The sequence below is a fragment of the Coccidioides posadasii genome, chromosome 2, assembly GCF_018416015.2.
Source record: "Coccidioides posadasii str. Silveira chromosome 2, complete sequence".
Classification (NCBI taxonomy): domain Eukaryota; kingdom Fungi; phylum Ascomycota; class Eurotiomycetes; order Onygenales; family Onygenaceae; genus Coccidioides; species Coccidioides posadasii.
This window is the reverse complement of record NC_089408.1, coordinates 8003843-8075931: the sequence shown is the minus strand read 5'-3', so window position 1 is coordinate 8075931 and position 72089 is coordinate 8003843.

The window sequence follows — 72089 nt, the reverse complement described above, 5'->3', positions numbered from 1 at the left end:
TTTTCAATCTGTATAATTTGTTTCTTAATGTAATGTGCTTTTAATTTCTTAAAAATATCACTATCTTATTTTCTTTGAAAATAAAATATTTTTTAAATTCTTAATATATAATTATATAGTCTTTTCTGTACAAGAATATTATTTGTTTCTCATATTCTTTAGTAAAAATCTTGACAATTAATATTATATCTTGCTATTTAAATTCAGGAGAATTATCAAAACTAGAAACTATTTTAACTATTGAAGTAGAGTATGATAGAATGCCTTGTCAAGATAGGTAAGTTGGTTGATATGGTGAGATTACAAGAAAGATGAAAAATTACAATATAGTAGAGATAGTACTAAACTAAGTAGTGAGAGCACCAAAAGGCATATCCTAATAAATACCTAAATTCATAAGAAGTAGCAGTATAAAGAAGCTTTGTACTAATACAGACAGCTCTAGAGAGAAACAGTAATATTCTTTATAAACAAGAGATGCTCACATTCCCTAACTAATAATCACACTAATAATAACAAGAAAGTGCAGTAAAAGTGCAAAGAACCATAAAGCTAAAAAGCAAGATGCAGAGACTACAGATGGTTTACATAACTCAGAGATAGTAACTTTAATATGGTTTGTATCTCAGACTGGAACAATCTTTGTTCTAATAAGATACCAGAATCTCCACTACAATATATTTTAAGAAATATCTTTGTAAATAATAAACAGATTATAGTCTTTTAAATTTTAAACTTACTTTCTTAAAAACATCTTCTGATATTATTTTCTATCTTACTTACTAGTTCATTTAAACTAGTTCAGTAGTTTTACTAAGATTTAAAAATATTAATATACTAAATCTTTCTTTAACCAGTCACATCTATAAAATTCTATACTAGTTTTTTAAAGAAACTAGCAAACTATATATTTTTTTGAAATCCTGTAATTGTGAGAACAGCTTCTAGAATAAAAACTATAAAAAAATTATTGCAGAGTTACAGATCAAAAGCTTAACTTAGTAAACTTAACAGATATAACTAATTATATCTCAAGAACTAGTTAAATTAATACTACCAAGTATACTTTAAACACAAGTATCAAACAAGACAGCTTTTTGCAGAAAAGCTTTCAAAAACTAGCTAGAAATATTCTTAAATTTAGTAGTAAACACTTATATTCAAAATGTTAAAGATAATATTAACAAAATAATTTACATTTTAAGCAGAAGGGTAGAAAAGATAACTAGTCTTGTCAGATATAGTACTATCAGAAATATAGTATATATTTTATCAGATAGAAGAGACAGCAAACCTGTCAAGTTACTATAAATTTAACTTGATTTTTTTCTAAAATGTAGAAAAATTAATAAAATCTACTCTGATTTGCAATATACTTAATATAGCTTATTTCTAATTCATAATACTTAGTTGCTATAAGTATTTGAAAATCTATTTTTCACTAATTAATTCTGATTTTTCAGCTATTAAATAGGCTGGTATTCGGGACCGGGACAGGATCCCATTTCCCATTGAACCTGGTCCCGGTCCCGAATTTAGAAACAGCCGGGATCCCAAATATGAAATCTCAGTCCCATGTCCCATCCCACTCAAGAGCTTGAGGTCCCGTTCCCATCCCTATCCCAGAAATTATTTCCCGGTCCCATCCTCAAATAGAAAATTATGTCCCACATCCCATCCCAGCAGAGATGGTAGACTCCCATTTCCCATCCCGGCCGGGTCCATAGTGGGACCGGGATGGGACCAGGATTCCCGGTCCCATCGTGTCAAATTCATAGGGAAGAGTCAAACTGATCAAATTTTGTGTGGACCGTTACCAAATTTCGTTACTTTTTTGATGAAGGCGGAACCCATAGAAAAATCAATTTGATTGTCAAAAGAAACAAAGTATTAAAACTAACTAATGGCCGAAGCCAGCAAACAAACAGGAACTGCCTAAATGGCAAGTTAATCATCATCGTCATCATCTTCATCATCATCATCGTCCTCCTCCTCCCCCTCCTCCTCCTCCTCCCACTCCTCCTCCTCCTCCTCCTCCTCCTCCTCCTCCTCCTCCTCCTGCTCCTCCAGAACCGGCTTTGTGAACCGGACAGGGGCTCTAATACCCGCCATTTGACGGGCGGAGACCCTGACGGCGCCGGGGGGAGGCAGGGAGGCGGTGGTGGGCGGGGCGGGGGCAGCACGCAGGCGGCGGGTGGTGGCGGCAGGGGCGGGGCGATCAGGCGCATCAATCGGGCCGAAATAGTTCGACCCGATTTTGGCACCGATGCCAAGAACGAGCTTCATATCGTCGGCGTTGACCGTAACGCGCTTACGGTGCGCCATTGCCATAACAGAGCCTATATTACTCAGTATAATTGTTGGTGCCATTGCTAAGGGTGACTTACACTCAAACAGAGCGCACAAGGTTGCTTCAGCCGCCTCCTGAAGTGACTCAATGGCAGTACGTTGCCAGCGATATTCATGTCCTTGGTGACAGGACAAAGTAATTTCCCGAACCAATCGCTGGAACGGGGCCACCGGCAAGATTAGCTCGGTAGAGCTCTGGAAGTGGCGGATTTCCTTGATGGCACCTATTTTCACCAATTAGCATCAAGACCGTTACCAAAAATCGTTACTTTTTGACATACGAGTGCCGGCCTTCCAATTTTGAACGGGGGGGCGGGGGCGGGGATTCTCCTGGTCAAAGTTGGCCAGGTCAACATCTTTATTGGCTTTACGCCAATTGCCCTTCTTCAGGGCCCATTCTTTCAATGCGGCCTTGTGCCGCTCCTCTCCAGCTGTGCGAAATGGACGTGCACGGGGAAAACTAACATCTTGTCAGTAAACAATGTGCGCCAGAGCAGTATTCTGCAAGCACTCACCTCTTAACGCGACCCATTTTGTCGCAGTATATGTTCGTTGTACGCGCGGACGTCGAAGCGCAGTAAATAAAAAGGTGGTTGGGGGGGGAAGGGGGGGAATCGTCAACGTTAGCCCTGAAGAGAAAGAAGAAGAAGAGGAAGAGGAAGAGAAGAGAAGAGAGACTGACCTGATGTTATTATCCTGTAGCCAGCATAGCAACAATGTGTTGATCTTGCCCATAGCAACATGCCTGTAGAATGTAAACAATGTGTATAGTAACCATCCTACAGTACTTGGTCAATACACTCTATAATCCCATTATCCTGTAGCCAGCATAGCAACAACGCGTTGAGCTTGCCCATAGCAACGTGCCTGTAGAATGTAAACAATGAGTATAGTAACCATCCTATGCAAGTACTTGGTCAATATACTCTATAATCTCATTATCCTGTAGCCAGCAATTCAACTCATCGCATACGATCGTGAAGATGGGGCCAAAACAATATTCAATGAGAGAGAAGACCCGTGCGGCACGGGAGCACCGCCAGGCCTTGGAAGGCCATCAAAAAGACATATTCAAGGCAGGAGAGGCGGATCGCAAGGCACGCCATGACGTGCTGAAGAGGATCCGAGCAAAACATGAGTGGTATGCACCCTCAGTGGTTTGCGTTGAATCATATTGACATCCATTGCAGGCAGAATAGCAGCGAGGAGGATCGCAAGATGATTGAAGATAAAGCCATTGAAGAGTTGATGGCCAAGCGATTTGCCAAGGGCAAGTCAAAGGAGTACCATGAGCACCAGCTCATGGTCTCTCAGCAAAAGGAGAGGGAGGAAGAGAAGAAGCGTCGCCGAGAAGAGGCCACAGAGGCCGAGAATGAAGCTCGGCAGAAAAAGAAGGTAGGATCCAAAAGTAACGAAATTTGGTAACGGTCCTGACATATTTAGGCCAAAACAAGCCAGGCGCAGCATCCTATTGCTGCACGTAGGGAGGCCCGATTCTGCCAAATGATAGCCAGGCTTGAGGCCAAGGTCATGGCCCATGGTCATGATTGTCTTGCTGCGGTCGGTGTGTCGAGAGAGGGGGTTGAGGAGGAGATGAGGGGATTCCTGGGCCAATTACAGGGTCCGAGTGAAGACAACAACAGCCCACCTGCCCCAGAGGAGGTGGAGGAAGATGATTTTGAGGTTGTGGTGTCCTCTGATGAGGATGATGAGGAGGACAATGAGGCGGAGGATGATTGGATTATTGATGCCTAGGGGAGGAAGTTAGGTTTTTAGTTCTTTTTTCATATTAATTTGAGAATGGGGTGCCATTAAATTGGCAAAATGTTTTATTTTCCTGAAGAAGAATGTTCCATTTTGTAGAAGAAGAAGATTTTGTAGTTGGTTGCTGTACTTACAGAGTAAAATGAGGCTAACTACCTAGAGATTGTCAAATTTTGCGTGGGCTCTGACCACATTTTGTTACTTTTTTGACTAAGGCAGAACTTAGAGAAAAATCAATTTGATTGTGAAAAAAAAAAAAAAAAGAAAGAAAAACCTAATGGCTGAAGCCAGCAAACAAGCAAAATCTACAGAGGTTCCTTCAGAATTGACCATAGTTCAACATGGAAAAAAACAATTTGTATTGTGGAAGGAGCTGCATCATAAGTTGTTTGTTACTTGGTGGTTGACTACTGAAGCTGCTCAGTTGGTTAATGATAAGAAGCGTGGTGACCCCAACTGGAAGGCAAAGCAACGCCATTCTGATTTTTGGTCAAAATTTGATCAGGTGGCAGAGCATTCTAAGGGCACTCCAGGGGTGATTTGCAAGCATTGCCAAACCTTTCTCAGCCATCCAAGCTTTTCTCGAAACGGTACAAGTGGTCTGAAGAAGCATTTAACGAGCAAAGATTGTACAAAAACTGGTGACGGACAGGGTAACACTCTGGTTAACATGATGGTAGGTCATGGATCCTAATTTCCCAAATGTAACGAATTTTAGTAACGGTCCTGGTGTCTTAGCAACAGTTTCCGAAGCGTCCTCGAACAGATTCAGATCTGCCTGTTCCTGAATGCAATCGAGACAATTTCCTCCGGCAGCTTGTGCAAACATTAATATCCTTGAATCTCTCATTTCGTGCTATTGAGAATCCAGCATTCCGCACATTAATAACCATGCTCAACCCTGCAATGGCTTTACAGATACCCACACGAGGAACATTATATCAGGTCATGAATGATATGTACAATCAGCTATTCCGAAATCTTCTCTTTGACCATGACCCAACAACCAAGGTATCTCTGGCAGTGGATAATTGGACAAGTCCCAATAACCTTGCCTTTATGGCAATTAATGGTTATTACATTACAAAGGATTGGGAGTACCGTGAGCATTTACTGGGTTTTGAAAGTTTAGAGGGTGCTCATACTGGCAAGAATATGGCAGAGATTCTCCAACAATCACTAGCAGCATGGAGGCTTGAGAGCAATCTTCTTGCAATTACAAGTGACAATGCATCAAACAATGGTACCATGCGAGCACATCTTACACATCAGTTGAGGCCAGCATTGCAGCAGTTGAACAAGACAACTGATTGGGATGCAGAGAGTGGGACAATACCCTGTCTTGCTCATGTGATTCAACTTGTGGTTCGAGAGCTGGTTTGCAATCTCAAGATTCAGCCAGACAATGATGCTCTACCCACTACCTTTGATGAGAGCTCAATTACTGATGACCTAGCATCAACAGACACATTTGCAAATACTCTTAGAAAGGTAACGAAATTTGGTAACGGTCTTGATATACTTGAGTTGATTTACTAATCTTTGCTTGACAATAGATTCGTCTTGTTGCCAATGCAACCAATGCCTCCCCCCAACTCGCTGCACGTTTCCGAGAATATCAACAAGAGAACCAGCGCAAGATGATCCAAGATGTTCGCACAAGATGGAATTCCACCTATGAGATGTGTGTTCGTGCCTTGTTGCTTCGACAAGCTGTGGACTTATGGATCCAGGACTCATCACCAAAATACCAAAGGCTTCGCTTATTGGACCATGACTGGAAGCAGCTAGAGTATATGGTTGGACTGTTGCAGCCATTCAGTCGATTTACCAAGGTACTGTCCAAAACAACAGGCCCAACAATTCATCTGGTATGGGCAACGTACAATCATCTTTTCCAGCATTTAGAAAGAGAGGAGGACAAGGCCCAACAGTTGACAACAAGAGAGAACATTCAAGAAGCTATCAAAGCTGCCAACTTGAAATTCCAGAAATACTATGGTGATACTGAGCATCCAAAGGGTGAGCTGCTAGCTGTAGCTGCTGCCCTCCATCCATCACGCCGCATGAGAGCATATGATTCAGAGGATTGGACCAGTGATGAGCGTGAAACATACCGACAATATATTTTGAGGTTTTACAAAAAGCATTATGAGAAATATGAACAGCCAAGAGAAGTAATACTTGATGTGAATGATGTATGTTTGTTATAAGTATTATTCTGATTTCTTCTCTGCTAACTTCTCTAGGATATTGAGCAAATGATTTTTGAGAGACCCCATCAAAGACGAGCAAATTTCCAAAATGAAATGGAGCGATATTTAAATGACGAGAATTTGACATCACCTCGAGCTCCAATTCTGGAACAGTGGAGGATGCTAGAGCCTGATTTTCCAACTGTTGCTCGGATGGCAAGGGACATTCTGGCTATACCTTTGACAGGGGTTGGGGTAGAACGGGTTTTCAATGTTGCTCGGGATACATGTCATTATCGACGATCGCGGCTCCATGCATCTACAATCAAGAAGATCATGCTGCTTAAACATGGAGATAAGGTGCATATGCTGGATGAAGCACTCATATCGCATGAGGAGTTGGCCAAGGAAGTCATCCAAGACAATCAAGATGATCAAGATACCCCAGAGATTGTACGGGAAGAGATTGCAAGCCTGCTAAATCCACTACTCAATCCAGATGAGGAACAGGAAATACGTCAACGTTATCAATAGATGATAGACTCAAGTAGCTAATAGCTTGCAATATGATCCAATTATGCAAAGAGCATTACCAAATTTCGGTACTTTTCCGAAGTTGAATAAATTGATAAAATTATGTTAGGACCGTTACCAAATTTCGTTACTTTTTGACAACACAAATGGACCGGGGTTCCCGGTCCCATCCTACACTTTACTGGTCCCGTCCCATATACAATATTGAAATCCCGGTCCTATCCCATTTTGTCATGTCAGGTCCCGGGCCCGTCCTACTAGCTAGATTTTGATCCCGGTCCCAATGCCATCCCAATCCCAATTCCCACGGAACTGTCCCAATATGCTGTTAAACAACCCGGTCCCATCCCATTAAGCTGAGCTTCAACCTGATCCCGTCCTCGGGACGGGAATTGGGACGGGAATCTGGGACCGGGACGGGAAATCCCGGAACCGGATACCACTCTACTATTAAACAGTATTAAATATACTACTTACTAGAGCTTAGTTAGAATTTACAAAAGTTAATTTACCTTAGCTATATTAAAAATATTAAGTTGATCAAGCTAATTTGATATTAGCACAAAAGTCTAAGAAGCAAAAATCAAATAAGAAGAAATATAAAGATAAGATAAGAGTAAATAAGATAAGATAAAAGCTTTAACTTACTTAATACATCTTAACAAATATAAGTAAGCAAGAATCTTGACAAGAAAAATTAAAATAAGAAAATATCTAGTAGAAGATCTTTGAGATAAAAAAGTATAATAATATGACAACTAAAAAAAATATAACAAAAAATATTAGAAAGTATATTTAGAAAGTATTATTAAGTTTATCTCCCAAAATCAAAATCTTGTAATTACTAAGTAATAGTAAAAATATATTTCTAACAGATATAAAGCAAGTGTTATTTATATACCTTAATAACTAGTAAAGTAAATTACTTAAAAATTTAAAAATCTCTTTAATAAAATAATAGCTTTCAAATGAATATTGTTTTATCTAATTTAAATAAAAATTAACTAAGTTGTAAAATAAGCAGCTAAACTTAATTAAGTTAACAGATAACTGGAATTTGCAGCAATTCTTAATTATATATTATATTATTAACTTACAATTTATTTAAGCTATCTGACTATATTAAAATTACTAATATAGTAATATCTTATCTAATTTGTATTTAAAAAACATCTGCTGTAAGAATTATATATATAAATTAATGTAACAATAAATCTCTAAAAGAAATATATATAGAAAAAAAGTATATAAGATAAAAGATCTGGTATTCTGACAACTATATATAACTTGTAGACAAGATTATTACTGACTCTTAGCAAGAGATTTATATAATAATAATCTTTTATATATACTTGCAAGCATGTAACTTAGTGTCTTGCAAGAATATATACAACTTCTAACAGCTTATAAGTCAATATTCTTAATCTTTATAGATATTATTTGTCTGTATAAGAAATTTGTATTAAATTCTTATATCTGCTTAGAATTTCTCTGTTACTTAAAAGCTTGGTATTTTTTAAGTGACTAGTTATTTTTTTCTTAGATGTCTAAATCTTTTTATTAATAATTTAGTTAATATAATACAGTAAAATAAGAAATATTTACATTTTTTGTTCTTAATAAATTAATAAAATTCAATAGCTTTTATTATTATAATAAAAAATTTTTTATTCAATTATATCTGAGCTTATAGTATTCTTGAAATAATACAAGATATTTTTTTTATTAATTAATCAGTTTAGTTATTTTAACTTTAATTAATGTTTTTTATTAATTTTTACTTTTTACTTATTTAGAATAGAATTTGAAACAGTTTGCAGTAATAATTTTTACAAGCTAAAATTAATAATAAAAATTTACAGAGAAAATTAATAATAAAATTAATAGTAAAAATTAACAATCAAAATTAATAATCTATATAGATGTGGAATAAAAGCTTCTGAAGAGCTTATGCAGATAATACTGTTTTACAAATATCTACTACCCCACCAAATTTGCTAGAAAACTCAAAGTGTTTCTGAAATTAACTAGTTACTCTTATCTGAATCCTGTTCCAAATCCTCTTAAGAATCCTCTTTACCCAAATTATATACAGCAGCTAGAGCTTCAGCAGCTTCCAAAGTCTTTAGACCAGCTGCTCAAGAATCCATCTCAAGATTCTGCTGTTGAGAGAGCTTTTTCTTAAGCTATTGACTTTTCTATATGCAAGGCACCTTATAATCACCCTCTTTATACTCATTACTCTCTTTCAAGCATATAATCTCTTGAATATAATGTGGAATTTGCTTAATCTGCTATTGAATCTTTACTTGTTGCAGCTCTTCCCAGACTTTCTTTTATTTATATTCAGCAGTCTTAGATTCTTATAGAGCATCTTTAGCAGTTGTACATTACTTGAGCCACATCCAGACAGGCTCAATCATATTCAAATCTGGTGAATTGCCAGGTTAAAGTAACTAGTTGATCTTGTATATGTTGTAGAGCTCTTGTTGATAAAAATAGATATGTGCTGGAGCTCCATCTTCTAGAACAACAGTATTGGGTGGGGATTCAAGACATTTCTTGACAAAAGAGAATAATTTGACAAGAAGGATCTTCTGAAATGAAAGAAGTATCAGATTAGCTAGAGAATTCAATAGTAAGATGATAGAATCTTAACATCTTCTGACATCTATACTAATCAACTTCCCTCTTGCCTTGTTAAACAAGCTTGCCAGTTTTTACAGTGAATTTGAAAGTTGGCTTTCTTCCATAGTTTGAGTGAATTTGTAGGTGATAAATTTCATTGACAAGCTTTTATTTCTCTCTTGCTTTTATCTTACAGTCAATATTCAAGACATTCAGTTTTTTTTTGAGCTTGATATTTGGCTGCTGCTGTCTCTGATTCTCAAATATAACAGAGTCTCTTTTTCTTGTAAATAAAGCAGTCTCAAAACATGAAACCTGAGAACTTCTTCCATAACTAGTATATACAGATAGAATTATAAGCTTCTGAGAATCTTCTCCATATATAAACTACTTCTTTTCTATGCCCAAGAACTACAGAAGTTTTATCAGTTTAGATAACATTTTTCCAGTCCTCTAGAGTCCAGTTCTTATGGGCAAGATAGAATCTGAGTCTTTTTTTCTTGCAGATTCAGTTAGATCTAGTTGCCAAGTTAGTTTGGCAATAACAAAGCCATGTTTCTTAAGAATTTACAAAACACTTGAATGAGATATACTAGCTTCAAATGCCAGAATCTCAGTAGATTTCTCTCTTTCTGAGCAGCTCTTACTTACAGAGACAATGATTCCAGCTTCTTTGGTGCTTATTTTCTTTGGCCAGCCTGATTTAGAAGCATCTTCTACATAACTAAGAGAAATTTAGAAGTTATTCTTGAGATCAAAGTCACAGTCTTTTGCTTGCTTCTAAATATTATAGAAGGTAGAAAGAAGAATCTGAAGGGTATGAGAAACATCTAAGATAGAAATTTTATAAGAGATCAAAGCAAGAGCTTGCATTTGCATAACAAGCTTATCATGAAGAGAGATTTCTCTGAAAGGCATGATGGGCAGATTTGAATCTTTGATGTTTTGAATTTGGAGAGATTTGGAAAAAGGTGAGAGCCAGGCTGTTTGTTGAATAATAGAAGATATCTGCTACCCCACCAAATTTTGATGGGGCAGCAGGTAACTGCAATACATTGTAACAAAATAGAGTTTCCGGGAACTTTTGTTCCACACCTCCATAAATTGATAGCAAAAATTGACAGCTAAGATTTACAGTGAAAATTGACAGCAAAAATTGATGAAAGTCAAAATTGATGGTGAAAATTAACAACCAAAATTGGTGACCAAAATTAATGGCAAAAATTGACAGCAAAAATCAACAACCAAAATTGATGACCAAAATTGACAACAGTAAAAATTGACAGCCAAAATTGACGACCAAAATTGACGATGGTAAAAATTGACGACCAAAATTGACAGTGAAAATTGACAACCAAAATTGACAACAGTAAAAATTGACGGCCAAAATTGACGACCAAAATTGATGATGGTAAAAATTGACGACCAAAATTGACAACCAATATTGACCGCGAAACTTGACAGTGAAAATTGACGACCAATATTGACGACCAAAATTGACGACGGTAAAAATTGACGACGGTAAAAATTGACGACAGTAAAAATTGACGACGGTAAAAATTGACGACCAAAATTGACGACCAATATTGACCGCGAAACTTGACAGTAAAAATTGACGACCAAAATTGACAGTGAAAATTGACGACCAAAATTGACGACCAAAATTGACGACCAAAATTGACAGTGAAAATTGACGACCAAAATTGACAACAGTAAAAATTGACGGCCAAAATTGACAACCAATATTGACCGCGAAACTTGACAGTGAAAATTGACGACCAAAATTGACAACAGTAAAAATTGACGACCAAAATTGACAGTGAAAATTGACGACCAAAATTGACAACAGTAAAAATTGACGACCAAAATTGACAGTGAAAATTGACGACCAAAATTGACAACAGTAAAAATTGACGGCCAAAATTGACAACCAATATTGACCGCGAAACTTGACAGTGAAAATTGACGACCAAAATTGACAACAGTAAAAATTGACGACCAAAATTGACAGTGAAAATTGACGACCAAAATTGACGACCAAAATTGACGACGGTAAAAATTGACGACGGTAAAAATTGACGACCAAAATTGACGACGGTAAAAATTGACGACCAATATTGACAACCAATATTGACCGCGAAACTTGACAGTAAAAATTGACGACCAAAATTGACAACCAATATTGACCGCGAAACTTGACAGTGAAAATTGACGACCAAAATTGACGATCAAAATTGATGACCAAAATTGCTGACTAAAATTGACTGTAAAAATTGGCAGTCAAAACTGACTTAAGAAGCCAGTGCTGTCATAAATATACTTTCTCTTTCTGCATGATTGAGTGACCTGCTGAGACACTTGAGCTAAACGCTCAATGGCCTTTTGACTTCGTACCCGTGCTTTCTCAAACTCCGACTGATTCGCCACTCGCGCCATTTGGTCTCTCCCTGCAGCTTTGCACTGATATGCCTTCATGGCAGTTCTGCACTGATTGTAATAGAAGGCCTCTCTCTGTACAACTTTCAACCGCTGCTGCATACGCCTCTGACGCCGTGCGTGCTTTTCCTGCTTTCTCACCAGGCTTTCTGGGTCAGAATCCTCTTCAAGATCCATTCTGGTCATTCTGGGCCCAACAAGTGTCAGATTGCTGTTGGGCTGGGCCTGAGGGCGAGATTGCCAGGATCGAGTTGCTCTTGGAAGGTCCATGCTCTGGACCTGCTGCCTCTCTGCCTCAACAAGAGCCTGGATGTGCAACACAAGCTGGGACGTAAGCCACTTGCGGTTGGTATGCAGCTGGCTTGCAGATTTGCCCTCTTTCTGTGTGAATGAGCGAAGAACATGATGTTCGGCCATGGTGGCCTGAAGATGGCGGCTCAGCTTGCTGGAACGCACACCAACAGCCAGCAAAAAGACTGCTGGATTGGGAGACATTGCTGCAGGAACAGGATGTTGACCCTGTTCAATGGCAAGCCAGGCATCAAGATTGCTGGGGACTGAGGGAAGGGCCACATCCAGAGGCAAAGGTTGACCACCAGCCTTCCAATCTGCCAGGGGTAGCTCATCAATCATGTCTGGCTCAATTATGGTGAGTTCTGGCTGGTACTGCTGAAGGTAGTTGACCAGTCCTGAATGGGTGCTAGCCCAGCTTCGCAGTTTCCCTCCCTTTCCACGTGCCCAGAAGGCTGCTGTGCTTGGATAGGGCAAGATCCAGTGGCTGCGGATGAAGGTCTGCTTCACAATTGTGCGCCACTCACGTGCCTGCTGAGTCCCGCCATACCGGAAAAATGAGCTTTTCGGGCAACCGTCGGAAAACGTTTATCCGACGCGACCCGTTGAGCCACGGATCGCAAGCTTGAAACCGTAGATCCACCATATATTTACAATGCACGTATAAAGGGTCCGAAACGTATAGAATTCGGAACGTATGATGCACCAATTGAGGGTTTTGAACCCGATTCGGAAGCTTTTTAATTGCTAGAAATTAACTACTAAGTGTTTACAGAACCACCCGCACAACCCGAATCGTAATGAATTTTTTTTTTTTTTTAAATTTCAGGAGCCTCCTCACCGGTCGGAGTCTCTGGTTCGGGGACAGGGCGTAAAGCGAGCGCAGAAGAATCGTCAGGGCGAGCCCATTCGGGCCGCTTGATCGTACTTTCGAGCAAATCGGCTCCGCTGCCTCCAGTTGGAGACAGGCCCGACGCAGATAGGTTCGGCTGCGACTGAACGAAGGGAGAAGGCGTGATCGGAGTGGGGGAGGGGGGGGGGAGGAGCGGACGCAGCAGAGGGCAGGGCAGCAGCAAATCGGCCTATCTTGGCTGCTGATTCGCAAATGGTTTCTTCTGCCTTTCGCTTTTTCTGTCATCAAATATCAAAGTCAGTTCAATTCATCCCGACATTGCATCAAGTATACTGACCGCAGAAGGTAAACAATTGGACTTTAAGTCCCGGCGGATGTCGGCCAAGGTCCTTTCAATATTCTATATATATAACTGCATTAGCATGAGTTGAATGTATGATCTCCAATCAGTTCAACCTACCTTGACAGAGCGGAATGTGTGCTCCGCAAGCTCTTTTTGTTCGGCTTGGATAGACACAAGCTTTTCCAACGCTGCCAAAGTGGCAGCACCAACTTCAGCGTTAAAAGGGGGGGGAGGGGGGGAGTTGTCAGTTTGGACCGACGGGGGTGCCATTTTGGCAAGCATTTCACTGAGACCAGCGGCCCGTTCCGCCATGCTGGTTTTCAGTTCTTCTCGGAGCGTCGCGTTCTTAAGCCTGAGAAAATCGTCATGGTCAGACAGCAATGCTGCCACTTCCTTCTGCATCTCTGAAGGGACAGGAGCACAGGCTTTTTTATCTCCTGCACAATTGGTGCAGGCCTTGGCGGTTCCTTGCTTGCGTGAACAAGGCTTGTCGATGTGCGCCGTATATACGAACGTTAAACAGCGACCACAGAGTGTATCGCCCATAGCGGGCTCTTCTTTGACAGCCGAGGGCTTTCGCCCTGGCTTCTTCTTTGCGGACATCGGGGAGTGCTCGTCCTGAGCTGCTGCTAATTTACGCGTTTGCGGAGCCATTTTTTGATATTTCTGCATATATTGTCCTTCAGTTTGCTGCAGTTCCTTATTTCATTCGAAATCCACCACTTACCTCGATATTGGAACAGGGGGGGAGGGGCGACGAGAAATATAATGAGCTTAAGAGAAGGAAAAAAAGAAAAGAAGAGAAGAAGAGAGAGATTTTGTGTGGGAAGAGATTATTATATCTAGCGTGTCCGCTTGATTGTTTTGGATTTCCTAATCGGGACGTGTCTATTTATACATTACTAAGTGCTAACTCATTTTGCTTAGAGCTCCTACGGCTGATTACGGCGAACGATAAAGAGATATATATTGAATATAGCGAAATTCGGCTCTTGCAAGCATTGATATAACAGAGCATTGCATTGAAGTCTAGATATCAAACCCCGAAATCTATTTTGAAGCACAAACTAACAGCCAATTTTGACCCGAGAAGGTACCTTTCATGTATTCAACTAGAATCTGCGTCTCTTTCGGGGTTTGCGACCAGTTGCGGCTGGCGCGGGTCTCTTTGAACAGGCAGGCCGATTTGTCGCAGTCTCAAAATAATCCTCCGTGATGTCCTGCAAAGGATTCCGATTCTCCTTGTCTGAATCGTCATTCTCTGGCTCCCGCGGGGCTTGCACTGCCTGAGCCGGACGTGAATCGGGTTCCCTGGGCGGCATACTAGATGTCAACTGGACCGCATCCAGAATTCCTGGCAAAGTCTCAACATGGACAGCCTTTGGCTTCCTTGGTCGGACCTTCCGTCGGGCGAAGTCGTCCGAATTGACATCTCTCAGTCCTGGTTTCTGTGTCAAGCAGTCCCAGAGCTTGAGTACAGAATCCCAGGTGTAGGTCAACGGGGTGGATGCGTCCCGTTTCGGACTGTTGTCATCAAGATATAGCTTCACGTATGCTGCTAAATTTGCATACACCTCTATTGCCATAACTGTCAGAGCAGAAATCATGGCAATTAAGATTTACCATTGACTTACGTTCAAAATACCATTTCCCTTGTGGAGCTGACTTCTCAAAATCGACACACGGCTTGACCCAGTAAAAGACTTCACAGAATTGGTCCCACTTGAACAATCGGGCAAAATAGCTGATCAGCTTTTGTCGATCGGTTATTTCATGGAGTCCGAAATCGGGATTCTCAGTCAAGCTGAGTTCAATACATTCCCTGACATGATCCTGCAAATGAGGTCAGTTTATACCATAACTAGGAGTTTAGGGACGTTGTTCCGACCTTCAAGCTACTCAAGGTCTTACATTTCCAACCTTTACAGAGGTCCGACATGCGCCTGGAAACTTCACAAAAATATGAGTCGTTCCCGGCTTCCCAGTCCTCAAGGCTCAGCACCTCCTGGACGGTATCCGGAATCGGGTCAGTATTTAATGTCGATATATAGGCCCATCGCACCCGATTTCGTATCTCGTGCTCCACCACTCGAACCCGCTTTTCAATCTCTGTATGATCAGAGAACGCTTCGGTTCGGGTACTTGTATTCGAACCGAACGATGCCCCTTGAGCCTTTGGCGTGCTGTGCAATTGGGGCCATGGGAACGTGCGAGCTGTCTTTTTTGGCGCTGGCGTGCTCTGTGTCTCCGACATTTTGGCTATCGGATTGCCGTGGTTCAGAGTGAAGTGAGGATGAACGAGAGTGAATGCTTGAATTTCGGAGGGGTTCGCTATCTATTATATAGTTGACTCGGAGCGCATTCAACTGCCCAAGTTGCTATTCGGATCCGTATCCATATTCCCCTACATTCTAAAATTCAACGCCACTAAGTGATTGATTTCTTTGAAATAGGCCGATCACCCAGGACGATGCAGATCATCGCTGACCTTGCATCCCTTAGGGCCAATTACAGGTCTAGGTGATCGGGATATTACAGTTGGTCTGCGGCACAGTTGGCACATTTTGCGGCTGCTCTAACATTCAACTTTGCTATAATACGTCCGATTCCCCAATCGAACAGCAATTTTCTTTCTAATTCCTACATACTTTGTCCCAAAGAAATTCCGCAGCAACCCTCACTGTTCCTGCAACTTGAAACTCAACCACTGCGGAAACCAGCGTATAAACCTCGAGCAAACATGCAACGTCCGAGGTACGTGAGGCGCATACAGGACTATATGTTTTGGAGAAGGCGACTTCATTTGCCATTCCCAGCCTCGCAGTTTCGAAGGCGCAGACAGCATGCCCATTTGTTGCGGGAATCGCAAGATTGCAATCGCGTTTTACCTTCAGTGGAATCCGACATTCAGCCGAACAATCAAACTGAGGAGTCAGGGTTGAATGTAAGACCTTGGATCCTCTGTCAGCCTGCATCATTCTAATCACTGTGTACAGGATGCAGCAAGTCTTTCAGATGCCTCTGATGCTCCGCCCGACGCTCTATCCGACACTCATTCTGAACCAGAAGACATCAGGGTACAGGAGATTATACAAGAAGCAGTGGCAGCTCTACCCATGGGATCAGTTGATAACAATGAATCACAACAGTATGAAGAGCCCGAATCCGAACCCTGGTTACAGACTATGTTACATCCAGTGCACCCGGTTGGCAATGGAGATTCCGATTTTCATTCACAACTAGAGGATTCATTGGGCGACCAGCCAGCTGAGACCTACATCCCGACTACAATGAATGACCCGTCGGAGGTCCTAGTCCATGCGCGTGCGGAGCCTGATGAAATGCTGGACCACTTCACGCTCGCTTTAGGATTATGGTGCGAAAAATCGGGAATATCTCGCCGACACTACGAGGCACTGCGGGAAGTCTTACAGATTCCCGAAGACATCGGTGCACTGAGATCTCTACCATTGGGGCTGAGCACGTTGAAGAAGAAATGCAGAGCTCAATTCCCTATGCTTCCCATCCGACGGGCATCCATACCGGCTGTTTCATTGAAAATGCCAACTCTTTCACCTGCCGAGAAGCGACTAATACAGACATCTCTCACATCTAATTTATTCTTTCAGGATCCTGTGGCTCTTTTGTCATTACTGGCAAGGTCTCCTGTATTTCGCAAGAAGATACATATTGGTATGGCCGACCTAGTTGACAACCCGACCGAATTGTGGCAATCATGGAGCTGGGGGAGCTCCATTAGGTGTTCGTCGGGTGACTTTGCATGGTACCCTGACGGGACACCAGTCTTTCCTTCCGATTTTGTTCGTTTCAGGTGCAACAATGCTGCATGTAGGTGCACTTGGAATGAACAAGAAATCCATATCGGAAGGATTCAATTTGTGGGTCGGGACCGGAGACTGGCCTGCACAAAACCTGGTGAAATTGTTCTTATTGTCCAGTACACTATTACTGCCAACAGCTTTGATAAAAGAATCCATTCCCTGAGACCTCCGCTTTGCCCGAACGAGCTGCTCTTACTGGAAGACCAGGAAACTCACATCATACATGAAGACAACATTCTAGCCCGACTGGATGTCCATCTTGACTACACCTTTGACGGATCGGGTAGCTACAAACCCTCAGAAACAAATGGGCTCTTTGTACGGCGAGTGATGAATACAATTCGCGACACATCATCTGTACAAGAGCTCCGACTTAGCACTCCACTCCGGGGTGAACTGGAAATCGCGGCATACGGGAGGGATATGCTGATCAAGATGCTCTGCCCAGGCGACCCTATCAAGAGGACTATATCCATTCCCTTCCAGCTGTTCATTGACGGATTCGGTCTATATCGGAACATGTACCGAAATATAACTGGCTTCTATATGATCCCTGCAGGACTTAATGATTCCGAAAGAAGACGACGAAACAATGTATATACAATCGCTCTCGGGCCTCATGCTACAAATTTTCCCGATGTTGTGGAGGCGTTGGCTCCCGGTTTACAAGCAGTTGAAAGAGGATTTGACATTGTGGTAACTGGTGAAGGAACTGTCAGGGTCATTGCTCCTTGTATTGCTTACCTTGGTGACATGCCGCAGCAAAATGACAATGCTGGGATCAAACGCCCTACTGCAACAGTCTCCTGTCGGAGCTGTACTGTCTCCGATGCGGAGAGGTTCAATATGAATTTCGACTTGGTGAAACGCGGCCGATACCATTACCAGTTACTCAATTTGCGGGCCGAAATTGAGGCGAAGCGGACTGTTCGGGAGCGAGAAGCACTGTGGAAGACCCATGGATTGGCCAAGGAAAGTCCCCCGGTTTTGAAGATCTGCCCGGCACTGAATCTGGTGACATTTTTCCCCTCTGACCCCTGTCATAGTGAATTTTCGGGCCTGTCCAAAATTGCGCATACATTATTGATATCACATATATTGACACCTGAGGGGCAGAAGGAATACTGCCAAACCCTACAGAGGTTTCCATTTCGGAGACGCTGGGCCCGACTGCAGTCCCCAATTACCCATCTGGAGTCCTACCAAATCCAGGAACACGCCCGAGCTTCAATTGTGATCCCAATTATACTCCGCTTTGCCCTAAAGCCTGACTGGATTCAGACTGTTGTTCAGCAGGCTCTCTATAACTCCTTTGGTGAACAGTCAATTGATCCCGACATTCCGTGTTTGTTGCTTGCTAAAACCTTTGGTGCTATTGCAAGAAGCAATTCACTATTGACTTCTCAGACATCTGTCGGGTACAATGAACTTAAAAGTGTGGTTGCCAACGCCCGAACTATGCTTCAGAAAGTGATAGATGCTACTATCATGGCTGCCGAGGCACCACGGTCGGCTAGCCGGGCAGTATGGATGCTGAGATCACGGCAGAATTCACCAGTGTTCAATCAGATTGTTACACCCCCGACAGAGGATATTTCAATCAACACCGTCAGTATTGCCCCGAAAGCAGGTAAGATGTTACATGCTTTGAAACACCGACCAAACATGCATATCGGGGTGCACTATGCCGACCAGGCAAAGGAGTATGCTGTGCCAAATAACTGCAATGTACTGATCGGGGAGGATAAACACCGTGAATACAAAGCATTTGTGCAGCGAACCAACAAGCGTGATGTTGAAAAGGTTTTACTGATTCATGAGAGCTTCAAACGCACTATATCCTTGACTCTTGATGGGGCTCTTATGGAATCGGAACCCTATATCACCAGCCAGATGAAGCAACTTCATCGCGAATGTCCGATCCTCATGCAAGACCTCGTGCGATCGGAACACAATGAGCAACAAGATGATGATGAGAATGCCGACGAAGCCGATGACTCATATGCTACCACCCCCTTCCATACCTTAATCAATGCCTACTGCCGACTACCAGCTAGCCGCAAAGTCATGGAATTGCTTGGTTTACAAAGCGCGCGGCTTTCTGAACTACCAGTTACGCATCCCTTTTTGCAAAAGCTCCGACTTTCATACAGCAGTGATTGGGCATATCAACATATGCTTGGCAGAGGTTCGACCCCAATCCGATTGTTTCAAAAGCTAACCTTTACATTCAATGGAGATGCGCATCGCACTACATTGAAACTCGATGATCTGGTTGAGTATACTCGTGCATCGGGCACCAAGATCGGGCAAATAAGGTGCATATTCACCCACAACCAGGGCAGCAGCTGGAGGGTTTTTTTTGCCATGTTCTCTGCTCATGAAATTCGGCGCGAGAGGGTACTGGATTTGCCGATTTTGCAGGTGAATCGGGATGAGATTCATATAATCGGCCTACCTGCAATCCGCAAACCAAGCCTTTACACTATACCTGTCAGCAAAGATTCCGAAAGGCTCGAACTAGATTCTGCTCTGCCGACTACCTTTCTCAACTGCACTTGGAGCGTTTCCTTTTTATAGGTGGATCGGGCGGTTTGATGTATGTAGTATTGCGCATTAGTTGAAATCCAATTTCTCTCTCCAGTGTCTGCTGGGGTAACTATACTATAATGGTTTCTATACTATAATGGTTTCCCTCCATATTTATAAACCCGAAAAGGTATCCCGAACGTTCCTAGATATATTCGTTGATCAGGGGTTTCAACGTTTCCCGATTTCTACGTTGAGGATCGGAAGCTACGTTTCCGAATTCGGAACGTATATATTTTTAAACTTCCAAACAACCGTGGATTCGGATAAACGTATATTCCGACGTAAACGTATCGGGACTAGTGGATCTACGGTTTACAAATCCTCCCCATTTCTGCTATGGCGTACACGCTGACAATGACATCAAAGGACTGGTGGAAGAGGACCCGGTACTGCTTTGACTCCCAGTGTTTACGCGGCCAGTCGCCGTTCCCATCGCCGTCCCAGCCCCAAAGCCATGCAAAGAGCATCTCAATGTTCCTGACTTTCATCCTGGAGCCTGTGATGAACTGGATGTCTTTCCAAAAGTGGGAATGTTGAAAGATTTGTGAGATACCAGCACAGGTGAGTGGGATTTCACCATTGCACGCATCCTCAAGCCTAGCAGGATGGAGTGGCTGCTGGGTGACACAGTCAGCCAGGCTTCTGAAGACATCCTTCCGGAAGGCCCTCAGGCAGAGATTCACCAGCAGCTGCAGCAGCAGCGCAGAGCGGGCGGGGTCTAGGCGGACATCCAGCATGCGGCTGAATACATCATGGAAGAGCACGAAATCAGACTTGAACTTGATCAGTTGCCGGTACTGCCGGTAGTAGGCCATCTGTAGGGTCGGGGTGTTGAAGACCATGTGCGCCCGATGTGGTGGCTTGAATGTCATGGCCATCCAGTCAAGCTTGTCAAGAAACCAGGCATAACCATACAGCTCCAGTGTGGACGCCATCCCAAGGCCCTCCTGAATCCGCTCCGTGTCAGAACCCTCTGGGGGCGGTTGCACCCGACGATCAAGCCACAGGCCACTGCTGCGGCAGAGGTGGTTGCCCTGGCCTCCATACGCGCACAGGAGGCATCGAAGAAACATCATCATCACCCGAGTATGTTCCCAGTGCACCACAGTGCGCGGCTGCAGGCTGTAGACCATCTCAAACCCGGTGCACAGCTTGTTGATGTTCCACCGCAGCCACCCCAGAAGCTGGTCGGTGCGATAGTTGAGGAAGGGCGCTGGGCATTGAGGCACAACTGTGGGATGATCAGCTAGATTGCTTTCCCGGAGGATTCGGTCCATGGCCTGCAGGACAGCAGCAGTGACCCGATACTCCTCCCGAGTCCCGTAGGACCGCTGGCGGCAGTCGGAAATGGCGACATGGCACCGCCGCTTGGTGTGGATGTACGCGCGCAGCAAGGCAAGAGGGGAATGGCTGATGGCCTTTCCAATATGCTGCCAGGTCCGTACCAGCCCGGGATCCAGAGCCAACGTGTCCAGGTTCTCATTTGCAAACGGGGAATGCTGGCCGGCCGCGAAGACCTCCTTGACGGTGTTGTAGAACTGGCAGTAGAGCAGGCCCCGGCGGCGAAGCGGGGAGCACCGGTGCGGCTCTAGCGTCATGGACCCCAGATCACGCAGGAACGACAGCGGATAGAACTGCTTGCGCCAGGATCCTTCCTGTGGATGTTCATGTTCTGAATCAGGAGCCTGGGCATCAGCAACCGGTGCGCCACCTGCTGAATGTTCACCCAGATTGCTGGCATCCTCATCATCTTCATCTTCACCGCCCTCACTAAGCTCTGGCTGGTATGCATCTTCATCTTCACTCCTGAGTGCCGGCTCCACCGACCCGTGTTGGACGTGGCCGGAGTCTGAGGCCTCGGACGTCACCCTATGGTGGACATGGCCGCGAAGTCGGCGGGACCGCCGGAGCTGGACAGCTGCCACTGGGTGGTCATTGTTGATCTGCATCTCCATTGAATTGTCCGGTGAGCTATCGGGCTCAGATGAAGTGGGAGAAGAGATCCTTTGTGCAGCTGGTGAATCTCTCAGCCATTCACAGAAACAATCCAGGCAACAACGTCGCCAGATGAATGTGCAGGGCGCGTGTGTTGGCTCCTGGTGCGACAGGAAGCTCCAGGGCGAGACCACCTCCTTGCCAATATCATAGAAGCTGGTGGTCAGATAGCGCCCATCCACGGCCTGATTCCACATGCGAAAGAAGGCATCACGCGTGCTGGACCAGGTGGCATGCTGGGTTGAGAGCTTCAGGTTCTTAGCAGTCAGAAGGAGCATGAGTCCCTGAAAGTGCTGAAGCCCTGGGTCTTGGATGGTTGTCTGCACATGCTCCCAGAGATGGTGAAGTCCTGCTGGCTGTAGTGAAAAGTGGAACTCCTGCACCCGTGGCTGCTCGTGCAAAGTCTGATTGCGGCCTTCTGCCCGAGCTGCGGTGGAACTGAGCTGGATATGCGCGGCACTGGATGGCAGGTGGAGAAGTGTGGATGCAGAGTAAACATGGTGGAGGGCCGGGAGGAAGACCTTGTCTGTCCAAAGAGCATACTCCTGCTCTGTGATGATGTGGTGCTGGCGCTGGGGGCTGAAGAGCCGGGGGAAGAGAATGTAGACCTCAATCTCAGGGAATCCAACCAGTCGTCCAAACGGAAGGTGAGGGATCTGGTGGACTGGTCTCTGGGACTGGCGGACCCTTTCGGTCTGCTCATCTCTCCACTGAACTGAAATGGGATCCAGGTGAAGAGAACTCTTCAGGTTGCTCGTCAGAGACCGGTTGGCTTTCCATTGGAACCCCTCACGGGCCACTGCGAGACTTGAGGCCAGACCACCAGCGCTATCAATGTCAATCATGGCGTGCAGGGATGCTGGCATCGGCATGGTATCACCTTCCAGATCAATGGTCGCGGGGCGTGGAGGCACTTCCTCATGGGCTAAAGGCTCCACTGATGCGGATATTCCACTGTATAGCCTTTGGCGCTGATGAACTGGCAGGATGGTGTCCCACTGTATGGGATAGGAAGACATGCTGGCGTGCTCTAAGACATCTGGACATTCCCAGCTTGCCATTTGTGAGAGAGACACTGTTGGCATGGAGAGTGGCTCTGATGCAGCATGAGCCTCAGTAGAGCACCCATGATGGGTCTGCAGCTGTGCCACCAGCTCCTGTGCAAGTGTGTTGTCTTCTTCTGTTGATTCCACTGTATTTGTGGGCAGGAAGGGTCCATGGTCCGACCTTGGCCCTGGTGTACCAGGGCTGGACAGGCCTGAAGGTGTTAGCAGCGGTGCTGGATCTAGGATGTAGTTAGAGGTTTAAAATGCTTGGTCGTCTTATCCTGTTGCAGACAACTGACCATCCTCACTGCTGCTGGATTCTGCTGGTGATGGAGGGCTCTCATGCTCCATTTCATCAGACTCAGACTCAAGCAAACCCTCTTCAATCATGCCTGGTGGCTCAGAGCTTCCACACTCAACAGGCACCGCGTCAAGGGTGTTCTGTAGGTCCGCAAACACATAGGGCGAATCCTCAACAGGCTGGGAAAGACCAGCCCCACTTCGGGGATTGCAGGTCAAGAAGGTATTCTGAAACAATGTTGATGTGCTTGCTGATGTGAGTTCTTGCTGCTGCTGTTGTCGCCTTCGATATGCTTGCACTCGTGCCCGAACTGCGTCCCTCTCAGTTGCATACTTGCGTGGCCGCCCACGGCCCATGCTGACTGGAGTGTTTCACCAATGTGCTTGCTGTGTGGAGAAATTGCAGAGAATGTGCTGGGATAACATTGAACCTGAAGTGTCTGAGCCAGAATCTTGAGATGGGTGAGATTTTGGCTGGGCTTACTGGGTGAAATGAACATTTGTGATAGATCAGAAATGCCACCCCCCTGATTATCCCAAGCCTATGAATCTATTAAAAATGTCAGTCTCTTTCTTCTGCCAACTTTGAGCCTACAATCAAAGCTCTGTTTTCTCTACTGCTTTATCACAACCATCTCAGGTCATCTCTTTGGTAGTCTGAGACTTTATTCTGGTTGCTTCTCTTCCCTTCCCTGTCCTTCCAGTTGTTGAATGAATTGCCATTGACCATGGTAGCTCAGAGACATTCCAGCACCCGGCCGCAATCTTCCAGCACAGAGACAGAGCCACACCTCCCCAGTGCTTTCACTGTACTTCAAAGGAAAAAAGCAAGAAGAACATTAAATCAGCCCCAGTCCATGCCATCAGTGATGGCAGGAAGCAGTCGACACACACTGTTGAACAGTTCTCTGTCAAGAAACATGTCTCTAGATGGTGAGTGGCAGCCCTGAACCTTATGGTCCTATGTATAGCATCTATTAACAGGTGGTTCTGGATAAAGATCTTGCCCAAACCACTCCTTTCAATAAGGGTACACTATTTCCAAGTCCCATGAGTGTTCCTGCACATACGCCATACCACAGCAAGCCTAATCTGGAAAGCCAGAACCGATGGCTATCTAGCTCTCGATCAGTAACACCAGAAGAGGTTTTGGCTTCAAAGAATTCCATTTCACATCAGGAGAGCAGGCACTCAGAGATGATCTGTCAAGAGGATAGAAAAGGAAAGGCATCTAGATTGAGCCAGAGCTCAGTCTTGGAGAACAGCTGCTTTGAGGAACAATCAAGCCCCTTGCTCAGCAGCCCTCAAGTGTCAACACCAACCCAGACACCACACAGAGAGAGAGAGAGACAGGGACAGTTCTCCTGCTTGACTGACAACTCTTCTGATGCTGACACCAGCTATTCCAGGAACCATTATCAACAATCAAGCACAATTGGTTCATTGGCATACTTGACATTGACTTCAGACCTGGATGCAGATCCGGATGGATGGGATCACATCAACAACTCAGTGCGGAGGGGTTCAAGAGAACACTTGCTTCGTAGACAGCAGAGAGAGATCAGGTGTGTGGAGAAGATGGTAGAAAGAAGAGCAAATCACAGAAGCAGGCATTGCAGATGGCCATGCATCCGAACAAGGTGGTCTGCTGAAGAGACCGCAAGGCTGGTGCAGCTGTGGGAGAGGCATGGCAACAACTGGGCTTTGATCAAAGAGCTGGACAAGGAGATGCCCGAGCCCAGGCTGTGGAACCGTACACAGGTGGATCTTAAGGATCGGATGCGAAATGTGAAGATTGGCCTTATGAGGTATGCAGTGGCCTTCTGTATGGGGCAGTCTGGTCTTGTAAACTAACATTTGACCACAGGAGAGGTGATCCAGTACCAGATGACTACTGTCAGATTCGCCTAAGTGACCGGCACCTGAAATCAATTGCACGAGGGCGGCTAAGACAACAAGAATGAGAATAGCTTCCAGGCACCCTAGCATGCTTGGACAAGTGCTATGGACTCAATGAGGTGGTTTGGGAAAGGTTTCATATACAGTGCGGCAGGAGGGAAGCAGCCTATTGAGCTGACTTAGAGAAATAGTTGTTCCAAGCTGATCAGATACTTTGCCTGTGAAGCAACTGCTAGACATGCTGCATAAAATTTGGCAATTCTGGCTTGGATTATATGCATCCACTAGCAAATCACAGTAGCAGGAAATACCATGCTGAAAACATCAGAATGAGAGTAAAAGAAGACAGTGTAGTGGATTCAAGATAATTCTATCTCCTGGGAAAGCTGAAGAGAACAGATCTATAGAAGGGAAGAAGTGCAAATGATAAAACACAGACTTCTGTCATCCAATTCAGAGAATACATCTTGCAGTCAATGTTTGCAGATGGAAACCAGCAGTCAAAATTGATGGTAAAAAATTGACGATGATCAAAATTGACGACCAAAATTGACAACCAAAATTGACGACAGCAAAAATTGACGAAGGTCAAAATTGACAACGGTCAAAATTGACAACAGTCAAACCTGACGACAGTCAAAATTGACGGTAAAAATTGACGGTAAAAATTGACGGTCAAAATTGACAGTCAAAATTGACGACCAAAATTGACGATGGTAAAAATTGACAGCGAAAATTGACAGCGAAAATTGACAGTGAAAATTGACGACCAAAATTGACGATGGTAAAAATTGACAGCGAAAATTGACAGTGAAAATTGACGAACCAAATTGACAGCGAAAATTGACGATGGTAAAAATTGACGATGGTAAAAATTGACAGCGAAAATTGACAGCGAAAATTGACAGTGAAAATTGACGACCAAAATTGACGATGGTAAAAATTGACAGCGAAAATTGACAGTGAAAATTGACGAACCAAATTGACAGCGAAAATTGACAGTCAAAATTGACGAACCAAATTGACAGCGAAAATTGACAGTCAAAATTGACGACCAAAATTGACGATGGTAAAAATTGACAGCGAAAATTGACAGTCAAAATTGACGAACCAAATTGACGACCAAAATTGACAGCGAAAATTGACGATGGTGAAAATTGACAGCGAAAATTGACGATGGTGAAAAATTGACGGTCAAAATTGACGATGGTGAAAATTGACGGTCAAAATTGACGATGGTAAAAATTGACAGCGAAAATTGACAGTGAAAATTGACGAACCAAATTGACAGCGAAAATTGACGACCAAAATTGACAGCGAAAATTGACAGTCAAAATTGACGAACCAAATTGACAGCGAAAATTGACGATGGTAAAAATTGACGGTCAAAATTGACAGTCAAAATCGACGAACCAAATTGACAGCGAAAATTGACAGTCAAAATTGACGAACCAAATTGACAGCGAAAATTGACGGTCAAAATTGACGACCAAAATTGACAGCGAAAATTGACAGTCAAAATTGACGAACCAAATTGACAGCGAAAATTGACGATGGTAAAAATTGACGGTCAAAATTGACAGTCAAAATCGACGAACCAAATTGACAGCGAAAATTGACAGTCAAAATTGACGAACCAAATTGACAGCGAAAATTGACGGTCAAAATTGACGACCAAAATTGACAGCGAAAATTGACAGTCAAAATTGACGAACCAAATTGACAGCGAAAATTGACGATGGTAAAAATTGACGGTCAAAATTGACAGTCAAAATCGACGAACCAAATTGACAGCGAAAATTGACGGTCAAAATTGACGGCCAAACTCAATGGTTAAAACACATCTTGTGCATCCGCAACAGGTTCAGCTCATTGAAAACCGTCGGTCAAAATTGATGACGATGAAAATTGATGGTAGAAATTGGTGGTCAACACTCACAGCCAATAGTCTGTGGCCTCATGCTTTGGAGGAACTGTGTTCCAGTTGGTATTGGTGTTAGCTGATGTTGGTGGCCAACGTCGGCGGTTAGGATTGATCAGGGAGAGCCAGCATCACCATAAGCACCCCAAATCAAACACGTTCAGATGTTCTGCTGCGCCATGCTCAAAGACTGTGGAGCTTCAGCAGCGTCTCAAGCTCCAGGCTGGCAAAAGAGACTCAGCATTGCCATGTCATGACACATCTTGCATATCTCTGGGCGAGGGGATCCTCTCCTTGGATGAAAGGCCACGCGCGCCCCACCAACGGCCTCAATGGCATCAGTGGATATGCCGGCACAAACTTGGTAGGATGCTAATATTAGCCAGTCGCACTGTCACCAGGCTGAAGGCTCATCGGCGCATCCGACTGCCGAGTATTCAGCGTGGACACGACTACAGTGGGAGATACAATGGATGGCTTTCAGCTAAAATTGCTTTGATTAGACCTAACTACTGATCTATTCAACTCTGCAGAACGAATGGTCTAGAGCAAACAGTCATGGTTGTTCCATATATCCCTAATGATACCCAGTCATCTTGACAGAAGTGCTGCATGATCCTTGGGTGTTTCTTTTTAAATTTCACGGCCACGCGGCCACGCCGGGCCTCATACTGTATCCAGATCAATGATGTCTGGAACTATACCAACCTCTCTCTGCAGCGACATGGCCAGTTCATTGAAACTCTTCCGCATTGCCTGCCGGTCAAGGATGTTGCTTTCGACCTGGACATCTCTGCACACCAGGCGGTAGGTGTACGTGGCTTCGTTCATCTGCCCGTAGCGGCGGATGCGTGCCTTGCCTTGAGCCTCATCCCTCTCCAACCAGCTCGGGCTCAGCAGGATAAGTCGGAAGGCACGAACACAGGTGTAGCCCACGCCTAGGATCTCCAGGGTGCTGATCAGGACGCCTGGACTTGCATCAGTCTCACCTCCAGGCAGTGGCAGGTCCCGATTGAAGGCGTTGATGCACGTGTCTCGGTCCTCAACACTCATACTGCTATAGACTGCTGCGACGCAGTAGCCTTGCTTCTGCAGCCACTGTGTGGAAAGTTAGCCGGGGAAGAAAACACAAGGAAAGGGGACACGGCGACCTACCATCTCAAGCATGTGAACCACGCGGGGGAATTCTGTCAGGATAACAATCTTCTCTGGGCGCCCACGATAGTCTCTCCCCATGCCCTGCAGGATGTGTTGAATCGCACGACACTTGGAGCTGGAATTGGCCAGGGCATCGATTGCATGAATGTACGGTGCCTCCTTGTCCCCACCAGCATGCCACCCGTTCTCCATCATCTCCTCGTCGGTGAGCTTGAGCTCGCGTTGCTCGGTCTTCATGAGGTCCAGAAGGGCTGGGAAGATGGCAATGATCCGGTTTATGCGCGACTTCTTGAAAAAAGTCTGGCTGGAAAGCTCAGGTTTAGATCCTTGACCGTGCTTCTTCCATTCCTGCAAGCTTCTCATGTAGCTGTCTTTTAGTTTTTGAATTTCACGCTCCTCACGCCGCTGGAGCTCGTCTCTGACCTTGGGCTCTAGGCTGCAGAGGACATCATGATGGCGGTTGGGGGGCAGCTCCATGATGGGTTTGTTGAACCAACTTGTCTCGGTGGTGCGGCGGATCATCAGACACTCGAGCACCTGACCAAACTGGTGTGCTGCTGACCGGAACTCAATCTGGTCCGTTCTGGAAAGCTGCTTCTTGCTGATCAGTAGCTGTACTCTGGCTGAGAGGGTCTTCCATTGATCATGTTGGGCAAATTGCAGTCTGGCGTCATTTTCCCATCCGGCAGTGGCCAGTATCGTCATCCAGGAGAGCATGTCTGTCGGTCCTTTATCGTACGGTGTCCCGGAGAGCAGCCAGGTGGCTGGGGCGTAGCCTTGCTTCCCTGCGGCTGAGTTGATCTCTCGAAACTGCCTGATGGTCTTGCTGTCAAAGCCCTTCTCCTGGTGGCATTCATCTCGGATCACGGCTCGCCATCGCAATTGCTGGGCATCTTGTTTCTGAATGTCATGGAGGGGTATCATCACACGGCTGGAGAGCGAGCCCGGGGTGGTCAGGAACATGTGCCGATAACACTGCTGGGGACCCAGGTCATGTTGTCTCAGCGTCGCATGCTGTGCGGTCTGTATGAACGCGTGGCCCAAGTTGCCAACCTTTGTGGGAGTCAAGTCTCCATGGCCAATGAAGAGATTCAGTTTCAGACAGTTCCCTGAGTCACCGGGGATAGAGTCGGCCCACTCTCTCGCCCACGGGAGAAGGAGACCTTTGGGCACTACCACCAGCATTGCACCTTGCAGCGGTTGACTCAGACAGCGTGCAGTCACCCCGTCCGGAACACAGGCACACAGAATGGGGAACATATCCTGAGAGGGACATCTTAGGTGATGCTGCTTTGGACCCTTGTGTCCTTCTTCTGTGTCCATGACCGCAGGGAGGTGCTTGTTGGCCATTGCTGGATCCTTACGGCACTGTTTGATGTGCAGGCGGTTGTAGATGATCCAGGCACCCAGGACAAAGTACAATATCACCTCCATGGTTTTGCCAATTCCCATCTCGTCAGCAATGAATCCACCTTGCTCTAATCCTTGATCCTTGAGAAGCATCCAGAATGCACAGTACAGCTGGTGGGGCGGGGCGTCTCGCAGCATGCCACGGATAAGGATCTTCCTGGTTGGGTCTGTGCCGTCATTTTCATTCTGCGGGAGCATGAAGAAACTGGTGAAATCCCGCCATGTTTGGCTGTCCATCTGCTCACATCGAAATCTGCCAGGCTTGATGAGTTCCGCCGGGTCAACTTGCTCAGTGTTGCCCTCGTCACTGGTTTGTGGCTCAGGTCCCAGTTGTGTCACCTCGTCAAGAAACTCATAACCTGTGTCCAAGGGTAAAGTGTCGTCACCATTGATCATCTCAACATCCGGGGAGCGGCGCTCTTTTTGAATTTCACTGGGTGAAGCTGGCGGGTATTCATTTTGAATTTCACTATCCTTGGTTGGTGCTGATGTTGTTCTTGAAACCGGCCGCTCAACCACAATATGTGCAGGTGTGGAGTCACATTCACGGTCATCCATGACCTGGGTTGGGCCATCCTGAGGATCCTGAGCTTCGGTGGAGGCAGTGGGCACAGCGCCTGGGTTTGGTGGATCTATCACGGTGTCCAAGTCCATTGGAGTGTCTGGGTGGCTAGCCATGCTATCAATTCCATTGAAGCCATCCTCGCGGTCACAATGCGGCTCATCAACGGTCGTGTCCACGCGCATGCTGTCCTGGGGACTGTCTTGATTGTGTTGAGAGAGGGGACGAGAGGAAGACAGTGTGGCAGGAGATGGCGAGCGTGTGGTGATCCGGCGTCGGCGGGTTGCAGGCATATCATGGTGCCCATCATCATCTAAGAACTCTGTCTCTGGGCCTTCAGACATGTTCCCATCGTTGTTGGGGCCGGTGACTGACTCAATTTGTCTTTTTTGAATTTCACGCGTATGGGTGGGCTCCGTGTCCCGGGCGGTGATCACAAACTTGAGGGTCAGAGATCCATCTGTTCCTTTGCTCAGAATCTCCTCCAGCTGCATCACGCACACTGATTGCCACAGTCGCTTGTTGATGATGGTGACCTGCTCATCTGGGCTCTTGATGGTCTGAGAGTCGCAACAAAATTCACAGTCAGCAGTCAGAATACTCTGCCACTCTGTCCAATCCTCCTCGGAGAGTGTTCCCTGCCTGTCTAGCGTGCGATGTGACGGCAATTCATTAACCTGGCAGACCGACACAGAGCCAGAGACTGTGTTTCTGGTGAAGATAATGGCTCGGTAGAGTTCTTTGGCCGCGGGCGTCAGAGGCTTGGCCAAACCCGGCACATACCACGGAGTGCTTGACGTAGTGGGACAGGTCTCAAGAGACTCAAGTGCGGAGAGGGAAGACGTTGGTCTGGAGGCAGCTGTAGCCAACAATGGCTGCCGAACAGGTGTTGATGAGGAAATCCGGGGGCTCGCAGGCTCGGGGGATGAATCTTGCTGGATGCCGTACCGCTGTCGCCTTGTTTTCTGGTACTGGACCTGCACAAGAAGCCACACAAGCGCCCCACGGACATTCTCACGGTTAGACTCGCTCTCCCAGGCCTGCAGGACCTTGTTGGCGAAGCTCCCTTGAGAAATGGCGCGCTCCACCACAGCAATCCGGCTCTCCTTCAGCACCCTCTTAGCTACCGCTTGATGGATAAGGCCCTGGATCTCCTTGTCGTGAAGCTCTTGCATGACCTTTTTCAGATCAAGTAGCTCCTCCGCTGTCAAGCCAAGCATGGCTTTGGCATGAGTCTCATTCATTGTTATCACGTTGTACTGGGAGAAATATCATGTCAGTGTTTCTTGATCTGATGTCATGCAGAAATGAGGCAGTGGCAGAGCGAACCTTTTTGAATTTTACTATCTTTGCAAAATGAAGCGGGACCTTGACTTTGTGACGCGTGATCCTTGATGCTGGACGGCTGCTCAATCTCTCATGATAGTTCTTGACGGTGGTTCAGCACCTTCAGATGTTCAGTCAGCCCTGATCTCGGTGCCTTACAATGCTTAAGTGGGTGATGGGTGTTCTGAACTTACAATGCAGCTATGGAATACTGGAAGGGACAATCAAGAGATTTCAAAGTCAATGCAATTGTGGTTGAGAAGGTTGTCAGAATCAGAAATGTTGTGGGTGAGAAGCAAAGCCTGAAGCGAAGTGTTGATGTGAAGAGAATGTAAACATTACAGGATCCCCCTGACCCCGTGATCGCATTGGACCCTCATGGGGAATGCCATTTGCTGTGATTGGTGACTCGTCATTGTTTTTGCTCCTCAGTCTCTCCTCGATTCTACACATCAAAAAGCCATCCGAGGCCTGCCCCACAATATCTTGCCAACCACTGCTGATCCAGCTTCTATCACATTTTCATTGCTTCACTAAGTGCCTGCCTGCCCGCCCAGGCGCCGCAGCCGAGCAGCATGAGCTGCAGATACTGGATTCGTGGAAAATGCCAGCTCGGTGACCGCTGCAAGTTCCAGCACAGCCTGTCAACACAAGCATCTGGGGGTGACACCCCAAGTGAAATTAAAAAAAAGGAGATAGCCCACTGCAAGTTCTGGCTGAGGGGGAACTGCATTCGAGGAACAAAATGCTGGTTCAGACATGTTCCAGCAGAAAAGGGACGCGCCTTGCAGGATGAGCGTGGCAAAGGTATGGGCTCAAGAGTCCTATCCCGCGGCAATTTTCTTGACCAGGGCTGACTGGAGCACAGAGTTAGGCCACATGTATGAGTGTCCTGTCTGCAGGGAGACAACAATACCCACAATCTTTCCAGTGCTATCAAACTGCATCCATCGCATTTGTCCAGGTGAGAGACTCTGTTTGGTGATGTGCTTGTTGCAACACTGATGCTGATGGAGGCCCACAGAGTGCATCACAACCATTCGAGAACGGGACAAGGATGGATTGCCCTGGGTACCAGGCAACGACCCGCTCAAAAACAGAGGATGTTGCCCACTGTGTCGTTCCCCCATCTATTTTGTTGTGATGGCCTCAGTGTGGCCACTTACTGAAGACGAGCACTCGGCCGCAATCAAGCAGTATCTGAGACGTCAAAAGGAAACACCGTGCCGGTTTTTTGAAGCCAGTGTTAGGAAATGGAGAGAGAATGGGTATAAGGCAGAGTACCTTCATTGTCCCCGAGGGAACAGATGCCACTTCAAGCACCAACTTCCTGGTTCAACTGCTCCCTTCCACTTCAAATGGCCTTTTGTGCAGGCAATGATGGACCGACGGCAGAAGGCGAGAAGAGAAAAGACACTAGCAGTGTCTCCAGAGGTGGCCGGCTCCATCCAGCCAATGCCAGATATCTATGACATCGACTCTGATGAGGACTCAGAGGATGGAATGCCCATGACTGAAGAAGAAGATCAAGAGCTGGTGACCATGAGGCAGACCCTCTCAACAGCTGAGTTACTTACGTGGGTTGTTGATAGAGAATTTGAACGGATACGTCAACGTGCACAGCGGGAACGGGACAGATGGGCACAAGCGAATCATGAAGAGCAGCTACTTCAGCCATATCGATTCTGGTAGTGCAGCACCAACAGTGAAATTCAAAAACCAATAGCTAATGCAGAGATGGAAATTGATTCTAATTTCAAGATTTTGTGCTTGTTTATCTTTCTTCATTTGCTTGATGCGGCAGGGAAATTGACTGCGAATGTTTGCCATCGATTTTGATTATCATCAGTTTTGGCCGTTGTAAATTTTGACTGTTGTAAATTTTGGTCGTCAATTTTTACCGTCGTCAATTTTGACCGTTGTAAATTTTGGTCGTCAATTTTGGCCGTCATCAATTTTGACCGTCAATTTTGACCGTCAATTTTGACCATTGTAAATTTTGGTCGTCAATTTTGGCCGTCGTCAATTTTGACCATTGTAAATTTTGGTCATCAATTTTTACGGTCGTCAATTTTTACGGTCGTCAATTTTTACGGTCGTCAATTTTTACGGTCGTCAATTTTTACCGTCGTCAATTTTGACCGTCAATTTTGACCATTGTAAATTTTGGTCGTCAATTTTTACCGTCGTCAATTTTGGTCGTCAATTTTTACCGTCGTCAATTTTGACCATTGTAAATTTTGGTCGTCAATTTTTACCGTCGTCAATTTTTACCGTCGTCAATTTTTACGGTCGTCAATTTTTACCGTCGTCAATTTTGACCGTCAATTTTGACCATTGTAAATTTTGGTCGTCAATTTTTACGGTCGTCAATTTTTACCGTCGTCAATTTTGACCGTCAATTTTGACCGTTGTAAATTTTGGTCGTCAATTTTTACCGTCGTCAATTTTGGTCGTCAATTTTTACCGTCGTCAATTTTGACCGTTGTAAATTTTGGTCGTCAATTTTGACTGTTGTAAATTTTGACCGTCAATTTTGACCATTGTAAATTTTGGTCGTCAATTTTCACTGTCAATTTTGGTCGTCAATTTTTACTGTCAAGTTTCGCGGTCAATATTGGTCGTCAATTTTGGTCGTCAATTTTTACCGTCGTCAATTTTTACCGTCGTCAATTTTTACCGTCGTCAATTTTTACCGTCGTCAATTTTTACCGTCGTCAATTTTGGTCGTCAATTTTTACGGTCGTCAATTTTGACCATTGTAAATTTTGGTCGTCAATTTTTACGGTCGTCAATTTTTACGGTCGTCAATTTTTACGGTCGTCAATTTTTACCGTCGTCAATTTTTACCGTCGTCAATTTTTACCGTCGTCAATTTTTACCGTCGTCAATTTTGACCGTCAATTTTGACCGTTGTAAATTTTGGTCGTCAATTTTTACCGTCGTCAATTTTTACCGTCGTCAATTTTGACCGTCAATTTTGACCGTTGTAAATTTTGGTCGTCAATTTTTACGGTCGTCAATTTTGACCATTGTAAATTTTGGTCGTCAATTTTTACGGTCGTCAATTTTTACCGTCGTCAATTTTGACCGTCAATTTTGACCGTTGTAAATTTTGGTCGTCAATTTTGACCGTCAATTTTGACCATTGAAAATTTTGACTATCAATTTTTACCGTCGTCAATTTTCACCGTCAATTTTGACCATTGTAAATTTTGGTCGTCAATTTTTACGGTCGTCAATTTTTACCGTCGTCAATTTTGACCGTCAATTTTGACCGTTGTAAATTTTTGGTTGTCAATTTTGACCGTCAATTTTGACCGTTGTAAATTTTTGGTCGTCAATTTTCACTGTCAATTTTGGTCGTCAATTTTTACTGTCAAGTTTCGCGGTCAATATTGGTCGTCAATTTTGGTCGTCAATTTTTACCGTCGTCAATTTTTACCGTCGTCAATTTTTACCGTCGTCAATTTTTACCGTCGTCAATTTTTACCGTCGTCAATTTTGGTCGTCAATTTTTACGGTCGTCAATTTTGACCATTGTAAATTTTGGTCGTCAATTTTTACGGTCGTCAATTTTTACGGTCGTCAATTTTTACCGTCGTCAATTTTTACGGTCGTCAATTTTTACCGTCGTCAATTTTGACCGTCAGTTTTGACCGTTGTAAATTTTGGTGGTCAATTTTTACCGTCGTCAATTTTGGTCGTCAATTTTTACCGTCGTCAATTTTGACTGTCAATTTTGACCGTCGTCAGCTTTGCCTGTTGGTAAATCACTAGTAGCACACTTGAACTGTTGGTCTGAGGTTGGTGTTGGATAATTATTTTTCCAACCCAACAAAATTCTGTGACAGGAACATCACCAAATTCACCACAACATCATGCACCTCCTGCAACCTCAATAGATGGAATTGATTCAAAATTTTTGGATACCAGAAAGGTCTCATTGAGAGGATTCTTTTGGTGGTACTCTTAATTGAAACTGCCTATTGGTTGTGGAGAAAAAGGGCATGTAACGGAAATTACAAATTTGGTTAGCGTCATTTTTCACGCTAACCCAATTTGAATTTCCGTTACATCCACATATTTGCCAATAACTTAACAACTACCAATCGTATGGATATGCGAGTACCACCGTTCGAATCGTCTCGCTGAGCCGGTTAGAATGAGCCTATTTTCGTTAAAATATATCAACTTTTGGATGTTATGTTTTAGTCAGTATTTGGCCTATAGACCCGCGCCCGGCCCCGCCCCCGCCCCCCCCGGCGCTGAATCCACCACAGTGCCTAGCAGAACCCTAACCCTGCTGACCCTGCTTAAAAATCTACTTCACTGCCTAACCCTAACCCTACAATCCCAATACGAATACGACAGGAAATCCGAATACGAATATGACTACAACTACAACTATCAACCCTATGTGGAAAATAACACCAATTAACTTGAAATTTTTGCTACATCTTTATAATACTCAGTCTATATAATATCACTACAAATACAATCCTGACTTGTAACAGAAATTACAATTTTATCTACCATGGAAAATCATACCAATTCAATGTGAATTTCCACTACATCTACATATTCAATCATAATCCAACAACTATCAATTCTATACACATGAAACTACTACTGCTTGAATTCTCCTGCTGACCTGCTTAGAAAAACCTTACTCTTGTTACCATATGTTAATTACTTGTCAAGAAAAATCATATTTAATGGAAATTACAATTTTGATTACTGTAAAAAACATTCCTAATCCATTTTGAATTTCTGTTACATCTACATCTTTAACAATACCTCAACAACCATTAATTGTATAAATATAACACTACTATCATTTGAATCACCTTGCTGATCTGCTTACAATATCTCTACTTTTGTAACAATATAGTAACTTTTAAATCTTATGTCTTACTCACTATTTGCCTTTTACATGAATATAAATATAAATACAAATACAAATATAAATATCATCTTAATATATAAAATAATTCTGTTCAATTTTAAATTTCTGTTACAACTACATATCTGCCTATAACTCAATAACCATTACTTATATGCTTATGAAAATACTATTATTCAAATTCTCTTGCTGACCTGCTGAAAATCACTCTATTTTTGTTATAATATATCAACTTTTGCATCTGCTGTCTTACTCACTATTTGCCTTATATATTAATATTAAAATCTATATACTGCCGGAACCAAATACTTGAATTTTATTCTCTCTCTATTTATATTATATTACTATAATAATATTTGCTTTTCTTGAAATTTAATATTGTCTACTATCTGTTATCTGACTTTTGTCAAGAAAAACCATTTTATATTGTCTTGAACTACTTGAATTTTTCCTATTTTTCATCTTTTACAATCTATACTAACTAAATTCTATCAGAAAATCTGCTACATACTCTTTATAATCACTGACTACATAATACTATAATATATAATAATAATACTAATAATATTAAAATCTAACTATAACAATTGCTTCAACATCTACCATCATATTATTGTTATTATTATTATTATTCATTATAGTCTTATCTACTCAGTGACTATAAAGAATATCTACCAGCTTATCTGTAACAATTTATTTACTGTACATTGTACAAACTGATAAAAGAGAAAAATTAAACTATTTCAAGATAATATAACATGTTTTTTCTCCACAACAGTCAAATAACACATACTATATAAAATTAATTTCAAAGAAAAACAAAATTCTTGTAGCAGTGTAATACAAATTAAAGAAATAAACTTAATATATTGCAGTCTAATAATAAATACTTTGAATTTTCAACACAATTGCTGAAAGAGCATACATTGGAACAGTAGTCAGACAATCTTACTAGATAACATCTGAAATATTTATAATCAAGCTTTAATTAGCAAATACTTGACCATATCTTCTTAGATATAGAAAGAGCTGATACTTTCTATCTGACTTTTATTTTGAATTGAGAGTAGTAGTTTGCAAAGCTTTCTCTATTAAAAAGATCTTTATACTACTCTATTATAGCTTGTTCTCTTATTTGTCTTTTTATATAAGAAGATATGCTCAACTATTTGCTGATTAAAGCTTGATTCTAAATATTTCAAATCTTATCTAGTAAGATTGTCTGACTACTCTTCCAATCTATGCTTTTTCTGCAATTGTGTTGAAAATTCAAACTATTTATTATTACACTGCAATATATTAACTTTATTTCTTTAATTTGTATTACACTGCTACAACAATTTTGTTTTTCTTTGAAATTAATTTTATATAGTATGTGTTATTTGACTGTTGTGGAGAAAAAACATGTCATATTATCTTGCAATACTTTAATTTTTCTCTTTTATCAGTTTCTACAATGTACAGTAAATAAATTGTTACAGATAAGCTGGTAGATATTCTTTATAGTCACTTACTACTTAAGACTATAATGAATAATAATAATAATAATTAATTTTATAAATATACTATAAATAATAAATTCTTTTTACTGCTTATCTTTATGATGTCATACTTTTTATCTTAATATTCATCAAATATATAAATATATATATCCAAACTTGCTTGTGTTTTTAAATAAAATTATCAAAAAACTCTTCTGTTGTCATTATAATTACATATTAATCTTTAAATAACTTAGAAATTAGAAAACTACCACATTTTTTCTAACTTTTACTTTGTTATACCTATTATTTATTCTATTCTGAGAAACAAATCTTTGTTACCGATTTTTTCAACTACTTAAACTATTTATTTTAAAAACTACTCTTTACTTTTTAAACATCTTTTATTTAGAATATTAATTTTTATCTTTTTTACTCTTTGACTTGACACAAGAATATACTTAAAATTTAACTGAACATTTATTATATAAATCACATTTTACACTAGAAAACTATTATTTAAAACTATTATTAAATCTGTTTTTTAATACTTTCTCTTTATATTATATTTGTAAATCATTATTACTATTTTTTTAAAATATAGTATTTCTTAATTTTCAATCTGTATAATTTGTTTCTTAATGTAAAGTGCTTTTAATTTCTTAAAAATATCACTATCTTATTTTCTTTGAAAATAAAATATTTTTTAAATTCTTAATATATACTTATATAGTCTTTTCTGTACAAGAATATTATTTGTTTCTCATATTCTTTAGTAAAAATCTTGACAATTAATATTATATCTTGCTATTTAGATTCAGGAGAATTATCAAAACCAGAAACTATTTTAACTATTGAAGCAGAGTATGATAGAATGCCTTGTTAAGATAGGTAAGTTGGTTGATATGGTGAGAGTACAAGAAAGATGAAAAATCACAATATAGTAGAGATAGTACTAAACTAAGTAGTGAGAGCACCAAAAGGCATATTCTAATAAATACCTAAATTCATAAGAAGTAGCAGTATAAAGAAGCTTTGTACTAATACATACAGCTCTAGAGAGAAACAGTAATACTCTTTATAAGCAAGAGATGCTCACATTCCCTAACTAATAATCACACTAATAATAAGAAACAAGAAAGTGCAGTAAAAGTGCAAAGAAGCATAAAGCTAAAAAGCAAGATGCAGAGACTACAGATGGTTTACATAACTCAGAGATAGTAACTTTAACATGGTTTGTATCTCAGACTGGAACAATCTTTGTTGTAATAAGATACCAGAATCTTCACTACACTATATTTTAAGAAATATCTTTGTAAATACTAAACAGATTATAGTCTTTTAAAATTTAAACTTACTTTCTTAAAAACATCTTCTGATATTATTTTCTATCTTACTTACTAGTTCATTTAAACTAGTTCAGTAGTTTTACTAAGATTTAAAAATATTAATATACTAAATCTTTCTTTAACCAGTCACATCTATAAAATTCTATACTAGTTTTTTAAAGAAACTAGCAAACTATATATTTTTTTGAAATCCTGTAATTGTGAGAACAGCTTCTAGAATAAAAACTATAAAAAAATTATTGCAGAGTTACAGATCAAAAGCTTAACTTAGTAAACTTAACAGATATAACTAATTATATCTCAAGAACTAGTTAAATTAATACTACCAAGTATACTTTAAACACAAGTATCAAACAAGACAGCTTTTTGCAGAAAAGCTTTCAAAAACTAGCTAGAAATATTCTTAAATTCAGTAGTAAACACTTATATTCAAAATGTTAGAGATAATATTACAAAAATAATTTACATTTTAAGCAGAAGGGTAGAAAAGATAACTAGTCTTGTCAGATATAGTACTATCAGAAATATAGTATATATTTTATCAGATAGAAGAGACAGCAAACCTGTCACGTTACTATAAATTTAACTTGATTTTTGTCTAAAATGTAGAAAAATTAATAAAATCTACTCTGATTTGCAATATACTTAATATATCTTATTTCTAATTCACAATACTTAGTTGCTATAAGTATTTAAAAATCTATTTTTCGCTAATTAATTCTGATTTTTCAGCTATTAAATAGTATTAAATATACTACTTACTAGAGCTTAGTTAGAATTTACAAAAATTAATTTACCTTAGCTATATTAAAAATATTAAGTTGATCAAGCTAATTTGATATTAGCACAAAAGTCTAAGAAGCAAAAATCAAATAAAAAGAAATATAAAGATAAGATAAGAGTAAATAAGATAAGATAAAAGCTTTAACTTACTTAATACATCTTAACAAATATAAGTAAGCAAGAATCTTGACAAGAAAAATTAAAATAAGAAAATATTGGGTAGAAGATTTTTGAGATAAAAAAGTATAATAATATAACAACTAAAAGAAATATAACAAAAAATATTAGAAAGTATATTTAGAAAGTATTATTAAGTTTATCTCCCAAAATCAAAATCTTGTGATTACTAAGTAATAGTAAAAATATATTTCTAACAGATATAAAGCAAGTGTTATTTATATACCTTAATAACTAGTAAAGTAAATTACTTAAAAATTTAAAAATCTCTTTAATAAAATAATAGCTTTCAAATAAATATTGTTTTATCTAATTTAAATAAAAATTAACTAAGTTGTAAAATAAGCAGCTAAACTTAATTAAGTTAACAGATAACTGGAATTTGCAGCAATTCTTAATTATATATTATATTATTAACTTACAATTTATTTAAGCTATCTGACTATATTAAAATTACTAATATAATAATATCTTATCTAATTTGTATTTAAAAAACATCTGCTGTGAGAATTATATATATAAATTAATGTAACAATAAATCTCTAAAAGAAATATATATAGAAAAAAAGTATATAAGATAAAAGATCTGGTATTCTGACAACTATATATAACTTGTAGACAAGATTATTACTGACTCTTAGCAAGAGATTTATATAATAATAATCTTTTATATATACTTGCAAGCATGTAACTTAGTGTCTTGCAAGAATATATACAACTTCTAACAGCTTATAAGTTAATATTCTTAATCTTTATAGATATTATTTGTCTGTATAAGAAATTCATATTAAATTCTTATATCTGCTTAAAATTTCTCTGTTACTTAAAAGCTTGGTATTTTTTAAGTAACTAGTTATTTTTTTCTTAGATGTCTAAATCTTTTTATTAATAATTTAGTTAATATAATACAGTAAAATAAGAAATATTTACACTTTTTGTTCTTAATAAATTAATAAAATTCAATAGCTTTTATTATTATGATAAAAAATTTTTTATTCAATTATATCTGAGCTTATAGTATTCTTGAAATAATACAAGATATTTTTTTTATTAATTAATCAGTTTAGTTATTTTAACTTTAATTAATGTTTTTTATTAATTTTTACTTTGTACTTATTTAGAATAGAATTTGAAACAGTTTACAGTAATAATTTTTACAAGCTAAAATTAATAATAAAAATTTACAGAGAAAATTAATGATAAAATTAATAGTAAAAATTAACAGTCAAAATTAATAATCTATATAAGTGTGGAACAAAAGCTTCTGAAGAGCTTATGCAGATAATACTGTTTTACACATATCTACTACCCCACCAAATTTGCTAGAAAACTCAAAGTGTTCCTGAAATTAACTAGTTACTCTTATCTGAATCCTGTTTCAAATCCTCTCAAGAATCCTCTCTACATAAATTATATACAGCAGCTAGAGCTTCAGCAGCTTTCAAAGTCTCTAGACCAGCTGCTCAAGAATCCACCTCAAGATTCTGCTGTTGAAAGAGCTTTTTCTTAAGCCATTAACTTTTCTATATGCAAGGCACCTTATAATCACCTTCTTTATACTCATTACCCTCTTTCAAGCATATAATCTCTTGAATATAATGTGGAATTTGCTTAATCTACTGTTGAATCTTTACTTGTTGCAGCTCTTCTCAGACTTTCTTTTATTTATATTCAGCAGTCTCAGATTCTTATAGAGCATCTTTAGCAGTTGTACATTACTTGAGCCACATCCAGACAGGCTCAATCATATTCAAATCTGGTGAATTGCCAGGTTAAAGTAACTGGTTGATCTTGTATATGTTGTAGAGCTCTTGTTGATAAAAATAGGTATGTGCTGGAGTTCCATCTTCTAAAACAACAGTATTGAGTTGGGATTCAAGACATTTCTTGACAAAAGAGAATAATTTGACAAGAAGAATCTTCTGAAATAAAAGAAGTATCAGATTAGCTAGAGAATTCAATAGTAAGATGATAGAATCTTAACATCTTCTGACATCTATACTAATCAACTTCCCTCTTGCCTTGTTAAACAAGCTTGCCAGTTTTTACAGTGAATTTGAAAGTTGGCTTTCTTCCATAGTTTGAGTGAATTTGTAGGTGATAAATTTCATTGACAAGCTTTCATTTCTCTCTTGCTTTTATCTTACAGTCAATATTCAAGACATTCAGTTTTTTTTTGAGCTTGATATTTGGCTGCTGCTGTCTCTGATTCTCAAGTATAACAGAGTCTCTTTTTCTTGTAAATAAAGTAGTATCAAAACATGAAACCTGAGAACTTCTTCCATTACTGATATATACAGATAGAATTATAAGCTTCTAAGAATCTTCTCCATATATAAACTACTTCTTTTCTATGCCCAAGAACTACAGAAGTTTCATCAGTTTAGATAATATTTTTCCAGTTCTCTAAAGTCCAGTTCTTATGGGCAAGATAGAAACTGAGTCTTTTTTTCTTGCAGATTCAGTTAGATCTGGTTGCTAAGTTAGTTTGGCAATAACAAAGCCATGTTTCTTAAGAATTTACAAAACACTTGAATGAGATATACTAGCTTCAAATGCCAGAATCTCAGTAAATTTCTCTCTTTCTGAGTAGCTCTTACTTACAGAGACAATGATTCCAGCTTCTTTGGTGCTTATTTTCTTTGGCCAGCCTGATTTAGAAGCATCTTCTACATAACTAAGAGAAATTTGAAGATTATTCTTGAGATCAAAGTCACAGTCTTTTGCTTGCTTCTAAATATTATAGAAGGTAGAAAGAAGAATCTGAAGAGTATGAGAAACATCTAAGATAGAAATTTTATAAGAGATCAAAGCAAGAGCTTGCATTTGCATAACAAGCTTATCATGAAGAGAGATTTCTCTGAAAGGCATGGTGGGCAGATTTGAATCTTTGATGTTTTGAATTTGGAGAGATTTGGAAAAAGGTGAAAGCCAGGCTGTTTGTTGAATAATAGAACATATCTGCTACCCCACCAAATTTTGATGGGGCAGCAGGTAACTGCAATACATTGTAACAAAATAGAGTTTCTGGGAACTTTTGTTCCACACCTCCATAAATTGACGACCAAAATTGACAACAGTAAAAATTGACAACCAAAATTGGTGACCAAAATTAATGGCAAAAATTGACAGCAAAAATCAACAACCAAAATTGATGACCAAAATTGACAACTAATATTGACCGTGAAACTTGATAGTGAAAATTGACAACCAATATTGACAACCAAAATTGATGATGGTAAAAATTGACAACCAAAATTGACAACCAAAATTAACAACAGTAAAAATTGACAGCCAAAATTGATGACCAAAATTGACAACAGTAAAAATTGACAACCAAAATTGACAACCAATATTGACCGCGAAACTTGACAGTGAAAATTGACAACCAAAATTAATGACAAAAATTGACAGAAAAAATTGATGATGGTGAAAATTGACAGCGAAAATTGACAATGGTGAAAATTGATGGTCAAAATTGATGATGGTCAAAATTGACAGCGAAAATTGACAGTCAAAATTGACGAACCAAATTGACGACCAAAATTGACAGCGAAAATTGACAAAGGTAAAAATTGACAGCGAAAATTGACAGTCAAAATTGACGATGGTAAAAATTGACAGCGAAAATTGACAGTCAAAATTGACAAACCAAATTGACGACCAAAATTGACAACAGTAAAAATTAACAGCCAAAATTGATGACCAAAATTGACAACAGTAAAAATTGACAACCAAAATTGATGACGAATATTGATCGCGAAACTTGACAGTGAAAATTGATGACCAAAATTGACAACAGTAAAAATTGACGGCCAAAATTGATGACCAAAATTAACAATAGTAAAAATTGATGACCAAAATTGACAACCAATATTGACAACCAATATTGATTGCGAAACTTGATAGTGAAAATTGACAACCAATATTGACAACCAAAATTGACGACAGTAAAAATTGACGACCAAAATTGACAACCAATATTGACCACAAAACTTGACAGTGAAAATTGACAACCAAAATTGACAACAGTAAAAATTGACAGCCAAAATTGACAACCAAAATTGACAATGGTAAAAATTGACGGCCAAAATTAACAACCAAAATTGATGATGGTAAAAATTGATGACCAAAATTGATGACCAATATTGACCGCGACACTTGACAGTGAAAATTGACAACCAAAATTAATGACCAAAATTGACAACCAATATTGACCGCAAAACTTGACAGTGAAAATTGACGACCAATATTGACAACCAAAATTGACAACAGTAAAAATTGACAACCAAAATTGACAACCAATATTGACCGCGAAACTTGATAGTGAAAATTGACAACCAATATTGATGATCAAAATTGACGACGGTAAAAATTGACAACCAAAATTGATGACCAAAATTGACAATAGTAAAAATTGACAACCAAAATTGACAACTAATATTGACAACAGTAAAAATTGACAACCAAAATTGACAACCAATATTGACCGCGAAACTTGATAGTGAAAATTGACAACCAATATTGATGATCAAAATTGACGACGGTAAAAATTGACAACCAAAATTGATGACCAAAATTGACAACAGTAAAAATTGACGGCCAAAATTGATGACCAAAATTGACAACAGTAAAAATTGACGACCAAAATTGATGACCAATATTGACCACAAAACTTGACAGTGAAAATTGACGACCAAAATTGATGACCAAAATTGACAACCAATATTGACCGCAAAACTTGACAGTGAAAATTGATGACCAATATTGACAACCAAAATTGACAACAGTAAAAATTGACAACCAAAATTGATGACCAATATTGACTACAAAACTTGACAGTGAAAATTGATGACCAATATTGACAACCAAAATTGACAACAGTAAAAATTGACAACCAAAATTGATGACCAAAATTGACAACAGTAAAAATTGACAGCCAAAATTGATGACCAAAATTGACAATGGTAAAAATTGATGACCAAAATTGACAACCAATATTGACCGCGAAACTTGACAGTGAAAATTGACAACCAAAATTGACAACAGTAAAAATTGACGACCAAAATTGACAACCAATATTGACCGCGAAACTTGACAGTGAAAATTGACAACCAAAATTGACAACAGTAAAAATTGACAGCCAAAATTGACAATTAAAATTGACAATGGTAAAAATTGATGACCAAAATTGACAACCAATATTGACAACAGTAAAAATTGATGACCAAAATTAACAACCAATATTGACAACCAATATTGACAACCAAAATTGACAACAGTAAAAATTGACGACCAAAATTGACAACCAATATTGACCGCGAAACTTGACAGTGAAAATTGACAACCAAAATTGACAACAGTAAAAATTGATGACCAAAATTGACAACAGTGAAAATTGACAACCAATATTGACAACCAAAATTGACAACAGTAAAAATTGACGACCAAAATTGATGACCAATATTGACCGCGACACTTGACAGTGAAAATTGACAACCAAAATTAATGACCAAAATTGACAACCAATATTGACCGCAAAACTTGACAGTGAAAATTGACGACCAATATTGACAACCAAAATTGACAACAGTAAAAATTGACAACCAAAATTGACAACCAAAATTGACAACAGTAAAAATTGACAACCAAAATTGACAACCAATATTGACCGCGAAACTTGATAGTGAAAATTGACAACCAATATTGATGATCAAAATTGACGACGGTAAAAATTGACAACCAAAATTGATGACCAAAATTGACAATAGTAAAAATTGACAACCAAAATTGACAACTAATATTGACAACAGTAAAAATTGACAACCAAAATTGACAACCAATATTGACCGCGAAACTTGATAGTGAAAATTGACAACCAATATTGATGATCAAAATTGACGACGGTAAAAATTGACAACCAAAATTGATGACCAAAATTGACAACAGTAAAAATTGACGGCCAAAATTGATGACCAAAATTGACAACAGTAAAAATTGACGACCAAAATTGATGACCAATATTGACCACAAAACTTGACAGTGAAAATTGACGACCAAAATTGATGACCAAAATTGACAACCAATATTGACCGCAAAACTTGACAGTGAAAATTGATGACCAATATTGACAACCAAAATTGACAACAGTAAAAATTGACAACCAAAATTGATGACCAATATTGACTACAAAACTTGACAGTGAAAATTGATGACCAATATTGACAACCAAAATTGACAACAGTAAAAATTGACAACCAAAATTGATGACCAAAATTGACAACAGTAAAAATTGACAGCCAAAATTGATGACCAAAATTGACAATGGTAAAAATTGATGACCAAAATTGACAACCAATATTGACCGCGAAACTTGACAGTGAAAATTGACAACCAAAATTGACAACAGTAAAAATTGACGACCAAAATTGACAACCAATATTGACCGCGAAACTTGACAGTGAAAATTGACAACCAAAATTGACAACAGTAAAAATTGACAGCCAAAATTGACAATTAAAATTGACAATGGTAAAAATTGATGACCAAAATTGACAACCAATATTGACAACAGTAAAAATTGATGACCAAAATTAACAACCAATATTGACAACCAATATTGACAACCAAAATTGACAACAGTAAAAATTGACGACCAAAATTGACAACCAATATTGACCGCGAAACTTGACAGTGAAAATTGACAACCAAAATTGACAACAGTAAAAATTGATGACCAAAATTGACAACAGTGAAAATTGACAACCAATATTGACAACCAAAATTGACAACAGTAAAAATTGACGACCAAAATTGACAACCAATATTGACCGCGAAACTTGACAGTGAAAATTGACAACCAAAATTGACAACAGTAAAAATTGACGACCAAAATTGACAACAGTAAAAATTGACAACCAAAATTGACAACCAATATTGACAACAGTAAAAATTGATGACCAAAATTGACAACCAATATTGACCGCGAAACTTGACAGTGAAAATTAACAACCAAAATTGACAACAGTAAAAATTGACGGCCAAAATTGACGACCAAAATTGACAATGGTAAAAGTTGATGACCAAAATTGATGACCAATATTGATGATGGTAAAAATTGACAACCAATATTGATGACCAAAATTGACAGTGAAAATTGACAACCAAAATTGATGACCAAAATTGACAACAGTAAAAATTGACGACCAAAATTGACAACCAATATTGACTGCGAAACTTGACAGTGAAAATTGACAACCATTATTGATGACCAAAATTGACGACCAATATTGACCGCGAAACTTAGTGAAAATTGACAACCAAAATTAACAACCAATATTGACAACCAATATTGATCGCAAAACTTGACAGTGAAAATTGATGACCAAAATTGATGACCAAAATTGATGATCAAAATTGCTGACTAAAATTGACTGTAAAAATTGGCAGTTAAAACTGACTTAAGAAGCCAGTGCTGTCATAAATATACTTTCTCTTTCTGCATAATTGAGTGATCTGCTGAGACACTTAAGCTAAATACTTAATGGTCTTTTGACTTTGTACCCATGCTTTCTCAAACTCTGACTGATTTGCCACTCACACTATTTGATCTCTTTCTGCAGCTTTGCACTGATATATCTTCATGGCAGTTCTGCACTAATTATAATAGAAGACCTCTCTCTGTACAGCTTTCAGCTGCTGCTGTATATGTCTCTAATACTGTGTGTGCTTTTCCTACTTTCTTACCAGACTTTCTGGGTCAGAATTCTCTTTAAGATCCATTCTGGTCATTCTGGGCCTAACAAGTGTCAGATTGCTGTTGGGCTGGGCCTGAGAGTGAGATTGCCAGAATTAAGTTGCTCTTGAAAGATTTATACTCTGGATCTGCTGTCTCTCTGCCTTAACAAGAGTCTGGATGTGCAACACAAGCTGGAATGTAAGCTACTTGCAGTTGGTATGCAGCTGGCTTGCAGATTTGCCCTCTTTCTGTGTGAATAATTGAAGAATATGATGTTCAGTCATGATGATCTGAAGATGGTGACTCAGCTTGCTGGAATGCACATCAACAGCCAGTAAAAAGACTGCTGGATTGGGAGACATTGCTGCAGAAACAGAATGTTGACTCTGTTCAATGGCAAGCCAGACATTAAGATTACTGGGGACTGAGGGAAGAGTCATATTCAGAGACAAAGATTGACCACCAGTCTTCCAATCTGCCAGGAGTAGCTCATTAATTATGTCTAGCTTAATTATGGTGAGTTCTGACTGGTACTGCTGAAGATAGTTGACCAGTTCTGAATGGGTGCTAGCTCAGCTTTGCAGTTTCTCTTTCTTTTCATGTGTCCAGAAGACTGCTGTGCTTGAATAGAGCAAGATTCAGTGGCTGTAGATGAAGATCTGCTTCACAATTGTGCACCACTCATGTGCCTGCTGAGTTCTGTACATGCTGACAATAATATTAAAGAACTGGTGGAAGAGGACCCAGTACTTCTTTGACTCTCAGTATTTATACAGCCAGTTACTGTTCTCATTACTGTTCCAGTCTCAAAGTCATGCAAAGAGCATCTCAATATTTCTGACTTTTATTCTGGAGCCTGTGATGAACTGGATGTCTTCTCAAAAATAAGAATGTTGAAAGATTTATGAGATATCAGCACAGATAAGTGGAATTTCACTATTGCATGCATTCTCAAGTCTAGCAGAATAAAGTGGCTGCTGGATAATACAGTCAGTCAGACTTCTGAAGATATTCTTCTGAAAGATTCTCAGACAGAGATTCACCAGCAGCTGTAGCAGCAGCACAGAGTAAATAAGATCTAGACAGACATTCAGCATGCAGCTGAATACATCATGGAAGAGCATGAAATCAGACTTGAACTTTATTAGTTGCTGGTACTGCTGGTAGTAGATCATCTGTAGAATTGAGGTGTTGAAGACTATATGCATCTGATATGGTAGCTTGAATATCATGGTTATTCAGTCAAGCTTGTCAAGAAACCAGACATAACCATACAGCTCTAGTGTGGATGCCATCTCAAGACTCTTCTGAATCTGCTCTGTGTCAGAACTCTCTGGGAGTGATTGCATCTGATAATCAAGCCACAGATCACTGCTGTGGCAGAGATGGTTGCCCTGGCCTTTATATGCAAACAGAAGGTATTGAAGAAACATTATTATTATTCAAGTATATTTCCAGTGCACTACAGTGTGTGGCTGCAGGCTGTAGACTATCTCAAATCTGATGCACAGCTTGTTAATGTTCCACTGCAGCCACTCCAGAAGCTGGTTGGTGTGATAGTTAAGAAAGAGCACTGGGCATTGAGGCACAACTGTGGAATGATTAGCTAGATTGCTTTTCTGAAGAATTTGGTTCATGGTTTGCAGAACAGCAGCAGTGATCTGGTACTCCTTCTGAGTTCTGTAGAATTACTGGCAGCAGTTGGAAATAGTGATATGGTACTGCTGCTTGATATGAATGTACACATACAGCAAGACAAGAGAGAAATGGCTGATAATCTTTTCAATATGCTGCCAGATCTGTATCAGTCCAGGATCCAGAGCTAATGTGTCCAGATTCTTATTTGCAAATGAGAAATGCTAGCTGGCCACAAAGATCTTCTTAATGATGTTGTAAAACTGGCAGTAGAACAGGCTTCAGTAGTAAAGTAAGAAGCACCAGTGTTGCTCTAGTGTTATAGACCCCAGATCATGCAGGAATAACAGTAAATAGAACTACTTGTGCCAGAATTCTTTCTGTGAATGTTCATGTTCTGAATTAAAAGTCTGGGCATCAGCAACTGGTGTGCCATCTGCTGAATATTCATCCAGATTGCTGGTATTCTCATTATCTTCATCTTCACTACTCTCACTAAGCTCTGGCTGGTATGCATCTTCATCTTCACTTCTGAGTGCTAGCTCCACTGATCTGTATTGGATGTGGCCAGAGTCTGAGATCTCAGACATCACTCTATACTGAACATAGCTGTGAAGTTGCCAAGACTGCTGGAGCTGGACAGCTGCTACTGAATGATTATTGTTGATCTGCATCTCTATTGAATTATCTGGTGAGCTATTAAGCTCAGATAAAGTAGAAGAAGAGATTCTTTATGCAGCTGATGAATCTCTTAGTTATTCACAGAAACAATTCAGACAATAACATTGTCAGATAAATGTGCAGGGTGTGTGTATTGGCTTCTGATATAACAGAAAGCTCCAGGGTGAGACCATCTTCTTGCCAATATTATAAAAGCTGGTACTTAGATAGCACCCATCCACAGCCTGATTTCACATGTGAAAGAAGGCATCACACATGCTGAATCAGATAGCATGCTGGGTTGAGAGCTTCAGATACTTAGCAGTCAGAAGAAGCATGAGTTTCTGAAAGTGCTGAAGCTTTGAATCTTGAATAATTATCTACACATGCTTCTAGAGATGATGAAGTTCTGCTGGCTGTAGTGAAAAGTGGAACTTCTGTATCTGTAGCTGCTTGTGCAAAGTCTGATTGCAGTCTTCTGCCTGAGCTGCAGTAGAACTGAGCTAGATATGCACAGTACTGGATGACAGATGGAGAAGTATAAATACAGAGTAAACATAATGAAGGGCTGGAAAAAAGATCTTATCTGTTCAAAGAGCATACTTCTGCTCTGTAATGATGTGGTGCTGGTGCTGGAAGCTGAAGAGCTGGGAGAAGAGAATATAGATCTCAATCTCAGAGAATTCAACCAGTTGTCCAAATGAAAGATGAGAGATCTGATGGACTGGTCTCTGGAACTGACAGACTCTTTCAGTCTGCTCATCTCTTTACTAAACTAAAATGGGATCCAGATGAAGAGAACTCTTCAGATTACTTGTTAGAGACTGGTTGGCTTTCCATTGGAACCCCTTACAGATTACTGTGAGACTTGAGGCCAGACCACTAGTGCTATTAATATTAATTATGGCATGCAGAGATGCTGGCATTGGCATGGTATCATCTTCCAGATCAATGGTTGTGGGGTGTGGAGGTACTTTCTCATAGACTAAAAGCTCTACTGATATGAATATCCCACTGTATAGTCTTTAGCACTGATGAACTGGCAGGATGGTGTTCCACTGTATGAGATAGAAAGACATGCTGGTGTGCTCTAAGACATCTGAACATTTCCAGCTTGTCATTTGTGAGAGAGACACTGTTGGCATGAAGAGTGGCTCTGATGCAGCATGAGCCTCAGTAGAGTATTTATAATAAGTCTGTAGTTGTGGCATCAGCTTCTGTGCAAGTATGTTATCTTCTTCTGTTGATTTCACTGTATTTGTGGGCAGGAAGAGTTCATAATCTGATCTTGACTCTGGTGTACCAGAGCTGGACAGGCCTGAAGATATTAGCAGTAATACTGGATCTAGAATATAATTAGAGATTTAAAATACTTGATTATCTTATTCTGTTGCAGACAACTAATTATTCTTACTGCTGCTAGATTCTGCTGGTGATGAAGAGCTGTCATACTTTATTTTATCAGACTCAGACTCAAGCAAACTTTCTTCAATCATGTCTGGTAGCTCAGAGCTTTCACACTCAACAGATACTATATCAAGAATGTTCTGTAGATCTGCAAATACATAGAGTAAATTCTCAACAGACTGGGAAAGACTAGCCTTACTTCAGAGATTGCAGGTCAAGAAGATATTCTGAAATAATATTAATGTGCTTGCTGATGTGAGTTCTTGCTGCTGCTGTTGTCATCTTTAATATACTTGCACTTGTGTCTGAACTGTATCTCTCTCAGTTACATACTTGCATAGCTGTCTACAGTTTATGCCAACTGAAGTATTTCACCAATGTGCTTGCTGTGTGGAGAAATTGCAGAGAATGTGCTGAGATAACATTAAATCTGAAGTGTCTGAGCCAGAATCTTGAGATGGGTGAGATTTTGGCTGGGCTTACTGAGTGAAATGAACATTTATGATAGATCAGAAATGCCATCTCTCTGATTATCCCAAGTCTATAAATTTATTAAAAATGTCAGTCTCTTTCTTCTGCCAACTTTGAGTCTACAATCAAAGCTCTGTTTTCTCTACTGCTTTATCACAACCATCTCAGGTTATCTTTTTAGTAGTCTGAGACTTTATTCTGATTGCTTCTCTTTTCTTTCTTGTTCTTTCAGTTGTTGAATGAATTGCTATTGATCATGATAGCTCAGAGATATTCCAGCACCCAGCTGCAATCTTTCAGCACAGAGACAGAGCCACATCTCTCCAGTGCTTTTACTGTACTTCAAAGAAAAAAAGCAAGAAAAATATTAAATCAGCTCTAGTCCATGCCATCAGTAATAACAGAAAGCAGTCAACACACACTGTTAAACAGTTCTCTGTCAAGAAACATGTCTCTAGATGGTGAGTGTCAGCTCTGAATCTTATGGTTCTATGTATAGCATCTATTAACAGGTGGTTCTGGATAAAGATCTTGCCCAAACCACTTCTTTTAATAAGGGTACATAATTTCCAAGTCCCATGAGTGTTCCTGCACATACACTATACCACAACAAGCCTAATCTGAAAAGCTAGAATTAATGACTATCTAGCTCTTGATCAGTAACATCAGAAGAGGTTTTGGCTTTAAAGAATTTTATTTCACATCAGAAGAGCAGGCACTCAGAGATGATCTGTCAAGAGAATAGAAAAGAAAAGATATCTAGATTGAGTCAGAGCTCAGTCTTGAAGAACAGCTGCTTTGAGAAGTAATCAAGTCTCTTGCTCAGCAGCTCTCAAGTGTCAACACCAACCCAGACACTATACAGAGAGAGAGAGAAACAGAGATAGTTCTTCTACTTGACTGACAACTCTTCTGATGCTGACATCAGCTATTCCAGAAACTATTATCAACAATCAAGCACAATTAGTTCATTGGCATACTTGATATTGACTTCAGACCTGAATACAGATCTAGATGGATGAGATTACATCAACAACTTAGTATGAAGGGGTTCAAGAGAATACTTGCTTTATAGACAGCAGAGAGAGATTAGATGTGTGGAGAAAATGATAGAAAGAAGAGCAAATCACAGAAGCAGACATTACAGATAGCTATGCATTTAAACAAGATGGTTTGCTGAAGAGACTGCAAGACTGATGCAGCTGTAGAAGAGATATGACAACAACTGGGCTTTGATTAAAGAGCTGGACAAGAAGATGCTCAAGCCCAGACTGTGAAACTGTACAAAGGTGAATCTTAAGAATTGAATGTGAAATGTGAAGATTAGTCTTATGAGATATGCAGTGGCCTTCTGTATGGGGCAGTCTGGTCTTGTAAACTAATATTTGACTACAGAAGAGGTAATCCAGTACCAGATGACTACTGTCAGATTTGCCTAAGTGACTGGCACCTGAAATCAATTGCACAAGGGCAGCTAAGACAACAAGAATGAGAATAGCTTCCAGACACTCTAGCATGCTTGGACAAGTGCTATGAACTTAATAAGGTGATTTGGGAAAGGTTTTATATACAGTGCAGCAGAAGGGAAGCAGTCTATTAAGCTGACTTAGAGAAATAGTTGTTCTAAGCTGATCAGATACTTTGCCTGTGAAGTAACTGCCAGACATGCTGCATAAAATTTGGCAATTCTGGCTTGAATTATATGCATCCACTAGCAAATCACAGTAGCAGGAAATACCATGCTGAAAACATCAGAATGAGAGTAAAAGAAGACAGTGTAGTGGATTCAAGATAATTTTATCTTCTGGAAAAGCTGAAGAGAACAGATTTATAGAAGGGAAGAAGTGCAAATGATAAAACACAGACTTCTGTCATTCAATTCAGAGAATACATCTTGCAGTCAATGTTTGCAGATGGAAACCAGCAGTCAAAATTGATGGTAAAAAATTGATGATGGTCAAAATTGACAGTAAAACTTGACAACCAAAATTGACAACCAAAATTGACAACCAAAATTGACAACCAAAATTGACAACCAAAATTGATGACAGCAAAAATTGACAATGGTCAAAATTGACAACAGTCAAAATTGACAACAGTCAAAATTGACGGTAAAAATTGACAGTAAAAATTGACAGTCAAAATTGACGACCAAAATTGATGATGGTAAAAATTGACAGCGAAAATTGACAGCAAAAATTGACAGTGAAAATTGACGACCAAAATTGATGATGGTAAAAATTGACAGCGAAAATTGACAGCAAAAATTGACAGTGAAAATTGATAGTCAAAATCAACAACCAAAATTGACAGCGAAAATTGACAGTCAAAATTGACAAACCAAATTGACAGCGAAAATTGACAGTCAAAATTGACGACCAAAATTGACAATGGTCAAAATTGACAGTCAAAATTGACAGCGAAAATTGACAGCAAAAATTGACAGTGAAAATTGACAGTGAAAATTGACAGTCAAAATTGATGAACCAAATTTGACAGCGAAAATTGACAGTCAAAATTGACAAACCAAATTGACAGCGAAAATTGACAGTCAAAATTGACGACCAAAATTGACAATGGTCAAAATTGACAGTCAAAATTGACAGCAAAAATTGACAATGGTCAAAATTGACGATGGTAAAAATTGACAGTGAAAATTGATAGTCAAAATTGACGAACCAAATTGACGACCAAAATTGACAGCGAAAATTGACAATGGTCAAAATTGACAATGGTAAAAATTGATGGTCAAAATTGATGATGGTCAAAATTGATGATGGTAAAAATTGACGATGCTAAAAATTGACGGTCAAAATTGACAATGGTCAAAATTGACGATGGTAAAAATTGACAGTGAAAATTGAAAGTCAAAATTCACGAACCAAATTGACGACCAAAATTGACAGCGAAAATTGACGATGGTGAAAATTGACAGCGAAAATTGACGATGGTGAAAATTGACGGTCAAAATTGATGATGGTCAAAATTGACAATGGTAAAAATTGACAGCGAAAATTGACAGTCAAAATTGACAACCAAAATTGACAACCAAAATTGACAACCAAAATTGACAGTCAAAATTGATGATGGTCAAAATTGACAATGGTAAAAATTGATGGTCAAAATTGATGATGGTCAAAATTGATGATGGTAAAAATTGACAGTCAAAATTGATGATGGTCAAAATTGACGATGGTCAAAATTGACAATGGTAAAAATTGACAGTCAAAATTGATGATGGTGAAAATTGACAACCAAAATTGACAGTGAAAATTGACAGTCAAAATTGATGGCCAAACTCAATGGTTAAAACACATCTTGTGCATCCACAACAGGTTTAGCTTATTGAAAACCATTGGTCAAAATTGATAATGATGAAAATTGATGATAGAAATTGATGGTCAACACTCACAGTCAATAATCTGTAGCCTTATACTTTGGAGGAACTGTGTTCTAGTTGATATTGGTGTTAGCTGATGTTGGTGGCTAATGTTAGTGGTTAGAATTGATCAGGGAGAGCCAGCATCACTATAAGCACTTCAAATCAAACATCTTCAGATGTTCTGCTGCACCATGCTTAAAGACTGTAAAGCTTCAGCAGTATCTCAAGCTTCAGACTGGCAAAAGAGACTCAGCATTATTATGTCATGACACATGTTGCATATCTCTGGACAAGGAGATTCTCTTCTTGAATAAAAGGCCACAGGCACCATATTAATGATCTTAATGGCATCAGTAAATATGCTGGCACAAACTTGGTAGAATGCTAATATTAGCCAGTTGCACTGTCATCAGGCTGAAGGCTTATTGATATATCTAACTGCTGAGTATTCAGTATGGACATGACTACAGTAGGAGATACAATGAATGACTTTCAGCTAAAATTACTTTGATTAGATCTAACTACTGATTTATTCAACTCTGCAGAATGAATGATCTAGAGCAAACAGTCATGGTTGTTTCATATATCTCTAATAATACTCAGTTATCTTGACAAAAGTGCTGCATGATTCTTAAGTGTCTCTTTTTAAATTTCATGACCATGCAGCCATGCCAGGTCTCATACTGTATCCAGATCAATAATATCAGAAACTATACCAATCTCTCTCTGCAGTGACATGGCTAGTTCATTGAAACTCTTCTGTATTGTCTGCTGGTCAAGAATATTGCTTTCAATCTGAACATCTCTGCACACCAGACAGTAGATATATGTGTTCTTGTTCATCTGTCTGTAGTGGTGGATGTGTGTCTTGTCTTGAGTCTCATCTCTCTCCAACCAGCTTGGGCTCAGCAGAATAAGTTAAAAGATATGAATACAGATATAGTCTATATCTAGAATCTTCAGAGTGCTGATCAGAATACCTGGACTTGTATTAGTCTCATCTCCAGACAGTAGCAGATCCTGATTGAAGATGTTAATGCATGTGTCTTGATTCTCAACACTCATACTGCTATAGACTGCTGTAATGTAGTAGTCTTGCTTCTGCAGTTACTGTGTGGAAAGTTAGCTGGGGAAGAAAACACAAGAAAAGAGAACATGATGATCTACTATCTCAAGCATGTGAACTATATGAAGGAATTCTGTCAGAATAACAATCTTCTCTGGGCACCCATGATAGTCTCTTCTCATGCTCTGCAGGATGTGTTGAATTGCATGATACTTGAAGCTGGAATTGACCAGAGCATTAATTGCATAAATGTATAGTGTCTTCTTGTTCTCACCAGCATGCCATCTGTTCTCTATCATCTTCTTATCAGTAAGCTTGAGCTTGTGTTGCTTGATCTTTATGAGATTCAGAAGAACTGAGAAGATAGCATTAATCCAGTTTATACACAACTTCTTGAAAAAAGTCTGGCTGGAAAGCTCAGATTTAGATTCTTGACTGTGCTTCTTTCATTCCTGCAAGCTTCTCATGTAGCTGTCTTTTAGTTTTTGAATTTCACACTTCTCATGCTGCTGGAGCTTATCTCTGATCTTAGGCTCTAGGCTGCAGAGAACATCATGATAGCAGTTGGAGAGCAGCTCCATAATGAGTTTGTTGAACCAACTTGTCTCAGTGGTGTAATAAATTATCAGATACTCAAGCACCTGACTAAACTGATGTGCTGCTGACTGGAACTCAATCTGATCTGTTCTGGACAGCTGCTTCTTGCTGATCAGTAGCTGCACTCTGACTGAGAGAGTCTTTCATTAATTATATTGGGCAAATTGCAGTCTGGTGTCATTTTCTCATCTGGCAGTGGCCAGTATTGTCATTCAGAAAAGCATGTCTGTTGGTTCTTTATTATACAGTGTTCCAGAGAGCAGTCAGATGACTGGAGCATAGTCTTGCTTCCCTGTAACTGAGTTGATCTCTTGAAACTGCCTGATGATCTTGCTGTTAAAACTCTTCTCCTGGTGGCATTCATCTTGAATTATAGCTCACCATTGCAATTGCTGGGCATCTTGTTTCTGAATATCATAAAGAGATATCATTATATAGCTGAAGAGTGAGTCTGAGATGATCAGAAACATGTGCTGATAACACTGCTGGAGATTCAGATCATGTTGTCTCAGTATTGCATGCTGTATAGTCTGTATAAACATGTGGCCCAAGTTGCCAATCTTTGTGGGAGTCAAGTCTCCATGATCAATAAAGAGATTCAGTTTCAGACAGTTTTCTGAGTCACCAAGAATAGAGTTGGCCCACTCTCTCACCCACAGGAGAAGAAGATCTTTAAGCACTACCACCAGTATTGCATCTTGCAGTAGTTAACTCAGACAGTGTGCAGTTACTCTGTCTGGAACACAAGCACACAGAATGAGAAACATATTCTGAGAGAGATATCTTAGATAATGCTGCTTTAAACTCTTGTGTTCTTCTTCTGTATCCATGACTGCAGAGAGGTACTTGTTAGCCATTGCTGGATTCTTATAGCACTGTTTGATGTGCAGGTGGTTGTAGATGATCCAGGCACCCAGGACAAAGTACAATATTATCTTCATGATTTTGTCAATTTCCATCTTGTCAGCAATGAATCCACCTTGCTCTAATTCTTGATTCTTGAGAAGTATTCAGAATGCACAGTACAGCTGGTAGAATAAGATATCTTGCAGCATGCTATGAATAAGAATCTTTCTGATTGAGTCTGTGCTGTTATTTTTATTCTGTGGGAGCATGAAGAAACTGGTGAAATCTTATCATATTTGACTGTCCATCTGCTCACATCAAAATCTGCCAGGCTTGATGAGTTCTGCTGGATCAACTTGCTCAGTATTGTTCTTGTCACTGATTTGTGGCTCAGATCTTAGTTGTGTCATCTTGTCAAGAAACTCATAATCTGTATTCAAGAGTAAAGTGTTGTCATCATTAATTATCTCAACATTTGATGAGTGGCACTCTTTTTGAATTTTACTGGGTGAAGCTGGTGGATATTCATTTTGAATTTCACTATTCTTGATTAGTGCTGATGTTGTTCTTGAAACTGGCTGCTCAACCACAATATGTGCAGGTGTGGAGTCACATTCACAGTTATTTATGATCTGGATTAAGCTATTCTGAGAATCCTGAGCTTTGATAGAGGCAGTGGGCACAGCATCTGAGTTTGATAGATCTATTATGGTGTTCAAGTCTATTGAAGTGTCTGGGTGGCTAGCCATACTATCAATTTCATTAAAGCCATCCTTGTGGTCACAATGCAGCTCATCAATAATTATATCCATGTGTATGCTGTTCTGAGGACTGTCTTGATTATGTTGAGAGAGAGAATGAGAGAAAGATAGTATAGCAGAAGATGATAAGTGTATAATAATCTGGTGTTGGTGGATTGCAGACATATCATGGTGTCTATTATTATTTAAGAACTCTGTCTCTGGGTCTTCAGACATGTTTCTATTGTTATTGAGGCTGGTGACTGACTCAATTTGTCTTTTTTAAATTTTATGTGTATAGGTGGGCTCTGTGTCCCAGACAGTAATCACAAACTTGAGAGTCAGAGATTCATCTGTTTCTTTGCTCAGAATCTCCTCCAGCTGTATTATACATACTGATTATTATAGTTACTTGTTGATGATAGTGACCTGCTTATCTGAACTCTTGATAATCTGAGAGTTGCAATAAAATTTACAGTCAGTAGTCAGAATACTCTGTCACTCTGTCTAATTCTTCTTGAAGAGTATTCTCTGTCTGTCTAGTATATGATGTGACAGCAATTCATTAATCTGACAGACTGACACAGAGCCAGAGACTGTATTTCTGGTGAAGATAATGGCTTGATAGAGTTCTTTGGCCATAGGTGTTAGAGGCTTGGCCAAATCTGGCATATATCACAAAGTGCTTGATGTAGTGGAACAGGTCTCAAGAGACTCAAGTGCAGAGAGGAAAGATGTTGGTCTGAAGACAGCTGTAGCTAATAATAACTGCTGAACAAATGTTGATAAGAAAATCTGAGAGCTTGCAGGCTTGGAGAATAAATCTTGCTGAATGCTGTACTGCTGTTGTCTTATTTTCTGGTACTGGATCTGCACAAAAAGTCACACAAGCACTTTATAAACATTCTTATAGTTAGACTTGCTCTCCCAGACCTGCAGAACCTTGTTAGCAAAGCTCTCTTGAGAAATGATATGCTTCATTACAGCAATCCAGCTCTTCTTCAGCATTCTCTTAGCTACTGCTTGATAGATAAGGCTCTGAATCTTCTTGTTATGAAGCTCTTGCATAATCTTTTTCAGATCAAGTAGCTTCTCTGCTGTCAAGTCAAGCATGGCTTTAGCATGAGTCTCATTTATTGTTATCATGTTGTACTGGGAGAAATATCATGTCAGTGTTTCCTAATCTGATATCATGCAGAAATGAGACAGTAGCAAAGTAAATCTTTTTGAATTTTACTATCTTTGCAAAATAAAGTAAGATCTTGACTTTGTGATGTGTGATTCTTGTTGCTGAATGGCTGCTCAATCTCTTATGATAGTTCTTGATAGTGGTTCAGCATCTTCAGATGTTCAGTCAGCTCTGATCTTGATGTCTTACAATACTTAAGTGGATGATGGGTGTTCTGAACTTATAATGCAGCTATAAAATACTGAAAGAAATAATCAAGAAATTTCAAAGTCAATGCAATTGTGGTTGAAAAGATTATCAGAATCAGAAATGTTGTAGATAAGAAGCAAAGTCTGAAGTAAAGTATTGATGTGAAGAGAATATAAACATTACAGAATTCCTCTAACTCTGTAATTGTATTAGACTCTTATAGAGAATGCTATTTGCTGTGATTGGTGACTTGTCATTGTTTTTACTTCTCAGTTTCTTCTTGATTCTACACATTAAAAAGTCATTCAAGACCTGCCCCATAATATCTTGCCAACCACTGCTAATTCAGCTTCCATCACATTTTCATTGCTTTACTAAGTGCTTGCCTGCCCATCCAGGCACTGCAGCCAAGCAGTATGAGCTGCAGATACTGGATTTATGGAAAATGCCAGCTTGGTAATCACTGTAAGTTCCAGCACAGCCTGTCAATACAAGTATCTGAAGATGACATCTTAAGTGAAATTAAAAAAAAGAAGATAGCTCACTGCAAGTTCTGGCTGAGAGAGAACTGTATTTGAGAAACAAAATACTGGTTCAGATATGTTCCATCAGAAAAGAGATGTGTCTTGCAGGATAAGCATGGTAAAGATATGGGCTCAAGAGTTCTATTCTGTAGCAATTTTCTTGACCAGAGCTGACTGGAGCACAGAGTTAGATCACATGTATGAGTGTTCTGTCTGCAGAGAGACAACAATACTTATAATCTTTTCAGTGCTATCAAACTGCATTCATTGCATTTGTTTAGATGAGAGACTCTGTTTAGTGATGTGCTTGTTGCAATACTGATACTGATGAAGACCCACAGAGTGCATCATAACTATTTGAGAATGGGACAAGAATAAATTGCCCTGGATATCAGACAATAACCTGCTCAAAAACAGAGAATGTTGTCCACTGTATTGTTCCTCATCTATTTTGTTGTGATGGCCTCAGTGTGGCCACTTACTTAAGATGAGCACTTGGCTGCAATCAAGCAGTATCTGAGATGTCAAAAGAAAATACTGTGCCAGTTTTTTGAAGCCAGTATTGAGAAATGAAGAGAGAATGAGTATAAGGCAGAGTATCTTCATTATTTCTAAGAGAACAGATATCACTTTAAGTATTAATTTCCTGGTTCAACTGCTCCCTTCTACTTCAAATAGTCTTTTGTGCAGGTAATGATGGACTGATAGCAGAAGATGAGAAGAGAAAAGACACTAGCAGTGTCTTCAGAGATGGCTGGCTCTATTCAGCCAATGCCAGATATCTATAACATTGACTCTGATGAGGACTCAGAGAATGGAATGCTTATGACTGAAGAAGAAGATCAAGAGCTGGTAATCATGAGACAGACTCTCTCAACAGCTGAGTTACTTATGTGGATTGTTGATAGAGAATTTGAATGGATATGTCAATGTGCACAGTGAGAATGAAACAGATGAGCACAAGTGAATTATAAAGAGCAGCTACTTCAATCATATTGATTCTGGTAGTGCAGCACCAACAGTGAAATTCAAAAACCAATAGCTAATGCAGAGATAGAAATTGATTTTAATTTCAAGATTTTGTGCTTGTTTATCTTTCTTTATTTGCTTGATGCAGCAGGGAAATTGACTGTGAATATTTGCCATTAATTTTGATTATCATCAGTTTTGGCTGTTGTAAATTTTGACTGTAAATTTTTACTGTTGTTAATTTTGGTCATCAATTTTGGCCATTGTTAATTTTGACTGTCAATTTTGGCTGTTGTAAATTTTGGTTGTCAATTTTTACTGTTGTCAATTTTGGTCATCAATTTTGGCCGTCATCAATTTTGACTGTCAATTTTGGCCAAATTTTGGTCATCAATTTTTACTGTTGTCAATTTTTACCATTGTCAATTTTGACTGTTGTAAATTTTGGGCATCAATTTTTACCATCATCAATTTTGACTGTCAATTTTGGCTGTTGTAAATTTTGGTCGTCAATTTTTACCATTGTCAATTTTTACCATTGTCAATTTTGACTGTTGTAAATTTTGGTTGTCAATTTTTACCATCATCAATTTTGGTTTTCAATTTTTACCATTGTCAATTTTGGTCATCAATTTTTACTTTTGTCAATTGTGACTGTTGTAAATTTTGGTCGTCAATTTTGGCCATTGTCAATTTTGACTGTCAATTTTGACCATTGTAAATTTTGGTTGTCAATTTTTACTGTTGTCAATTTTGACCATTGTCAATTTTGACTGTTGTAAATTTTGGTTGTCAATTTTTACTGTTGTCAATTTTGGTTGTCAATTTTGGCTGTTGTCAATTTTGACCATTGTAAATTTTGGTCATCAATTTTTACAGTTGTCAATTTTTACCATTGTCAATTTTGGTCATCAATTTTTACTTTTGTCAATTGTGACTGTTGTAAATTTTGGTCGTCAATTTTGGCCGTTGTCAATTTTGACTGTCAATTTTGACCATTGTAAATTTTGGTTGTCAATTTTTACTGTTGTCAATTTTGACCATTGTCAATTTTGACTGTTGTAAATTTTGGTTGTCAATTTTTACTGTTGTCAATTTTGGTTGTCAATTTTGGCTGTTGTCAATTTTGACCATTGTAAATTTTGGTCATCAATTTTTACAGTTGTCAATTTTTGCAGTTGTCAATTTTTACTGTTGTTAATTTTTACAGTTGTCAATTTTTACTGTTGTCAATTTTGACTGTCAATTTTGACCATTGTAAATTTTGGTTGTCAATTTTTACTGTTGTCAATTTTGACCATTGTCAATTTTGACTGTTGTAAATTTTGGTTGTCAATTTTTACTGTTGTCAATTTTGGTTGTCAATTTTGGCTGTTGTCAATTTTGACCATTGTAAATTTTGGTCATCAATTTTTACAGTTGTCAATTTTTACAGTTGTCAATTTTTACTGTTGTTAATTTTTACAGTTGTCAATTTTTACTGTTGTTAATTTTGACTGTCAATTTTGACTATTGTAAATTTTGGTTGTCAATTTTTATGGTTGTCAATTTTTACTGTTGTCAATTTTGGTCGTCAATTTTTACTATTGTTAATTTTTACAGTTGTCAATTTTTACTGTTGTCAATTTTGACTGTCAATTTTGACCATTGTAAATTTTGGTTGTCAATTTTATGGTTGTCAATTTTTACTGTTGTCAATTTTTATGGTTGTCAATTTTTACTGTTGTCAATTTTTACGGTTGTCAATTTTTACTGTTGTCAATTTTGACCATCAATTTTGACCATTGTAAATTTTGGTTGTCAATTTTTACTGTCGTCAATTTTGACCATCAATTTTGACTGTTGTCAGCTTTGCCTGTTGGTAAATCACTAGTAGCACACTTGAACTGTTGGTCTGAGGTTGGTGTTGAATAATTATTTTTCCAACCCAACAAAATTCTGTGACAGGAACATCACCAAATTCACCACAATATCATGCACCTCCTGCAACCTCAATAGACAGAATTGATTCAAAATTTTTGGATACCAGAAAGATCTCACTGGGAGAATTCTTTTGGTGGTACTCTTAATTGAAACTGCCTATTGGTTGTGGAGAAAAAGGGCATGTAACAGAAATTATGAATTTGGTTAGCATCATTTTTCACACTAACCCAATTTGAATTTCTGTTACATCCACATATTTGCCAATAACTCAACAACCATCAATTGTATGGATATGCGAGTACCACTGTTCGAATCGTCTTGCTGAGCCAGTTAGAATGAGCCTATTTTCGTTAAAATATATCAACTTTTGGATGTTATGTTTTAGTCAGTATTTGGCCTATAGATATGATCCTGACATGAAAGTACCACCTTTCAAATCCTCTTGCTGAGCTGGTTGCAATGAGCCTATTTTTATTACTATATGTTAATTGGTTGTGGAGAAATTGGCCATGTAGCAAAAATTACAAATTTGATTAGTGTGAAAAATAATACTAACCCAATTTGAATTTCTATTACATCTACATATTTGCCAATAACTCAACAACCATCAATCGTGTGAATATGTGAGTACCACCGTTCGAATCGTCTTGCTGAGCCGGTTATAATGAGCCTATCTTTGTTAAAATATATCAACTTTTGGATGTTATGTTTTAGTCAGTACTTGGCCTATAGATTTCCATTACCCATACACTTTTTTTTACCCATATCTTCGCAACCATTGCTCATGTAAACATGACCCTATCACTGTTTAAATGCTTTTACTGATCTGCTTACAATTATCTTACTTTTGTTATAATATTTTAACTTTTGAATCTTGTATCTTACTTGCTATTTACTCTATCAGCACTGGTTGTTCATCTGAATCTAATGCTTCCAGAGCCTATTCTGCCCCTTGGTGTGTGTGTGTGTGTGTGTATAATTCATATTTTTCATAGGTCTTATGCAGTCAGAGACTATAAAGACCACACTATCTGTCAACTAGTTACAGGCATGTGTTCTTCTTGATGTAGGGACTTCAGTTAAGTCATTCTGTTTAACTAAGCTCAAACTGCACATGATTTCTGGGGGGGCCTTACTACATATTTGTTCATCTCTCTCTACAATTCTTAATTCTATAAACTTGACACTACTGCTGTTTAAATCATCTTGCTTATCTACTTACAATAACTCTATCTTTATTACAATATATTAACTTTTGCATCTGCTTAACTTTTACTCTTTTGTAACTTACTTATTATTGGTATATATTAGCTTTTACATCTTCTTACTTACTTACTATTTGCTTCATACACATACATCTGCATCAAATCTTACCTGTTAGTGTAGTAGAAACCCTGCTATCTCATTAGAACAAATCTTGTTCCAGTCCAAGACACAAACCACTCAAAAGCTACTATCTCTGACCTTTATAAACTCTCTATAGTCTCTGCATCTTGCTTATTACCTTCACACACCATTACACTTTCCACACACTTGTTCTTTATTACCAGTATGGTTATTAGTTAGAGAATATAAATATTTTTTGTTCATAAAACTTGCTACTGTTTCTCATTAAAGCTGCTTGTGTTAGTATAGAGCTTTTTAGTACTATTACTTCTTATAAGCTTAGATATCCATTAGAACATACCTATCTCTACACTTACTGCTTGATTATACCCTTACTATATTGTGATTTTTCACCTTTCTTGTGCTCTCACCATATCAACTAACTTGTCTATCTTGACAAACTATCCCATTGTACTCTGCTTCATTAGAAGAACCAGTTGTACATTATATAGCTTTTCTCAGGATTTGATGTATGAAAGAGCTAAGTAGATTCAATGCCCATAACTGAAGAGAATTATGCTTAGAATATAAATCTTCTGTAACTTGAAAACTGAATACTGAGATTTCTCTAATCTGTATAAATTGTGTTTTTCTTATACATTCAGAGTTGGAGTCATGTAAGTATCTCTCAACATTCAATATCATCTAATGCTTGGTTAATCTATATCTACATTCATAATACTATTCCTCTCTCACAGAGGCCTCAGACTCTGAGACATAAAGCTACTGAACTGATTTTTTATATATTATTGTTGTCTCTTTTCTGTCATTGGCAGAGTATTATAAATTTTTAATTGTGCAATCTTCTGTATTTCTACTGCTTGTTTATATAGATATTCTGCATGTATCACTGCTAGTTACAGTAGATATTCTTTGTTGTAGAACAGTAATTATTTTATTATGAAAGTCTAGTATTTTATCATATACTTATTTCTTCATTTGTTTGTCTGTCTGATTACTATATTGTCTGTTATCTATTATCTGCTGTTATGTTATTTATCAACAAATTGTAAAACTAGTAATTTTAGTGCATTATGATGTAAGTATAAATACAGGGTTCTTTGCCCTCTTTCTTCTTCTCTTTCTTCTATCTTATCTGGATGTAAGTATTGTTATCTATTTGTTAGGAGAACCAGTTGTAGATTACATGGGTTTTTCCAGAAAGAGGTATGAAAGAGCTAAGTAGATCTGATGTCTGCAACTGATAAGAGAGAGTTATGTATAGAATGTAGAGGTCCTCTAACTAGAAGACTGAACATTGGGGTTCCCACAATCTGTGTAAATCATGTATTTCTTATATGTTCAAAGTTGGATCATATAAGTATCTCTGGATATCTGATGTTATCCAATGCTTGATTAATCTAGATCTATATTTGTAACATTATTTCCTTCTTCAAAGGTCTCAGACTTAAAGATATAGAGTTACCAAAGCACTTTTTCATATGTTGTTGTTATAGTTCTTCTGTCATTAGTGAAGTATTATAGATTCTTAAATGTGCAAGCTTCTGTATTCCTACTGCTTGTCTATATAGATATTCTGCATATGTATCACCATCAGTTGCAGTAGACATTCTTTATTATAGAACAGTAATTATTTTATTATAAAAGTCCAGTATTTTATTATATAATTATTTCTTTTATCTCTTTAGTTACTATATTGCTTGTTATTTGTTATCATGTTATCTATCAACAAATCATGGAACTAGTAATTTTAGTATGTTACAGCATGACTATAAATAAAGAGTTTTTCACTTTCTTCTTTCTTCTTTTTCTTCTACTTCATCTGAATATGAATATCATTTTCTCTTTTGTTATTTAACTTGTCATGATATTGTTGTTGAAGAACTCTATTATATATAATAAAAAAGATACTCTTCTGTGTTCTGTCTGTGTTTATTTGATATTCACAGACTGTTTGAATAAAGACAAGGTATATATATAAGATACTAAGAAAGAATTGTATGCACATTGCTTAAAACATCAAATCTATATCTGTTATAATATATATATGTCTTTGTCTGTCCTTTTTGTTGTTCTGATATGAGTATAAATTCCAGAATCCACTATCAAACTAGTTCATCAGCTCTTATAACTTCAAGAAGAATACTATAGTTTTGATGCAACTGATCTACATTATCTATATAACATGAAATGCATGAGTATACTTATACAAGAGTTTTATAAGCTTAATTCAGAAGTCACCAAATATTATTATTACCAAGTTATTTCTGTTATTGAAGAGTCTTCTATAAAATATTGTTATTCTATATTATATTATGAAGTCAAGACTGTAAATCTTGTGTTTAAAACAGAATCTGTCAAAGATAATTTATCTGAACTTTCTTATATAATCATCTACATGTCTACTATTTTATCATATATAGAGAATGAGATCAGAAACATCTGAGTTTCACTTGACTATTATATTATTTATTTAATAGATGAAGCTAAAACTCTTTGAAGTGTTACTAAAACTAGTCTTGTAGATTTTTTTTACTATCTTTACTTATTATCAGACTAACTTCTGTCTAGATCAATCTTACATCTTCTATGAATTATCTTGTTGATGTTGTCTTGTCTTGTTTTTAAAGTATTATAGAAACTCTTTATTTTTCTTATGGCTTCTTATTTATTATATTTACATGTACTGCAGTGCTGTCTGTTATTGTACTAAATATATCTGTAATATTCAAGTCTTGCTTATTAATAACTGGTTCACTACTGTTGTGGCTGTATCTCAGATGCTTTTGTAATATGCTATTCTGCTGTTGAATTTTTGTTTTTATTAGTGTGTTATAATCTTTATTTTTGTTTTGTCTTACATCTTTTTTTCTTGATGTATGTAATTTTATTTATCTTCTGGTAAATACATCTTTTTTCTAGATAATTCTTAAGAATCTTCTGTATATTTTTAAGATTTTTCTCAGATTCCCATGTCAATTTCTCAATGAGAAATTCTTTTTACTTCACTAGATAATATTTCTTGTGGTAGTGTACTTTGTCATTCAAGATTTTGTTTACTTCCCACTCATAATAGTCATCTACCAGTACCACAGGAGAATATACTGGCACCTCACTCTTTCTGATATAGTACAATTTCAATAATAAAACATGGAAAATATTGTGAATCTGATAGCTTGAAGAAAGCTTCAGCTAATATATATTATTTTTTATAATCTCTACTACTGAGAAAGATTTATAGTACTTGTTGTCTAACTTTTTACAAGAGTATATCATCTATAGATTTCTTGATGATAATATTACTTTATTATCAGATATATATATCTTGTCTTGACATCTTTAATTATAGAACTGTGCTTGATTTTCTTTTACTTTTGTCAAATATTCTACTAGACTATCTCTTAACACAGAGATTATCTTCAGTTTTCTGTTAAGTATTGTCTGTGTATTATCATTGATTAACTTCTGGATTTTATCTAATTTTCTAAATTCAAAGCTGTACATTGCTTTAAATAAAAATATGTGCATTGAAGAGTATTCTGATCTGTTGTATGCAAATTCTGCATATACAAGCTACTTCTTCTAATTATCTTGTCTATAACTACAATAAATACAGAGATATTTCTTCAAGATCTTGTTCAGTATCTCTGTTTGCCCATCTGTTTGTGGGTGAAATGCTGTGCTAAGTTTTTATCTAACTTTTATGTAAAAATATAGCTCTGATTAGTACTTACTTGTGAATACAGATTCCTGATCTGAAACAATATTATTTAAAAATCTGAAGTCTTTAAATACTTTTTTTAACAAGAGATTTGCCATCTCTGTGTCAATCTTCTTTCTATATATAAGAAAATGTGCAAGGTTTGTAAATTAATCTACAATAATCAGAACTGTATTGTATGAATTTCTCTTCTCTTTATTTGAAGAGAGATCTGTTATAAAGTCTATAAATATTGAATATCAGAAATTACTGGATATTGACAATAATGCAAGCAGCTTATATAATTTGTGTGTTAGAGTCTTCTCTTGTTAGTAGATTTGATATTTATGTATGTACATCTGAACATCTTGTCTTATTAATTACTAATTATATTGTTGCTGAAGCAAGATAAATATCTTTACCACATTAAACTAATCTGTAAATAAGTTATCATAATAGACTTGTAGTACTTTCTGTCTTAGAGCTGAATTATTAGAAATGTAGATTCTGCTGCTCTTTATTAAAAAGATCTTATTTATCTGTTTTTTGCTTTGATTACTGAGATTCTGTCTTGATAAATCTTACTTACATAGAGAAATTGTCTTTCTGTTTCTCTAGCAGCAGATTCAACACACTCACAGTTAACTTATTATAGATTTTTTTGTCTTTCATTACTATGTTTGTGTGCATATGAGAAATTCAGAATATTCTATAATTTCTTTATTAAGTCTTTCTAGTATCTCTAGCTTGTGCTTTTTAAACTAACTTAACTGTCTTGATGTTATCAGATTTTCTCTGTACTATCTCTACTTTACTGCTTTAGACAGCATCAGTAGCACATACTTGAATATTTTCTTCATTAAAAAGAGGTTTCTTTGAATGGATACCACTCTAGAACACTATCTATATAATATTATTTGAGTGTACATATCAGCAAACCAATGTCTTCTTCTAGTTTGATATAATCTGGTTTTGTGATAATGTGTCAGCTGAATTATACTTTCCAGAACAGTAGAGAATCTCAAAGTTGTATATTCTGAGAATCTCTATTTATCTTACATATTGTTGTTGTGCCATCTTGTTTATGAACTTTATAAATAAATGAAGATTTGTATGATCTGTACTAATCTTTACAGAATACTTCATTTCTTTTAAGTACTGCTGTTAATAAATAAACACTCAGATAATAGTCAACATCTTCTTATCTAATATGCTATAGATCTATTAGATCTGGTCAAACTTGAATAATCAGTAGATAACTGAATGCTATCTGTTGTTGAACAGTTGTAGTAATATTATGTCTGCAGTATATTCTGAAGTATCTGTTTCCAGATGTATTTTATCTTCTGAATTATAGTGATGGATAACAGATTCTTCAGAGAAGACTGCTTTTAATGTGTGAAATGCTTTTCTGATAGTAAATGTCAGAAGAAATAATTTCTTCTTTTACTTATTTTCACTGTCTTTCAAGAGATCTGTTAACTGCACCACAATAACTGAGTACTTTTGTATAAATCTTTAATAGAAGTTTGCAAAACCCAGAAATATCTGAATATTATAAAAACTTTATTGCAAGAGCTACTTTATAATTATCTGTATCTGCTTTAGATCTATTTTAATATCTCTGTTATTAATAATATATCTGAGATATGAGATTGTTTATCTTTTAAAAGTGCACTTAGCAAGCTTTGTAAACAACTGATATTCTCTTAGACACTCTATAATTAATCTAATGTATTTCTTGTACTCTTTCTCTAAAGCAGAAAAAATAAGAATATCATCTAGATAAACTATAGAGTATATGTCAACCAGGTCTGCCAGCACTTTACTAGTATAGAACTGAAAGATTACTGATGTATTTAATAATCTGAAAGATATAATAAGATACTCAAAACTTCCAAACTTTATATAAAATATAATCTTTTATTTGTCTTCTTCTTTGATTCTAATCTGATAGTAGATGTTATGTAAATTTATCTTGGAAAAGTAGTATGCTCCTGCTAATCAGCTTAATATCTTGTCTATCAATAGCAAAGAGTAATGGTTCTTCACTATAACTATATTAAGATTATAATAATTAATACAGAGTCTAAGTTCTTTATTAGTCTTGAGTGCAAACAATACTGAAGTCTCTGCTGAACTTTATAATAAATATATCTAATTCTTGTATAACTTATTCTTGATGTACTCTTATAAAATCTCTGTTTGCTTGAGTGATAGTTTATAGATTAACATGTACAGAGACTTGCAACTGTCTTTAAGAATAATTAAGTGACTGATCTTTATTAATTTCAGTAACTCTATTACTTTTTCTTCTGAGAAAATATTTTTATAGTTCTTCAACCACTCAGGCACTTCTGTCAGAACTTGATTATTGTCTGATACAAAAATAATATAAGAGAGTTTGTTTTTAATGTATACTGCTTAGAGAAATCTATCTGTATTCAGAAGTTCTACTATTTTCTCTGAAGATTAGTAATGTTATGTCTTGTTCTTCCAGTTTATATCTGGATTGAAGTCTTTTAACTATAGCATGTCTAGAACTATATTTATGTTGATTATATCAATCACTATAAATATACATCTTACTATCTTTATAGTTCTTATAGAGTGTATTATAGTGAGTTGAATCTTGTAGATGCTACATCAATCAGTTTCAGCTCTCTTCAACATCTTAATAACTCTTATAGGCATCTCTGGTTGATTCCAGTCCAATTGAAACACTAGCTTGGAGAAAATACTATTCACTATAATATCTGAGTTCAATAGTGCAACTTGCTCTGTAAGACTATCTGACAGTATAGTCAGTATAACTAATAGATATATACTGCATCTGCTTGCCTTCTCTATTAAGTTAACATTCTGTCTTTTTAATATTTGATCTAGGTCTTGTATAGACTTTGCAGCTCTAGTTTTTATTCAGTCTTCATTCTTTTTATCTGTCTACTAAAGCTTATTGAAGCTGTTTATACAGAACTTTGCTCTATAATCTGATTAGTTATACCTCAGACAGAGCTTTTTATTCATTTATTATTTATATTTCTCTTTTAACATTTTCAGAAGTGGTTTCACTGGTATCTTCTTTGTTTGTGGATAATCTTCTTTATTATCTTGTTGAAATATAACTTTTTCTTGAGAGATAGAGATTTTCTGTTTCTTCTTATTTTAATTCTTATTCTACTGAGTTTATTTCTTCTTTTTTAAAATGAACTTAATAAGCATTGCTTGTTCTTGTAGTTCTGCAACTGTTTTTAATTAATGTTGTAGTTTGTTAAGTTCAGTCTGAATGATTAATCTGAGCTTTATTTATAGAAAGAGTACATAAAAGAATTCATCTGATAAACTGTTCAGATCCTGCTTGAGTTTAACAATGTATATAAAAAATAAAAGTATTGACTAATTTTCTTATTGAACACTATTATGGTAATACTGTATTGTATTTTAACTGCATGTTATCTCAGATTCAATATTATTCTTATATTACATCTTGAATTCACTCTATAATGTGAGTAATTATTCTCTTTTTATTTTCAGCATCTGCTAATACATCTGGAGTTTATTATAAA